Here is a 72,089-nt window from a genome sequence, read left to right on the forward strand (position 1 = left end):
TTTCATGAGAGTGCTGAAGTACATATTCAGATGTTCTCTGGCAGGTGGGAGTGGCTCGAACTGGAGATGAAGTTCACCTTGAGACCCAGTGATTTTCCTCAGCTGCTTCATACACTGCTGCCTCAACTGAGGCTGTTGCTGCATCTTTTTCCAGTTTCAGCACATGCAGCTTTGCCTGTACTTCAGCTTGTTCTATCATAAATTTAGCCATTTCTGCATGTACACTATACCGTCTTCACACTAGAACGGCTGCACACAGGGGCTGCGCTTGACCAGTAATTGAATCCGGCTGTTCTGGTATAAGGACTGATTGCACCGAAAGCACTCCCAAACAAAAGAAAGGACTTACCGATTAGGGGGAGTGTTCTTCCAGAACACACCTTGTTGACAGATCAGCAAATAGCAATAATGGGTACAGAGTCAAACCAGCAGTCCTAAGTTACAATACAATACTAGATAACAAATACAGAGCAGTAAGTAAACTTTACACAGCAATCTCAGCAGTATAGCTTGTTAACATCAGAAGGTGGGGAAAAAGGACCAGGAGGAGACTGATTTCGGTTTGAAGGCAAAGTCTTGTTTAGTTTTCTGATTCTCTTTTCTTTCCTTCTTTTAATTTTTGTAGAACTGCAATGACATGAAATATACATAGAATGAATGTTACAATGTGTACTAAATAATGTTTTCCACTGTAAATATTTAACTTTTTTAACAATGCTTTTTAAAGACATGAATTGACACCAACATGAATTTAGCTGCTAAACATTCACACAGTTGCAATGAAATGGAATGAGTAGTACTGCAGATAAACCATATACATTGCTTAAAAATGTAACTTAAAGATAAAGTACACAAGAAATGGAATGAATTTGCCCCAAATGTAAAAGAAACGTTTTTAATGAATCAAATAAATTGTAATGGGCATGAACTGAAAATATTCCCAAAATAATAATGCACAAATCACTCTCAAAGTTCACAAATAAATCAACTGCAGCCTAATGCTAAAGGCTAACAGAATAAGCTACATGACTAGAGCTGATTAGCAGCACACGGGACATTTCTACCACAGAGTGAAAACGCAATTGAACTCTGAAACAGGTACCATCAATAAACATTATTGAGACAATGAATTACTACTTACAGACGTATATTCACCCGGGCTTGTCAACTAGAAATGAGAGCTGCACATGGCTTGTTGTAGCATGCTCAAAAACAGAAGTGAACTGAAAGGAAAATACTACTGGGGTAAGTAATGTGAAAAGGCATCCATAGGGTGTGCTGCTGAGCAAACTCAAAGAGCTGAACAATACTTAACAACACATTAAACAGCTGTGTGTAAACAAGTCTATACAAGTAAACAGACTGTATGAAAGTGCGTGTGTGCAGGAGGTGCGTTTCCACTAGACAAAAATGAAGATGGCGCTGCTGGTCAACGCCTAAACACTGGCTCAGTAGCAAAACACGTGTCTGAGGATGAGGCTAGGATGTAGCTTAGCTTTCCTTTGTTACCTCACCAACATGTATAATGCAGGATGTGCCTATGTGTAGTGTGTACGTGCGTGGGGTTAGTAGGAGAGAGAGAGAGAGAGAGAGAGAAGCCAGGGAAGATGGTGACCAAAGAGGGACAGAGGAAGACCATATACAGATAAATGTGCTAGCAGCGAATGCTAAAGCACTTGTAATCTGTGCTGGCTAAACAATGCAGCTCTGCACATGCACAACGGGGATCTGTGTGTGCTTCAGCTGATTGTTGGAGGAGCATGTTATCCTTTAACAGTAGCTTTAACAACATCCTGCCATGACAAACACAAAATGGCATCACATGAGACATGTTAGCACAAACATTAAGACTCGTAGGAGTCATCAAAACGGGAGGTGAAGGTCCCAAAACACAAGCTTATGCAGCAAGGATACAATGCTAACTAGCATAATAACACACACAATTTAGCTCTGCCCAGATGAAATAACATCTTACTTCAATGAATCTACGACTGTAGATTTGATGCGAGCGGTGTGTGGCGTTCAAAGCCGGTAAGGAGAAGTCGGATGCAGTCGCACTACTGTCCTGATCCTCGGCTGAAGCAGTTTGCTGATTTCGGCGGAAAGATCAGCCGTCGATGAAAGGTGGCTAGCCGGGGCTTAGTTAACCAGCGGTCCACGGCATGGAGAGAGTTACTTGGCTTGTAACTTTCTCTCCCTTCTGCAGGCAATTTGGAGGCTGTCTGTGTTTACAGCCTTGCATCCAAATGGTGCGTTCAGGGGCAACGCAGAATGTTCCCTCTCGGGCGGCACGCTGGGTGAAGCTTCTAAAAGAGAGGGGGAAAAGAAGAGAAAAAGGGACACACACGTGCATAGTCTTCTCAGAAGCAAAAAGGGAAGAAGAGAGTGAAGAATTCTCGCGTTTATACTTTTGAAGCTTGGGTGACGTCAGCAGGGTACCTAGGTTTCTGTGTTTGAGTATGTGGGGGAAACTCAAAGTCAGGCCTTCCTTTTACACACAGGCCTTACAAAACAAACAGGGGAACAAAGGAGCAGAGGAGGTGCTGATGTTCAGTTCTACAGTAAGATCGAGTCCGAACATTGGCAACCCATCTATTAGCTGTAGAGCAGGGGCGATTGTTCTGAGACAACAAGGGAATTTCATCAAATAAATGGTCACAACTGTCATTGAATTCACACTAAAATTATAATTTACATTACATCAAATTTGCACTTGAATGCGTTCGATTTTACAACTATGTCATCCTGTAACCAGCTGTTTATTGCCGATGCTGTTATTTTCCGACGCAATTTCCCTATCACACACTCTCATCATCACACGGTCATTGGATAATGTGACAAACTCGTCCCTCCCCTGGACGCTCAGCTTCAATGGCGGTGAATGGAGCAGTGGGCAGGTCGGACGGTCAGCTGATGTATGATGATTGGAGGAAATGTTTGGAGGGCTAAAAGCCCTTGATAGACAGCTCAACAGTCAACTAAACAGTCAGTGTAGTGGCAGAGCTGTTGAGAGTAGTCGTATGCCAAAGTGCATTTCTTTTCCAGGCGATTTTCACATACACGTTCACCTTCACGTTTGTACATATCACACTGTAAATTAAAAAACACAATCATAGATTTTTCGAGTTTGTAACCTGTTCAAGATTCGTTAGTTTGTTCATTCATTGATTGGGCAGGCTAGTGGCTAGTTTTGAAAATCTTTTTCAGGTGTGTGTTGCTATGGGTATATGGCATAGACGAAGCATACAACAGCCTCAATTAAACACTTCTTTTATTTGTAACTGCCTCGCTTCGATATGACAAGTTTTATGATGAAGACGTAAAGTGAGCTTCCCCTGTTTAAAACACCAGCAGCCGCCACTGCTGTAGAGATATTTCAGTTTAGGCCAAAGTGGTGGACCAACACTGTCATCCTTTGAGCAGCTGAAAGCATTAAACATGAATGAATGATTAACTAAAATGACTGAATGAATAAGTAAATAAGTGTATCAATGGGGTGTCAGGTTTCAGCATCGATTAAATAGCTTTGTGCTTGTCAGTGGGCACTGTGTGCTGCCTGCTGTAACACTGATGTTTATACCTTCTGTCAGAATCAACTGTACCACTTTTAACATTATTAGGTGTAATACTAGACTCAAATTGGTGTTACTGCACAAATCTTAGCCCCATTATTGCAACAAAAACCTTCCTCTGAGGTGTTTTTGGCTTTTATACAATAGCTGCCAGTGTATGTATGCTGTCTGAACAATTTTTGTCAAAGTAGAGTGCACAGAGCAGAATAAAAAGCAGGAGTAAACAAGACAGATGGCTAAATTGTTCCCCTGTTACCACATTCACTAGCCAAAGCACAGATAGTCTGGCTTCATGGGAATTGTCACCACAGCTTCTTCGATCAACTAGAGCATTTAGATTCATCTGCCTCTTGTTAATATATAGTGTGTGTTGGGTTCCAATGGTGCCATGCAGGAGTTAATGACACACACATATGTACGTATATGTGTACGTATTTCTGTATTTAGGAAAAAGAATGGTCAATGTCATGCATATGGAAGCTGATGAATGTCTTTCAGAAACATATATATATTCAAGGATACAGTCATTCCACTGGCTCTGCCTCATGGTACTCATATCTACATATACTGTGTGCACACTAATGCACACACAACACACACTGTTCTTACTATAAATTACATGAAGGATATTTTCCAGATTAATTTGGTTATTTAAGTTTGGATCTAACAAGCTTGTATAATCTAGCGTTAGTTATCTGCATATGTGTGCTTGCACAAGTGTGTGTGTGTGTGTGTGTGTGTGTGTGTGTGCGCGCGTGCCCGTGTGTGTGTTTGTGTGTGTGTGTGATCAAGTGAGTGAGTGAGTGTGAGCTCATCTGTCCTTGCCGTGCTGCTGGCCAGTTGGTTCCCTCTGAGTAACGTGGAGCTGTCAGTGTGACATTGTTTTGAACTCTACCTAAGATTAGAAAATATAGGAGTAAGAGCAGAGTTACTGCAGCACAACAAACAGGCTGACACACCTCTATGGGCTGAAATATGTGCCACCAGAAACTGAATTTGAATCATTTATATTTGAATTTGAATTGCTTAACTTGAATAATTGCATTAAAAAACCGAATCTGAATTGTATAATTTGAAACTGAATGTATTAGTTTGGAACTGTACCTTCAGTTCTCACAATTCAAATTAAGTTGTCAAAATTCAATTTCAATTTTCTGTGACAAACATCCAGGTAGTTGAGGCAGGCTGAGCAATCGAGTGCAGATACACAGGACGCCTCTTGTATCTTCACTCGATTTTTTTTTTGTGATGGTTAAATACATTTTGGGTTTTAGACTGTTGGTCGGACAAAACAAGACATTTGAAGACATCAGCTAAGGCTGTGGGAAATTATGAATGGTGTTTTTATAGAGAGATCTAGAGATTTGATAGACAAAATGATTAATTGATTAATAAAAAATGTGGCGCATTAATCAGTGATTAAAATAATCATTAGTTGCAGCTCCATGTGATGGAGAGTGATGATCAGATGGCTTTGCTAGATGTATGTTTCTGAACAGGAGAAGATAACAGAGCTTTTTTATCAACATGCTTTATGTTTATCACTCTGATCAATCTCTGCTGTCATCACAAACCTTTAGTAGATAAGACAAGCAGCTAATCAAATTGCAGACCACATGTGGTATCCCTGATGTCTAGTTACATTTTTGGGGAGGAACACATCAGCTCAGAGCCTGTGCATAGAGCTATTGTAGGTACCATCAATGCTGAAGTGTAAATCCAACTTTATTCCTCAATAGCCTGACCTTAAGCTTAGAAATATCTGAAAAAATTCAGGCACAATGGTATCACAGAAGACAGAAATCAAGAAAATGACAACAGAGAACTTGGCTGCACCCAAAGATAAATGATTCTCTTTCAGGGTACCGGCTAATTAAAACTCAAGGATATACAAAAGTTGCACATCCAAATTTGTTTGATCATTTTCCTCAGACCTCCGTAAGCCTGAAGAACAAGGTTATAATATTGGTAGGTAATATAGGTTATAATGTTTGTTATCACACAGCTGATCTAACCTGCACTGCTTATATTTAGACAGCATCAGTGTTTATGTATCTCTTACTTGCCATATTCAACCATGTTTATTTGAATCACTTATCATGGTACCTGATATACCTGTAAGTATGAGAGTGTGAAAAGTTCATACAGAGCGGTACAAACTCCCCACACACATTTCTCAGTGTGACAGTAGCACAGTAGCACCCCCGCCATTTTATTTCACGTTCAGGCTGTGTCAGTCTTTTTAAACCTCAGCGTCTCTTTCCTGTCTACTCATTCACATGGCTCTCACTCTGTCTCTTTCACTCCCTCTCTCACTCTCCTTCTCCAACAAACACACACTATTTTTTCTTTTTTACATATAATTCATGTGAGCAAGGACATGGGGAAGTGTGTCCTTGTCTTAAATTCATCTTGTGTCCCTGATCATTCCAATTACAGCACAGTGTTGAATTATAGAGAGGATATTATTTCTACAGCAGTGACTTTATCTGACTACTTTCCAACTCGGGCAAATGCATTTACACTCCAGTGTCTGGGGTTGTGTGCTGTTGTGATGAAGATGATGATGATTGTGCTGTTGGCAGTACTGATGCACTCTTTCAATTGGACAGAAGAGAAAAAACATCAGTGATGTGAAATCCAAAGTAAAATGTCTTTATGACGTTTGATGATCATGTGACTTTTTATCCAGGCCCATCGTGAGGTCAAGATTTGAATTGGCTTAATGCTTTGGTTTGGTGGTTATCTATAATAGTTTTCTTTAAAGTGAGCTTTACAGTCTTACATTGCAGCTAGAGTGTAAATGCAGCATAAAACATTTTAAACCCAAACAATCAATTAGACAAAAAGCCCTCCAGCGCAATAAGTGTATCCAGTCTGATCACACTCTTATGTATTGATTTTTGCAGTAAAAAGTACTTAAGGCATGACTATCATGTTTTCAAATGTCTTTTCAGACTTTTTGAACTACTATTATTAATAATGAAAACAGGAATCACATGCTACAATAGGGCTATATGTTCAACTCATATCAGCACATGCCTGCACCAGCAAAAGCAGGCAGTGAAGAACATTTTGGTTAGACTGAATGTACACAGAACTGTGACTCACACAGGTCATCTTTACCCAACAAAGAACATTGTGGTTCTTGACGTCTTTCAAAATGGCTCACAATGTAAGCTGACCAGACACACCTGGTTGTAATTCAGTTTGGCAATTTAACAATGAAAATGATGCATGTGAGGCCAGAACAACAAAGGAAACAAGTCTCTGTCCAAAAACCTTTACAAGCTTATTTTGAGTTCATTAATGTGTGTGTGTGTGTGTGTGTGTGTGTGTGTGTGTGTGTGTGTGTGTGTGTGTGTGTGTGTGTGTGTGTGTGTGTGTGTGTGCTCTTCTTTTCGCTTTAAGCTGCTGCAGTTTAAAGCAGGCAGGTCTGGCCTGCTGAGCACTTTTCTTCATCAGTCTGCCTCCATGTGCATCACACAGCACAGAGATGAGAGGGGAGGGAGTGGAGACATTAAGGGAGAGAAATAAGAAAAAGAAAAAAAGACATGAAAGGGGATAAAGCTTATTAGAGTAAAGAGAGAAAGGTGTCATGCCTTCTGCCTCACTGTGCAGTGCTTCCCACTTTCTCGTCTGTCTGGTCTCCCTGCTTCCATCTATACAATCTCTGCAGTGCTGGCACACTGTTAATAGGGAGGACTTCTCCTCACACACACACACACACACACACACACACACACACACACACACACACACACACACACACACACACACACACACACACACCTGCAGAGTGTCAGGCTGTTCTGCTGCTCTGCAGGTAAGCCACCACTTTCTTCATGCCTTCACTCTTAAAGTCCGCATTGGCACTATAGTAGCACCTCCCTCCCAGCATGCCCACCAACATCCTGTTACACACAACACTAACTTTGTATGCATGTGCGCTAGGTGAGCTTGAGTGTGCATGCATGTGTGTTATCTTAAGGGAATTGTTGCAATAATGGGCCTCATTTATCATTCAGCACACCAGTGAATCTGTATTGAAGGTATTTACATGCATAGGCAGTGGAAAACGCATCAGCAGCAAATTAGACTGCACCAAACTGTTTTAAAACACAAGCATATTTTGTTGACAATGTGTGTATGTTGTTTTTTCTCAAATAAGCCCATGAACAACAAAAGCAAACAGAACCCACCAGGGTTTCATCTGTTTTACCAACTGGTGTTATGTAAATGCTTCTTCATGCCCACATGGGCGTCACTGGCAGCAGTCCAGACCCTCCCTACTCTGTTTTCTCTCTCTAATAGGAACACACACACGCACAGCAGCTTTTAAAATTAATTTCTTTCCACTCACTTCTTAAGAGGTTTGCTGTTAATTGATAGTTTAAGTATCAGAACAAAATCAATGTCTAACTAAGCATGGAGCCATGATTGTATGTAGTGACATCACCCGGCAACATACAGTGTAATTTGTAACAGTGTACCAGTACATCCATCCATCCATCCATCCATCCATCCATCCATCCATCCATCCATCCATCCATCCATCCATCCATCCATCCATTCTAACCTAGGACCAGCTCACAGTAAGTAAGTCATCCTTCTCCCTGGCAACACCCTCCAGCTCCTCCTGGAGGATCCCAAGGCATTCCCATGCCAGAGAAGATATGTAATCCCTCCAGTGTATTTTGGGTTAACCCAGGGGTCTCCTACCAGTTGGACGTGCCTGGAACATCTCCAGTGGAAGACCCAAACCACCTCATCTGGCTCCTTTGGATGCAACGGAGCAACGGCTCTACTGCCAGCCTCCTGACCCTATCTCTAAGACTGAGCCCAGACACTCTCTGTAAAAAACTCATTTCAGCTACTTGTATCAGCAATCTCATTCATAAATTGGGAGATTTGCCTTCTGGCTGAAATATTTGGAAATAATATCACACCAGATTTATTAAGTGTTGTAGAGGTCATCACTTCATTTTGCCTGAAATGTTTAGATTTTTGCTCAGTTGTATGGTCATACTGTACTCTGTTTTAATAGAATAGGTACCCAGTAATTAAATAAATACAGTTCAACTTCTTTGTATTTTACTGAATTGTTGTCCTTATTCTATAACTTCACATTTTGGTATGTTGCAGGCTGTAATTTTAAGTGCTACTGCCAAAGAATTCCAAGCATTTTATAATTATTTTTTTAAGGAGGATGTTTCGCCTCCTTTATAACAGCATTAACACAACAGAGCACATCCAGGGTATTAAAACACACTGTATGTGTGTTACCGATGTGTCTAATGTGCCACATTGGAATCAGATGAGGTTATGGTCTTCCTGTACACAATTAATATTGATTCATTCCATAGACAGAATATACAACTGAAAGTTAAACTATATCATTTTCATGTCGTCAGAGGACTGGACCAGATCCAATTCCCATTAAAAAGCTAACATCAGCTAAAACATACACCCATTACGAGATTCCTCTATTGTACCTCTCTGTCTCACACACACACTGACACACACAAACACATCCTACTTCACCAGTGAATTGGCAAATCAGTTAAAACATTTAAATAAACATATAGTTGCATGATGCAATGAACAGTGTCCCAGCATAAAAGACAACAACAAAATGCCACAAACATAGATGACCACATGACTGGCAAGTTTGAACTGCCCATCTGAAAATGTGTGTCCCCAGAGATGATGACTTACTGACTGCCCTACCAGAGAGACATGGTTTCCACACACCATGTGTCATACTGTCTGTTTCAACTAAAAATGCACCATTTGAAACACTTAATATCTATCATTTAGAAGATGTTTTTATTGTTGTAGCTTGGAGATATAGATATAGATATTGGTTTAGCATATTTTGAAAAATGTGACAGACGTCTGAAGTGACCATAGGTTGGTGGGCAGCAAACATTTGTCACAATTCACTGGATATATTGAAAGTTTTCAGCTCTGTTGGACATAAGGGTTATTTATTTTAAGTTTTTTAAGTTTGGAATGGGAAATATTTAGAAATGTATAGGCCACACCCACTTTAATAAATCATTACCAATCATTATGTATCAACTAAATCATCAACCTAGATTAGGCAATAACTTCCTGTTTATCAAAATTTGATCAAAAGGTCTGAAGTCACGCTGGTCAATTCTGTAGGAGGAAATAACAATGGTACAGTTCACTCTCTACCTTGGACTTAAAGTATGACTTCAAGAGAATTCTGGACTGATACATGTGTTTACTATAATCCATTCATGTACATCACATTTTAAAATATCATTTTTCACCATTTCTGCATATCATTATCAATTATCAATCATTACAATAATAATAACTCCCTCAGATACAGTAGGGCCTTTGCACCACTTACTTCTCATAATCTAACAAATACATTAGTGTTTTAGCAGCTTCAGTGTGTGGACCCCTAATAAAAGGTCTTACAGCTCCATTTAACCAGTTATGGAATAATGACTTATAGATTCCTTTAGCTGGTTTAAATAAATCAGTGATGATTGATAACTATGGACTATTATGTCATTTAAGAGAAGTAAAATAAAGGACTACTCCACATATACTGTAAGCTTGAAGGGTACTAATAGAGTTAGTTATTGTACACTTGATTCCAGTGCTTTCAAAATAAAAACACTGAAATAACCACAGAAGCCTTATGTCTAATATGCTGCTTCATTGCCATCTGTTACTCATGACTAGTGTGGCAAGGAAACATATAGCATGCAACAGAATAAAATGCTAACTGTGGCTGTGGCTACTTTTGAACCAGTTTGTGAGTATTTGATACTCAAATAAAGATGATGGTGGAACATTCCTTCTTCTAGTAGACAGTGACTTTTTTTGATTCAGCCTCATGTTTTGGATTTAATTAATAAAATGATAGTGAGAAGTATATACTGCACATTTATAATATTACATCATGTTAATGCCACCGATAGTTATATACATACATAGTTATCCACTGTATTATGTCTTATTATTGTGTTTAATGATGATGTTTTTAGTGTTAGGCCAGTATAAGATGTTCTTTATGCTTGGCTAACTACTTGAATTGTGTATCTGCATAGACTTGATTATTAGTTACTCTCTTCCAGCATGTGGGCAGTTTAATTAAACCAGTATCAAGTAAGTGACAGATGTTTCAAAAGCACGACCAGCCAAGAGCAATGCAGCAGTCCCACAGCTCATTTGGTTGTACTGTGCATTTGAAGCACTGTTTGTCTTGCTGTTGGAGCTATTTATAACTACCGTTTGTTTCTCCTCATCCTTATTCATTTATGTCGCCCACCTGTAAGGTTTCCCCTGCTGTGGCAGACTTCTTAACCATTTGTGATTCAGTTTGTGTGCAGGTGAACTGCAGGCAAGGAGAAACCTGACTGAAACAAACATCTGCACATACTGACTGACTGCGTTCAGGGACTTTGAACTATTTCATCTCATACTTGATGAGCTTATTTGACTTGAAGATATTGACGAGAAATTCAAAATGACAGAAGCAGACCCTCTTACTATTAACTGGTGCAGCACATTTTTCACAAGTACACTCATATGGTGCTTTTCCACTACACCGTTCCAGCACGACTCGCCTCGACTCGCCTCGGTTCTTTTTGCGTTTCCACTAGGGAAAGTACCTGGTACCTGGTCCTTTTTTAGTACCTGCTCTGGTGAGGTTCCAAGCGAGCCGAGCCGATACTAAATGTGACGTCAACAGACTGCCGGCCACTGATTGGTCAGAAGAGTTGTCGCTGGAAGAGTCATGAGCCGTCCCACACAAGAATCAAACCCGCCATTTTGAAATACCGGCAGCAGCGTTACAGCTATAGTTACAGCCATACGGCTCTCTTCTCTTGCTTTGTGAGACAAAAAGCCTCATACAGCAGCAAGTATACCACTGCTTCAATGTCCTCCATTGTTTATGTGTTTTGTGTCGTGTATAAAACGAAGTCACGGCAGTTTCGCGGAGCCGTGCTATGACGACCCCGCCCACGTTGAGTAGGTACTTTTTTGTAATGGAAAAGGTCTGTTCTGGTACCGTACCGAGGCGAGGCGAGTCATGCTGGAACTGTGTAGTGGAAAAGCGCCAATAGTGACATATAAGAATATGTAAAATAACTGAACATAAATACAAATTGTTTCCATGTGATTTCAATTGTTTTTGTGCCATTTCCAACACTCAAACATGAACATGATCATTGTTCCCTTTCACTCAGACAGTGACCCTGTATAGTTACAGGGAACATACTTTACTGCAGCATGTTTTGAGAGACTTACAGTATTTGCAAAAAAAACCCCTAAAATGTGCTGTGAATAAACACAATGTCTTTAAAAATAAATTAGTAATCATTAATACAGGAAATGCATTAAAAAAATGCACCAGGCCCTAAAAACAGCTCTCATAATAATGTATGGCAGTTTGATGCACTACATTCTCAGCTGACCTTTGCACAAAGAACATAGAAAATGACCAATTTGTAAAGTTGTTTTGGTAAATCAAGACACTGCTCAACATATCTCATTCACATATGAATGAAATGATAAAACTAAAGAAAAGGTTCACACCAATGTTTTCCAGTATATTCCAGAATGCCACAAACTGTCCGTAACACTGAACATCTGCAACATTAGAAACAATGTGCTGTACATAAGCGTAGCAAAAAGAGTACACTCCTCATCTCCTCCTGTCCTATCACTTTACCGTGCTCGCTCTGTCTGTTTGCTGATTAGCTAATTTGTTGAATTTTAAATGTTTATCCGTGCTGCTCTTCGCCGCTGCCTCATTATCATCAGATATGCCAAGAGTGATCAAAGGAGACTCACCAGGCTGATGCTTTGCACAGGACCAGGCTTCAGTGAGGTTGAATTTTTGAACCTATTCCAAGGAATTTATTTGTTTTTATTTTTAGCGTAATCAGTCGAATAATTTGCATGTATGGAGGTTCTGCTCTATTTAATGAAGTGATGTTACTGTCTCTGAGTCTGAAAAAATGTTTCAGAGTAAGTGTAAATACTGTTTCCTCTGCCTCTCCAGTGACTCGGTTGGCAGTCCTTTGAAGATCGTCTTGTTTTCAGTTTTCACTTCACATGTGTTTGTCTAGAAATAGGGATGCTAATTTACCACACTGCTGCTAATGACAATAAAAAGTATTATGGAGATGCAGTCTTTACATAACCTCTGGAAGCTGTTTAGTTGTTTTATTTAAATCCATTGTTTTTCTTGGATTTATGAATATGAATAAATTCATCTAAATGATTACAGGATTTAGCCTGGGATGAGTCTTTTATTAAATGTATTTTCAGGTTCACACTGAAAACCTAAAAAGGTGAATCCAAAAAGTTATTATGAAATATTTTTAATGGAAAAATGTCAACTGACAAGTCAGAGAGAAATGAATTGTATGTGTGACTCTGCAGACATTTGGACTAAACCAAGCTTTATATTTACAACACAGGTTGATAACTCCATCAGGAAAACTTCTTATCACCAACTGAATAGTTTTTTCTCACCAAAATAATCAAATACTCAACATACATACTCAACTTAAAATTGTTAAATTTATGAGAGTAAATGATTGCATCAGGGTAATATTGCTGGGACATTGGGCAGTTCAGGCTTCAGCATGAAAGACAATCAGTTCATGTTTCTCTAGTTCATAAAACGACAGAGATTATTTTGGGTATTATCAAAAGTACTAACGTCACCTTTACAAAACCTGAGCAGTGATTCTGAATTACAGACATTATGTCAGGAAGAAATGTTCATGACTATATTTTTAGCAGTTTAACTTCTGTAGTGTTAGAGTAAACATCAAGTTATGCATCTTCCACGTTTCTTCTCGTCTGCTATTTTAGAATTTAGAATTAAAGCCTATGTTATGTTACATTTTCAAATATAACAAAACAGAATAAACAAGCAATAACATTTATTCTGTTTTAATATCACAATCTCCATGTTAAAAACTCTGTTTAATATGTATGTAGTCGCAGCTGACATGGCAAATCACGGTTGTTGGTTGTCATAGTAACACAACACATTTTCTCAGCAATCATTCCATTTACAAATGATGGAGACCACTGTGCTCTTCAGGACTTTTAATGCTCAAGGATGATCAGTGGAAACAGGAAGCACCTGACCTCAATTTTGAGTGTTATAGCAAAGGGTGTGAATCCTTATGTACATGTGTTATTTCAGTTTTTTATTTTTAATCATAGACTGTATATAAGAAATGGACGTAACATCCATGACGTCACCCATTGGTTTATGGACTTCTGCTCGGAAGCCAATAGTATCGGATCTGAGTAGCGCCAACTTAAAAAATTCCGGTGCATGCTGGGAAAAATTAAAACAGGGATTCTACTTATATGGGCATCAGGAAGAGCATGAGGCGCCCTCCTGAACCTGTGAACCAATCAACCTGTCAATCACGACGTAGCCACGCCCTAATGCATACCCTGCTTTATCGTCAAATATAAAATCAGTGATGGCAAAATGTCCCAAATGAACATCATACTGCATTGAAGAAGGCTTTAAACTAGCGATTGAGACCATAAACACATTTTGAAAACGTTTACTGAGGTTAGAAATCAAGTGAGAAGTTGGTGAATTCTCCATTGACTTGTATAGAGACGGAAGTCCTTTTGACACCAAAACGGTCGCCCCCTGGTGGCCTTTTGATAGAATGCAGTTTTAGGTTACTTCCGCGTTGGCATCATTTCAGAGGACCAGAACTCCCCGCCTGTTTTTAATACATTTGCAATAATTTCTAAAAAACCTTTTTTGCTTTATCATTATGTGGTATTGTGTGTAGATTGATGAGATGGAATTTAATCCATTTTGGAATAAGGCTGTAACATAACAAAATGTGGGGGAAATGAAGGTGTGAATACTTTCCGGATGCACTGTATATTTCTCTTCTAGAATATAAGCAACTGTAACATAACAATATTTCTCCTCAGGATCAATAAAGTATTTCTGATTCTAATTCTAATTAGTGCAATTATTTAAGTACATTTTTAATTGACTATCATATTTCTCTAATATGCTGAGGAGACTGATAAGATGTCTTAGGGATCATACTTCTCAGATGTGTCTCATGATAGTCTCAGAATCATCTCACATGCTTCTCTTTGCTATAACCAACCACCCTATTTAGAGGGGTTACTATCTGTAGAGAAAATCCATAGAAGTAAAACAAATAGAGCTGAGCAGAGTCAGTATGTGGTGGAAACTTCTCTAACGACCCCCAACTAGCACTTTTAGAGATGTTGGCTTTCACATGGATATGATAATGCTGTAAGCTGTGAAAATGCAAACCAGCTAATTAAAGTAACTGTGATCATTGTTCCACATTTAAGAGCTGCAAATATGTTTTAAATGTGGAAAACTAAAAGTCACGTTTATATTGGAAGGGTTTGTTCTACTGTTTTTGAAAAAGGTGTTCCATTTGAAATAAATGTAGTGATCAGACATAAGAGAACAGGTTTTGATATTACATGCATTTATCACTTCCCAAGCCTCCTGCTGACTGTAGATTAATATATATTTTTTCTTTGTAGCCTAACTATAATTTGACCCAGTTGAAGGTGAGTACAATCAATTTGTCTATCAGTTTAGGGCCATGTTGTAGTGTTAATACCAGCCGCCTTTCATTGGCATGGTTTAATTAAACTAGTGAGAAAGGAAACACAAGTTAACCCCAATATATAAATATTGTTTCATTTAAACCAAATTAAATATGATAAACATATTGATATGTGAAAAGCAGCAAAGGAGAGTATGGACATTGTCAGTGCAGTTATGATTATCCTGTAGATACAGATGAGACAATGAAAATGTATTTCTGTAGTATTTGGTTGGATGCCACTGCTGGCAAACCCTCTGCTGGCTGCTTTTGACTGATATTTTTACATCCAATGTGTCTTAATGAGCTTGGTTTTGGCCTTTTCTCCTCATTGATTTTGTTCCTGAATATTCTCCCACTCTTTGTCTCCTTTATGTCTTTATTGTCTCTTTGTGTAGTTAACTGAAGGTTCAGTTAACATGGTGAAATAGCACAGAGTAAAATAGCAGGCTATAACCTGTTTGATGCTTCTCAGTGAGGTCAGTGAGCAGGTTGGGCTGAGTGTGTTAAAAGCTAAGAAGAGATGTAACATTTGGTTGGATGAAAGCCAGTCCTGTTTCTCTTTACTTTTAAAACTGCCTCTCATATTTTGTTATGCACCTACATCAGAGTGTGACATTACTGAACATATTGGTTAATCTCCACCACTGTTCTTCATAGTGGTGGACAAATGGCTTGTGCATGTCCTCACACCTGGCACAGCAGATGGCCACCACCCTTGCTGTCTGTGCTCTCACCACTGATGTCAGGACCGTCTGCCTGCCTGCCTGCTCCATCCCAAATCCCAATCTTCCATGCTCTCTCATGAACCACAAGGATCCTTATTCTCACTGCTGAGAGAGTTCTACTGAAGCCATTGTTGCCACTTGAGTCTGTTTTGACCTCACTCATCCTTTGACATATTGTCATTTCAGGAATACATTCTGACTGATGCAAAACAGCGTATTGAGGTCTCTATGAACTCGAAGCTCGTTATACTGATATGTCTGTAGCACAAATTGCCATGTCTAAGTACAGACCTTTATAGTAACCTTGAGCTGACTGCCGCCTGGATGATGGCAATTATTTTAACCAGTCAGAATCATTGCAGTGCTTTAGCTGACATCTGGGACCCAAAATCAATGTTTAGTCTGTTTCAATGCTCACACTCCCAAATCAAAACAATAGGTTTTTTTATCATTTATGAAGCATTGCTGTATTTTGTCACATACTAAATATGAAAAGATGATCAGAGCTTAGTGTACGATGGAGACTTGTAGTCATTCCAGGCTCTCTGTGTTGTCATCCTTGACTAAACAGTGAATTGCTTCTGTGGACAAAATATGGAAAGCGTGGGGTGAGGGGACATTGATTACGTTAGATGACTCCCTCACTCTCTACGTCTCTCCCATCCTCCTTACTCACTTAATCAACTATTTTGCTTTGTCTGCCTTTCACTCCCAATTTATCCGCCTTGCAGTGTGCCTTGTCCTTTAGTGAAGCTCTTATTTAATTTAGAGGGTGCAGTTGAATAGAAGCACTGTGTATTCACTCTCATGGCTTTCATATTCTTCATATTTTTGTCACTGTGGCTCAATGGTAAAGTAATGAGAATTCATTGCTCTATAAAACATTATTGGAATTTGTAGTTTTCACTCATTGACGTGGTAAAGTATACATTCCAACATTTCTATACTTTTTCATATTGATTCTTATTTTATATTTAACCTTAACCTTAAAGCCTTCACAGTTGTGTGTCTGTAAATTCAATAAAAGAGTTCGGTTTAGAACCTGCTCTATGTGTAAAGTGCCTTGAGATGACCTTTGGTGTGATTTGACGATATATAAATAAATATTGATTGATTGATTGATTGAACAGTAAGCTCTCAGCCAGCCTCAGCAACAGCCAAATGTTTTGCTTAGTTTATGTGTACTCACTGTGACTGAGCACTAACTAACTGTTAGTACCATCCATGAACAAAGCATCTTTTATAATGGCTTTACAATTGATACCTAATAGGTTTATTACTTTTAAGATGTCATTTACTAATGGTGTTTAGGTCAGTAAGGAGCTATTACAAAGCACAATTACAAAGTAAATCTTCTGCAGTTATAAATGCACTTGACTTTCTAACTCATAGTGACTGAACAAAACAACAAAAGTTTTTTGTTCAGGCATAAAAGGTTTTTAAGTCATTCCTCAGGGCTGCAGTTTTGATAAGACATCAACACGGCCCAAAAGATCAGCGGCTGCCCTCTCCCCACACTGGAAGAACTACACAGGTCCTGCTGCAGCAAAAAAGCTCAGAACATTATAAAGGACTCTTCTCACCCTGGACACTCTCTGTTTGAACTGTTTCCATCAGGCAGACGATTCAGATCAGTTAAAACAAGGACAAACAGATTTAAACACAGTTTTTATCCCACAGCTATCACAACACTCAATGCTGCTAATTAATAATGTATGCATGACCAAATGTATATGTTTTTATATATAGTATTTATTGAACTTTTATTTTCTTGTTTTATTTAATTTATTTTATGAATGATGCACTGACTATCTATCTATCTCTAAATAAGCAAAGAAAGAGCTGAGAGACAAAGCAGACGTCCAGCCGGAGAAAGATAAACAAAAGTGAAATTGGATTACTGATCTGAAAAGCACTTTCAAATGATTTATTAATATTATTAAGGTCATTAGTTATAACCTATAAAGCCATAAGGGGTGCTTCATTAGTACTTCATAAGAAGTATCAAATTCACTGCACCATTCCTCCTTTGGAGCAGTGTGTGTCTCCCAGTCATCCTGTACACTCCATTAGTGTGTCAGTGTCTATCTGCATCATACTCAGTCATAATCAGTTATAAAAATGGATTGTGGTTTATATGTAGTTGTGACTGTAACATTATGTGGCTTTAACATATAGAGTCATAACAACAACCTCTATATTTAACACTAGAACAGCCAGAACAGAGCAGCTAGAACGCCAACGGGTAAAATGTACCTTTATGCCTGGCTACTGCATGTCTAATTCTAAATGTTCTCTGTCTGTATTGAGGCTTTGTCTTCACAAATGTCTGAAGTCATAAAAAGGAGTTTTGGTCCTCAAGTTTTATAATCTAAGTATCTTTAAAAAGCGCTCTCAATGCATCAGTATGAAGCAGTCTAAAATAATACTGAAAATGGGTATTAGAAGAAAATACTGTCATATTTGGGTGGTGTGATATTATTAGATATTATTAAGTTGTTTTTTTTATTATTACTAAAGCAGCCTAAATACCCCAGATAGACAATAATGAGCCAAAATAAGAACAACAACCACCACACTTAAGGGTGATTTAATGTTCCCAAAAAAATGACAAAGTCAAGCGCACAATCCTAATCAATTATTCATTTAGGCATTTTAACAATGTGTGAATAAGACAACATCACCAAGAAACTTCAGGTAACCATTAATTAATTTATGACATCATAATCACAACATCATAACACAAATATATATTTCTCTTTTGATGAAAACAGAGTCAGGCAACAGGGAAATTAGGCTAAATAGCCTACGAACAATAAACAGTCACATAGCAAAACAAACTAAAACTAAAAATACGTTTTACTACCCCTGCAACGTATTCTCATCCTCTGTTCGTATGATATTAGGGATGTCCGATAATATCGGCCCTCTGATATCGGCCGATATTTACTTCAAAATATCGGTATCGGGTAAGGGTGTGACGATACACTCAGCTTATGAGACGAGACGAGACGAGATATTGGGTTCACAAGATCGAGACGAGATTTAAACTATATTTTTAAGAAAATTTCAATGAGGAAATACATGACTGTTCTTTTATTTAAAATTCACAAAATGGAAACTGAATTGAAATGTTTGAACTAATCAGCTTGTAATGAATCACTTTTTTCTACTTTCTGAATATATAATGATCATATGCAGTATGCAGCGCTGTAAAAGGTTTCTCCATGTAGATATTTTATAGATGGATCATTTTGGTATTTATGGAAATAACAACCATAAATACAAAAGTTAGATACAATCAAAAATACCAAAAAGTAAATTTTAAAGATTAGAAAAGTATAAATTAAATAAAGAATCCAATTATCACAACTTATAACATATTACTAATAAAAAAACACAGAAATAAAAGTAAAGTGCACAAATCCTGTATCACATAAATACACAAGTAGAACAACATATAAATAGTGTTATAATTTGGTAGTTTGACTCATTTTACTTTTGTCATCATTAGGCTTCCATAGCTGCACTAGATTCCCTGCTCCTCCTACCTCAGTCTCTCAGTGTAGAGACCTGAGGTTAACCTGCTCCTCTCCTCATCTCATACTGCTGACTGAGATCTTCTCAGCAGGTAGAAGCTGTAACAAGGTTAATGATCCACACGCAGTAACGTGCAGTGAGGTCCATGGCTGGGTAGGCAGGATCAGCCAGAGCTTAAATCGCATACAAAAATATATATTATGTTGAACTCAATATTAAAACCACTGCAAATTCAGTCAAAATGCCGCTGTCAAAAATGTATCTAATTACTGACAACAGGAATATAGCGAGCACAATTACTGCTAATACATTTTCTGAGACATACATTCACCTGCATTTCTACAGGATTTACAGCATAGGAGCATCCAAAGACAAGAGCACAACAAGAAATCACCTGTATCTCAACAACAGCATCGCGAGACCTTGGGGGGGTTCGGGAAGCCAACCCACTGTGGAGGCAGAGAAGCGTTGTGCCTCAATGATGCCCACTGAAGACAGCGTGAGAACAGACTACGCATGCGTAAACCTCCTAAACTGTTTGCGGTCATTTCACACTGGGCAGAGAGGCAGAGGTTGAGTCTACCTCAGCCTCATGTATTCACATACGCCAGCTTTGAAAACAAGCTCTGAGTAGTGGCATTCCTTTATATCGTTAAAACAACACATTTCACGTTTTCATTTTTTATTTTTACAACAGTAAATCAACAATCAAAACTAAATTGTAAAAAATATATAAAAATATTTAAAAAATAAAAATAAATGATATCATTTGTATTTATTTTTCTTCTTTCTCATTAGCCTAGGCGAGGCACTGCCTACCATACACCAAGCATTTCATTTAGTTATCCAGGACACTTTTCTTGTTTTTGTGTTAAGAAATGTTGAGGATATAAATAAAATCATCAGTGAATTATCCGGTCTTCCTGGACTTATAAAGACACAACAGGCGTAAAATCTCCTGGTTTAATGTTGAATAATATAGAGTTTATATTTTTAAAGTAATATATAATATTAGTGGATTTTAATCAACAGATTAAATTTCGGGGCTATTTTAAAAACTGCAGTGAGACCCTCATGTTACTACATGTATTTAAATGAGTATGATATCGTACGAAAAGTAGTGCACAACTTTTCGTACAATTTCATACGAACAGAGGATAAGAACGGCCTGACTCCAGATAGACAAAAATGAGCCAATAAGTTTGTGAGTCAGCTGCCAGACAGTGGCATCAGTAACATCACACGTGTATTGATAGATTCATAGATGACATATAGTCATGCCCTAAAGTTTTACACAGTGTTTACATACTTTGAATTATGTCCTCCTTTAAAGCCTGAAACCTATTTTATTTCACTCCTTAACATTGGGAATATCCACTGGGATACTGGGACACTCCCACAATGTAGCCTGAAGAGAACACGTGGTCCAACACACAGTAGTGAAATAAACACTACTCTGTGACCATATCCTCTTCTTTTCACGTGCATTATTAACATTAATGACCTTAGGAGCATTAGCAGCCCAGGCTTAATGGATTGGATTGAAAGCTAACTAGTGAGGTAGTTAGAAGTAGCTTTTGTCTCATATTTCACTGTTATAAACTCCCTCTTGGGTATTGTTGCTATAATAATAAATCTAACATTTGATTTATATCCAAAGCAAAACTAAATGGGGAAATGAAAACAAATCCCAGCTGCATTGATTGGATAATGTGCACTTTCTTCTGTTTCAAGGTAGTGTTGAAGCTAAAAAGGAGAAATAATCTCTAAATGTATAATCAGGTACATTCTGTTACCAAGATGGAGTAAAGATAAGCAACTAATATTTAATCAGCATGGTATGCAGATACTGTTGTGTATTGATAAAATATTTTATGCACTCACATGACTGACCAGTTTGGAATATTGTTGACTCTGATTAATTTCATAACTGTTAAGAGCTTTCTCTCCTGGGATAGCATCCCAGTACAGCCCTGTGTGCCTCTGATCTATGGGAATGTCTATCACCAAATGTGTGTGTGTGTGTGTGTGTGTGTGCGTGTGTGTGTGTGCGTGTGTGTGTCCTTGCCTCTGTATGTCCATTTTTTGACAGTGCATACACGTGTGAGACACTCACTGCTGACAGGAGCAAAATGCCGTGGCCTTTTTGATGGATGCCCACCGTTAACATGAAGGGCTGCAGGCATCAATCTTTACCAGCCTGATTAAAATACACAGTGATGGACAATATTTACACATCTCAGGGGATGCAGGACCTCCAGGAAGCTCCTTCACTTGCACAAGCTACAAAAACAAGCAATACCAACAACATGTGAAAGACCTGAAAATGTATGCCAGAGTTATTTGAGAGTCCATATTCCACCTCTTAGAAATTTATAGCAGGAGTCCTTTCCTGGTATTACAGCAATGCTTGCTGGGAACTGTAGGCTGTGGAATATGTATGCTGTATGTAACTGCAGGGGGAATTAAATGTCAAAAATGAGTGACACTGCAGCAGAGCTTCATATGAGCCCAAACTTTAAAGTAAAGTTTACAAGGATAGTTAACGAGAGAGCTCCTGCCTGCAGGAGGCAGGAGCCTTCCTAGCAGATTTTCCTGCAACTTATAAAAATAAATTTAACGGCCTGACAGGATGTCCCGTATAGTTCACTGCTCTCCACAATTACAATCTGTTTATGCAAGCAGCCTCAGGATTTGTTTCTCTGAGGCATCCAGTAATTGCAGTAACACAGTAAGCCATGGGCATGAACAAAATGTTCATCCTATCATTTACGACTCTCTAATCAATATTTGGTAATCTAACACTAGTCCACAGCCACAGACTGGAAACTGCTTTCCATCCATCAAAACTGACATTCAGTATTGATAAAATCATTAGTTGAGAGAATTCTTTGGCTTTACGACTGAGGTTTGTTTGTTGTCGCAGATAAATGCTGAATGTCATATATGCAGCTTTGAATTGAAAACTATTCTCCTTTTATCTTGTGCAGCATGCAGACAGCAGCATATAGCTGACCTGGCAAAGAGTCAGATCGCTTTTAGTGTCAAACACTATCGTCTGTCACTGGGTTGGACTGCAGGGGCTTCCACCTCTGGGACAAACACACACACACACACACACACACACACACACACACACACACACACACACACACACACACACACACACACACACACAAACACACACGCACACACACATACACACATGGACACATACACAAAAACACACACACACACACACACTCATGTAAGCCTGTCTACCACCCACACTTTTTTCAACTTCAGTTTTTTACTTCAATCTCATTTTCACATTTTTTTCACCTCTCCTCTGCATGTCCCAACATCCCAGACTGCACTGCAGCATCAAGTGTGACTGCTGGTTCAGTTTCAAGAGAATATGAAGTGTGTGTGTGTGTGTGTGTGTGTGTGTGTGTGTGTGTGTGTGTGTGTGTGCGTGTGTGTGTGTGTGTGTGTAAGACAGAGAGAAAATCATCTGCACTTTTCAAATAGATTATTGAATAATTTTGCTTTTTTTTAATAGCACTGATACATTTTTTTCTCTCAAAAGAACGCCTCTTTATTGAATTATTGAAAGCCTTTAGATTGATCTTTGCTAGAGGTAAGAGATGAATCATACATTGGTCGGGATGTGGCTGATCAAATTTACTGACGGGGTTTGTGGTAATAAAGAAGGGTCAGCGGGCCAAGCGAGAAATGCTGAGACTTAGAAATGGAGCGATTCATGGGCCTATAATTCACCACAGTGCCAGAGAGAAGGAGAAGGGAGGGGAAGAAGGATTGCAACAGGGACGGGTAGATGAGGGGGTGGAGGGATGATGGGGTCAAGCTGGAGTGAGGGGGAAGACATGGAGGAGGAGGAGAAAAGAGAGGGAAGGTTCCATTATGCAGTTGCCGGTGAAAAAAACTAAGCCTCAAGCTATCATGAGGCTTCCTACTGAGTCCAAACAATAAATGAGAAAAGGTCAGACATTGACTGTGGTTACTGGCTGAATACTCCATATCATTACACACACTACCAACACTTGAAAGTGGTCTGAAAAAGTGTGTTCCAACTGCAGAAAGTGAAGGTAGTTTAAGTAGTTTATAATGACTGTTAACTTCCATTATTCCTATTGAACAATCTTTAAGGTTTTAGATCTACCATTTTCTAACAAAGTCAATTTCATTTGCAATGGCAAAATCATTTTAGGGATTTACAAATGCAGGAAACGTTTCTTATTGCCAACTAATCTCATGTGCAGACCCAAACCAACAATGAACTGTGTGTGTATCTAAAGCCTGATATCTGTTATTTCTCTGTGCCTCCAAATACTACAACTAACACATCTCTGAGCCACACTGTTGCACTTTGTGACATATTTCTTTACTTTACAGTGAACACACAAACTGTAGTATATATTCACTCAATCCCACACACACTGTCCTGCTGCTAGAAATATTCATTAGAGCATCAATTGTGTATTACGTAATAAACTGCTGGAAATGCTTAACAAATGCATTATTTCGTCCTGTTTGAGTAACATTTGCTAAAAAGTACAGTGACCCACTGTTTTAGCAATTTGCTGAGCCTTTATAAGACGAAAGCAATTTATTTGTGAGATGTTTTTATCCTCAGTAGGAACCAATGAGATCAGAGAGATTTAGACTGAGAAAAGACTAAAACATTGTTTACTTTGGTCTTTTCATGCGATTCACCAGCTCTGTCTTTTTATTAACCCTCACATACTGTTCATATTCTGACTCTCTACACCAATTCACAGTCATGAATTCCCCATCAGTCATTATGAAATGTTGGAATGATCCTGAATGAAGCTGTCAGAGGGCAGACAGAGTGTGTTCTATTTGTTTAAAGAGAAACAACATTCACAATCACTATTTTATGTTCGAGTAGAACACTTTATCGACACTTTAAAAAAAAGAAAAAGAAATACAGGTTAAATGTGTTTATTTGTATATACATAAATGTCTATCAGCTGCACAAAAATAAAAAATGATGTATTTAGGAAAAGTCCAGCTAATGAAAATGTGTACAGGTTGTTTTTACAGCTCTAAAATATAAAAATGGATCACATTTGACCCTCAACAGTATTTAAGGGTTAACAATGACTTTTGAATGACCTATTTGCAATTATTAATGTTAATAAGCCATTTATGAATAGTTTTGCAGTGAGTTGTTGTATCATTATTTTGGGACAATAGTGGTTCTTCCTGATGAACTAAAGAGCTAAAAAGAAATAACATGACCAGCTTGTAGAAGAGGGAGGAGGATTTTTCTGGCAAGCTAGAACTTGTTCTTATTATTGGGTTATTACTAATCTATGAAGCACTTGCAATCATGTATTAACATTAATAAATCCATTAACTTCCAGACCAATAAAGTTGCCTCAATGGAAAGTACATTTTTGGAGACAAACAAGGCCTAACTCTGACTCTAAAACAGCTAAAAGTCCAGCACAAATTGTTCCATTGTTTCGCGATTGCTCATTATAGAAAATCCCACATAGTTACGCGCACACATACACACACACATCCACACACACGTCCACCCACACACTCTTTCCTGCTCCTCTCAGAATGAAAAGTTTGAACAAAGCGACTCCCAGAAGTCAGAACAAAACGTTCTTCCAAAGTGATCACCTTTCAAACACAAAATGATCTCTTCCCAAAAGAGAAAGCAAAGCTCATTAGATCTGTTCTGCAGCACAAACACTTCATTCACTGTTGTTCCACTGAACATAATAAAAGGACAAATGAGAAGAAATGTTTCCCTTTTTTCCCCTCTCTCTGTCACACACACACACACACGCACACGCACACACACACACACACACACACACACACACACACCAACTTTGACATGGATATGGGATTTCTCTCTCCCTCTTTCCATTGTCTCTCTCCTCTCAGTCAATTATATCTGGTTGAAAGGGAGCAGTGGCGTTTGTCCAAATCATCTTTGTCAGGATAACAAACTTTACTGAGCTCCTCTGAATCATTTTTCCTTTCATGTGGAAATAGTTAGCATATCAGCGATTCAAAAACACCACTATTAAAGCCATTGATTCAGTTTCTCACTGCCAAATGGCTCCTTCTAGACATAAGAAAGTTATTCTGTGGAAACCTTTAATCTGACATGAGCATATTACTGTCAACTGAAAGAGAAACTGCAAGGAAGAGTAAAAACAGAGTGGAAAGATATCATTATTAGCAGCCATTTGGTATTTATTCAATCTCAGTCTCATCTTTGCTCAGAGGGCGCAATATATGTTATAGCTCATTATGATAAATGTGGCGGAGGGGAGATGTGATGGCACTGATGGCAGTGAGGCAGTAGGCAGTGCAGGGCCACCTCGCAGCCACATCATTAAGATGCTTTGAGATGAGAGTCTCTTCACGTTTGTTCCCCTTCATGTCAAACTGCTCATGAACACACCACCCACTGTGCCAATGTCAAATGACTCCCTGAGCACCAGCGTGTTCATCCTACATTGACATTATTCATGCTGACAGAGAGTCACGACTCCTGTGAGAGAAAAGTCCCTCCTCTCCTCCAGGTGGACTCAGATCAGATAGAGTGTGTGTTCTTGCTCCAGGCTGGGCTGTGAATCGATAAGGCTGGGAACAACCGACACGACTTTTAAGATATGTACCACTGCAGTTTGATCTGTAATGTAGATGAACTTGTTTTGTGTGGAGGTTAAACTCTTTATTCTTTTATTGTTTGGCCCAATGCTTTAAAGGCGTTTGACCTTTGTCCAGTCCAACATGCACAACGGAAGACAAATGCTCAAACATCATGTTTATTTTGTTTCTGTGTGTTAGTAGTTTAAGACGTGCAGCATATCAACAACCATGCCTTGTTGTATCTGATTTATTTTGGGGAGATTAGACATTCCATCTTTTCGACACACTTCAACTGGAATTATGTTCCTATCAGATGATTGAGCAGCATGTCTAATGCCAGCGTACAGTACCAGTACAGGAAGTAATGTGCCTTTTATTCATTGATGTGACTTACACCATCACAGGCTTAACAATGAATGTTTTTTGTACATGTTTAATTGTCTAACCTGAATCTTAACCTTGTATATGTATCTGGGGTTTTTACGAGTCATCCAGTATAAACTTTCTGCCAGTGTGACATTGTCGTGTATTTAAAGACTGTGTAAAGTGAATTCAGACATTTTCTTCTAAACACATTAAATAGGTCATGAATGTATTTCTAAAAAAGGTGTAAAAAGAATTTCAACCATTTAGATTTGAATTGTGGAGCTAGGCTTCACAAACTGTGTTTCAACATTTCTGTGTTCAGGATTTAGTGGGCGGGTCTGCCATAAACCCGCCCCTGCTGCTGTAGAGGTATAAATACATTCAGCACACACTACTACTACAACAGTCAGTAGGGTTGGCAACTTTCTCACCTACAAATGAGGGACACTTTGTTCTGGCAGGTGGCCCACAGTAATTCCAAAGTGTCATTAGCCATACGATAAACCTACTGATTTCACTGTTTAGTAACACAAAACCCATATTGTACTTGCTTAGATGTGTGGTTTACAGTAACATGCCACAGACAATAGAAAGCTTTAGGCCTAAACCAAACTAACTCTTAGTAATATATGTGAGGTCCATATCATTTTATATATTTTATAAATAGAAACATTTTATTATAACTTATCCATGTAGGGTGTAAAACGTTTTGTTATCATCCATCTGTATTTAACTTTTGCATCTCGGCTGTAGAACTATTTATCATCCATCTGTATTAAATGTTGGTCTCTCAAACTATTTCATGTGTTGTTTGGACCAGTTTCTGTTGAGCTTTATTCTGTTGTCTCAGTCTATTATTCTTTCTTGTCTGCCTTTCTGTTGTAATCATCAGTTGACTGTCTTTGTTGTCTGCCTCTCTGTTTCTGTTGCTATCCTCAGTTGGGCTGTCTCATGGACCTTCTCTTACCTTGCAGTAAATGACAGAAACAAATTATTTACTTGTTTGACAAATACTACATACATTTCTCTGGTGGTGGGCTATATGGGGGTTTTATAAATAGGTTTTATAGATATTATATAAGGGTATATATATATATAGGTATGTATGTGTGTGTATTTTTATATATATATATATATATATATATATATATATATATATATATATATATATATATATATATATATATATATAGGTTTTATAAATAAGCAATTACAATAAATTTAAATAACAAAGCAAAAGAAGACTCACCATCTAGGGCTTCTTCTTCCATGGATATTTCTTGCTACTCTTGACTGATTCCAACAGTTTTTTATCCTTCTGTGCAGCCAGATAGAAGTCCTAACCCTAACCCTTCCCATTGCCTGTTGTAGCTGTATAGTCTTTTTTTTTGAGAGGTTCAGGTCCGTTCATTTTGACAGTGGCACACTCGCGTCAACGCTCACGCTCACTCGCACAGTTAGCCAGCTCATCAAACACCCGCCCCCACCCCCAACAACAACTGTGTCTTCTAGCAACGTTACGTGAGTTTGGGCACGTTAAATGTATACTGACCATCTATTGGCTAGCAATGCTGCCTGTGACTGAAATTCGGGGCAGGAGCTGTCCCTGACGGGACAAATCAAAATCACCCAAAATACGGGATGTCCTGGCCAATGCGGGACGGTTGGCAACCGTAGTCTACAGTTAGCCAGTTAGCTGAGTTAGCCGCCGAGCTAGCCGCCGAGTTAGCCGCAGAGCTAGCCGCCGAGCTAGCAGCTGAGTTAGCAGCAGAAAGCTCTGAGAAGTAGTGTCCATGTTTCTGGTAGAGGTGGTGACTTTGGCTGTGTTCGAAACCGCATACTACATACTACATACTTCTATACTACATACTTCCATACTACACACTACACACTAAACGACCAGATAGTAAGCATACCGTTTACACTGTAGTAAACTACACGATAACCCACAATGCATTTCGTCCCTACCCGAGCTGAAATCAGCAGGCTGAAGCGGATTTTCATTTTAGCTCAAACTCTATAAATATACCACTTTATCGACATTTCTCACCTTTTTAGGCGAGAAAGTAGCCCTTTAGATCCACAATGTGACCCTAATTTGTCCAAATAACACCTGTTTAAAGTTTTCGGAGTTAGCCGTAGCAAGTAACACACTTCCAGTCATTTTCACAGAATAAAACACCCGTTACCTTTTATTATTAAGAAAACCATAACGATAGAATTGGTGCTTTAATTTTGAAAACAGGAAGCGAACATACCCTCGCTGTAGCTAACTTGAAACCACCGAGGTGGTGATCTGTGACGTTTGTATTTTGGGTTTTTTTCAGAAGTTACGTTGCATCTTGGGTAATTTGAGTATGAGTAGTCAGCTCCTGATGTATACTCCGCATTTCTGGCGAATCTTGTAAACCATCCGGGAACTTCTCACATACTCTAAATCGCATACTACGCAGTTGAAACACACTACATACTTCAAATGACGTCAGAGTTAGTACGAGTAGTAGGAAAGTATGCGGTTTCGAACAGACCCTTTGATTGACAGGTGACACTTGGTAGGGGGCGGGGTTTTATCGAACTTGGCGGGCACTCCCACAGCGTTTGGGAGCAGAGAAAGAGGCTGATTTTTACACAACTCTGAAGCCTAATTTCATATATTTGGCGATTTTTTAAAAATTGTTCAAATTTGGCACGGTGGTTAACAACACACTTTTCTGTGGCATGTCAAACTCAGAACACATATTTATTCTTACTTTACACAGACTTTAAATTAATTTGATTAGTAAAGACATAATTACACTTGGGTTGTAATGACTGTAGGTCTGCAACTAATTACTATTTTCATTATTGATTAATCATTGACATCAGAAAATAGAAAAAAAATGTCCTAAAGCCCACAGTGATGTGTAGATATTCAGTTTACTATCAAATAAGACAAAAAAGCAGTAAATACTCACATGATTAGAAATGTTTGACATGTTTGCTTTAAAAAATAAATAACAATTGATGGATTATCAAAATAGTTTCCGATAATTTTTTATTAACTCATTGATAAATGGACTCTTAGTTTTAGCTCTAAATGACTGAAAGGTCCCCATCATTAATATCAGACATCAACATTAAACATACAGTTACACCACTATTGTCTGACTGGAGATACTAAGTGGTTCTGCAATACATTTTACATCTGCAAATCCCACTTTCAATAGTTAGTTAGGTTAGTTTTGGGAAGGACACTGATACATATCTGACTGGGCTGACTAAATCTGAAAGTCTTGTAGTGAAAACTGATAGCATGGTGATATAATCTGGTTTTATAAGGCTGTCCTTTTCCATGTATACTATCGGGAAAGTTTGCATTTCTTCTCATGAAAACTGGGGTATGAAGAGCACAGATGTAATAACAGTTGTGCTTGTTATGGTTTCTTTTAATAGCAAGGGCTCCGCCTGATGCCATCATGGTACAGTACGTGATACGCAGAGAACTGACATAAATAGACAGCTTTCACAACAGATACATCCATGCAGATAGAGGAGCCGATCAACTGCTCACTCAGAGAAAACATATGTTTCATCCCTGTTGTGATTGGCTTTCCTTACAAACAAACCAATTAAGCAGCACATCATGTGCACTTCTCTGTCATGTTAGACTTTGATCAGCAGTAGATGAGTAGACCAAACCCTGAGCCTGACACAGTGTCTTCTCATCCACTGCTCTTCATTGCTGTGTGTGGAGGTGGAGGATGTTTTAGAGAACAGAGTATGAAGGTGGTATGAAGGTAACCAAATTCTTTATCCTGTTATTAAGAATTATTGTCATCTATTCAGAGGATCATTTTCCCGTCATTATCATCAACAAATTTGATTGCAGACTCATCATGTCAACCTATCATGTCAGTGAAGGCCCCACCCTGCTGTCTTTGTGCCCACTGACCAAGGGTGATTTCTTGTTAGGTTGCGTGACGAGACGGTGACAGGGCTGTGACTAAGTCTGCTGCACCGATGGGGAAACAGCAGTGGTGATGATTGCAGTGATGATGGTGATGTCAGCGTGGTGCTGACATGTCACGGCTGTCCTCATTAAAAGCCTCTGAATTCTAAGCAGACCTTACAGCTGACTCTTCTGCCAGATCACATAATTAGAGAAGGGAAGGATCAATTGAAGACAATCAGAGGTCACAGAAACACACTGTAGTGCTTGAGAGAGGTTTGGTTTAATTCAAGTTTCAAAAGCAATTTTAACAGGGGAATATGTGTCTTACCTTGGCATGAAAGGCATGATTTGTTGTATTGTGTTATTTATGTTTCCAGTTGAGAAGTGTCAGTAGCTTGTGTTTGCTCTGTATATGAGCAAGACAGAGAGGTCCTGTTTGAATGGTTCATGCTGTATAGATCAATCATGATCAAAGGCCATTTCAAGGCTGTCAGCTTTCTGTAATCTCCTCTTCTGTTCTCATCCTCCTTATACCTCCTCTATGCCCACTGCTCTCTCCTGTCACATTTTAATAACAGAGTTTGAGGAACAAGTGGAGGACGTTTCTAGTGACAGCAGAACGTTGTTTGTAGTGAAGCAGGTTTATTATGCACAACATAACAATTATTTCATGCCAGTGTGTGAGAGTGAAAGTTTAATTAGCACTGCTGTTCTGGAGACTAAAGGTATTTAAAACAGGTGCTTAAATGTATCATTGTGTTGACATTTAGTGGACAGTAACTCTGTTGTGTTAACCTCAAGAGCAAGAGAGAGAGAGGAGTAGCAAATGCCAAACCAAACAGGTCCAGGTTCATGAAGATGGTAACTCAGGTTTTTATATGCGTTTCAGAACGTGCCCATATGCTTGATCTATCATAATGCTCTTTATTTGAGGTTACACATCCCACAGGATATCCAGAGCTGGGCAGAATCCCCACACACGTTTGTTCATTTGCATCAGAGCGCCTGTTTCTCTCTCTTCCATTGGTCAAGGAAACTGACTGGCATGACTCTGGTGTTTTGTTGATTGATGAAGTAACTCTGAGTGATCGGCACAGTCAGTGACCAGACCAATAAGCAGTTATGAATGGCTAGATGGAGGATGCAGAAGTAGATTATGGTTGCTGGAGTACAGGTAGCTTTTATTAAGGTTTTATTATCTTTTCCCTCATAAAAACCATGCAAAGCATCGGCATTGCATTCAGCCAGCGTTACAGTTAAAGGGGTTAGCATTTGATACTCAAAAGACAGATTTAGGGTGGAGTTGATTATCATTTAAAAAAAGAAAGTAAACTAAGTAAAGGAACAGAAGTAAGCCCCTGGTGTGTGGGAGGCTTGATGCTCATAGAGACAGTCCTGAGGCCAAAAGCTCACAGGTTGATCTGATCATCCTTCTGCTCTGTAAAAGCAGAAATCCTTCCCCCACATTCCACAGTGTTTCTGCCCGCAAAAAGATCCCACGTGAGTGGAAATTAAAGTCAAGGAAGGAGTTGGAGAACAAAGGTCGAATGCTGAAGACCTGAAGAATGGAAGAGGGAGAGAAGAAAAGACTGAGGATGTGGAACACTGAGCAGGGGAATTAGGGTTGGAGGAGAAAAGGACTGAAAGCTGAAGGGAGAGTAGATAAGGGCAGTTTAAAGTGGATATATAGGTCATCCACAGGGGTCACAGCAGAGTTTAGTGGTACTCTGAGACATCTCCACCCGTCTCTACGGGATACCACATGTACACACTCTCAGATACACATTAATGTATTATCACAAAATGACAGTCCTTACTTAAAGCTTCACCGATTCTTTACAGTAACTACCTTCACATTCAACTTACACTGACAATGATGACTTGGGCAACAAAATCTGCTAAAGTTGTTGTTGTTGAATTGGTCAAAAAAATCCAAATGTATGTTACACTTTGCATATGAAACATTATATTTCGCATGACAAAATTTACGATATTCTTTTGTTTCCCTACAAAAAAAGCACTGAAATCGATGTTTTCATCTGTGGTGTCTTACTTTCATGTAAAAATTGTGCTTGATATGTGGTAAACGTATGAAATATGTTTCATATATGATAAATTCATATGTTCTTTTTCGTGATTGGTTTTTCTTATCCTGAAAAGATTTGAATCCATGAGCTTTAAATAAAGCAAAAGTTCCTCCTCCCCATGGTTGACAGTAACACACAGTTAGCAGCCATAGAAGAGCAGAAGAGAGAGTCCAGCCTCACTGTTTCCTCTGTGAGGCTGTTGCACTGAATGGGCATCCTTGTCAGCTCATTAAGTATCTCTGGTGAATGTTTGACCCTTTCAGGGTATTTGGCCTCTGGCTTGACCTTAAGACTGTATTGTAAACACACCAGTGACTGCTGCTCATCACTGCACATTCACTGAGAGCCTGCAGCACAAAACTGGGAGCTCCCTAGAAGTTGGAGAGGGAAGTTGTTGACAAACAGATGGAAATGTTTCAAATGTGTTGCACTGATGGAAAATGAAGGAGGATTTATGGTATGCATTTATCAGATTTACATTTTTCAGCTCACCTAAAAAACTACTGTGACTTTAACTCTAGTTCCTTACATTCTCCTCTGCATGTGAGGAGAGTGTTATATCTCTGATATGCATGGATACTGTCACAGAGATGGCCTTTGAACCTGTGGGTTGTATTTCCACCTTATCATACTGACAATTAGCTAATCCCTGGCTACCATCGTCTTCTGCTTGTCCTGCATTGCCATTTGTTAATACTAATTCAAGTTGGCACTGCAGGGGCTTCCGAAAACACACGGCTACAAAGATTTGGCATCGTCTGCAAGATAGACACTTCCCTTATCCCAGGTGAGCTGCTGGTAATTGTGTAGTGTTGTTGTGCAGCTGAATATGTGATTAAACAGAGGAACGATGCTTGTGTGGCTGATTGACTCCCCTCCCTCTATCACCCCCCACTCATCTGCTTATTCTGCTTACTAACCCCCACCCTCTTATTCATTTAACATTCCCGCCAGGCTGGCAGTCTGCCCACATTCTTCATAAGCAGAGCAGTTTGAACATTGCTATTGATTAGTCTTTTCTTTCTTCACTCTCTTTTACATATGCTAACAGTCTGATGCACCTGGAGGTTGTTTCACTTACTTTCAACCTAAACTGAACGTTTACTTTGTTGGATTTTTGCACATTTAAAAGTGATCATGTTTTTCTAAACCAAGGTGACATTGATTTGAGAATAGCTGGATTTTAGTTACTACATTGGGAACTTTCAAATATAAATTCCATTGTGTTTTATCTCATCCCATGTTCTAATCCCCATCTCACCCTGAACGGCCTCTTCATTTTCATCCATCTTTTTTGGCAGCGTACCCGATCCTCTTCTCTTAAGTGCTACTGAAAGATAGTCACCATAAAGCCAAGCGATGAGATTTTACTTCCTTGTGTTGAAGGAAAAATCCATTTATTTTGGACTCCAAAGTGTTGTCTCCAGCTAAGAGGGCAAATGCATTGATTACATTCCAAGTGCTATAATACTCTAAGTGCTTGGATAGAGCAGAGGCGTCCCTCCCCTCTCCAGAGTTTAATGAAAATAGATCAGGTATGCATTTTAATCACAGGAGGAAGGGGGGAAGGAAAGGGGGGGGGGGCAGGAGAAAATTAAGTTGAAAAGAAATGAATGGAACTAATTTGGATATTAGAACTTTTATCATGAACATTGACATTTAATGGAAAAGTGATTCATTTTTCTACAATCCCTCAACATTCGTTTTCCACTTGCTTTCATGTTTTGACAAATGCCTCAGTGTTCTGCTTTAATGGCACAGTTTCAGCTCATCTGTTTCCAGTTCCATTCGTTACAATATGTCAGTAGAGAGGCCTCTCAGTTCCTCCTCTGTTGATAGATATGTCTAGATCAGTATTGATAGGTATGTCTGCTGGGTGATGTCACTTCAAATGAATAAAGCACTGACCCAGGAGCGATTGTTTTTCTTGCTTTTCTAAGGTCATTTTTGGACTGTCAGTGCATGTATTCAGTCTTCTTTTCTGTCACACACACACAGCGTATTTGATGATAGGGTTTTGGCACGGCATTTTCAACATTGTTTTAGTCTGCTGTAGGGCTTTGGAGGTGAGATGTAAAAGAGAGGCGTGTGTAGGGAAGTAAAGGAAATGACGGGAGAGGAGAGAGGGAGGGCTGGGTTGTGTTTGGAAGCTTTAGTCTGACCATTCATCTGGTTCCAATCACTCCACCTCTCCTGCCTCCTGCTGTCAGACCTGCCTGAATGTAGGGCAGGAACTATGATCAGCCATTCTGTGTGTGTGTGTGTGTGTGTGTGTGTGTGTGTGTGTGTGTGTGTGTGTGTGTGTGTGTGTGTGTGTGTGTGTGTGTGTGTGTGTGTGTGTGTGTGTGTGTGTGCATGTGTGAGTGGGCTGAGGGGTGGGAAGGACGTTGTTGGGCATTATCCAAAGGATGTGTGTCCACATGGTGGGAAGTCTTCCTGTGTGCCAACTTACAGTATGTGTTGTGTAAGCAAGCATAGGGGTTTCCAAATGTCTGTGTTGTCTGTGTGCCAACTATATCTACAGTACAGGAGACAGGCTGTGAAATAAGATGACGGGAAAAAAGAAGTGAATCCACCAGGTTAAGAGAGATTTATTCTCCTTGGTTAAACGTGATCTGTTATTTTAAAGAAGTCTAAAAGACCTTTTAAAGCTGCTCACACACACTGGACAACAACATTGTTAGATTGATTTAAAAAAGGAGAGCAATCTTTTTATTCTTAAATGATTAAAACAAATGCAGGATTCTCTTAAAACACATATAGGCTCATAAAAAGTAATCCCTCTCAATCATCACTCATGACTAGTGTTGTAGTACTCTATACTGGCTATACCAGCATTAAGCTGCTAATGCTGCCATGCTAACATGTTTATATGCAATAACATTAGCAATATTAACATGTGTAGCCGACTCAGCATCAGTACAGCCCAAAACATCATCTGGTCAGAGTCACCTTTGACCCTGAGATGAGTAAATTGGACCAGGTTTGATATAGACACTGACACAGTCTCTCTTGGACAAATAAAAATCAATTAACATTCCACGAAGAAACCCAAAGTGTCACAATTACATAAAAAGTAACATAAGACAGATTTTGGTGTCTTTTTCGGACTTATCAGAGAAACTTCACTCCCCTTTTTGTACCATCAGATTGGATTCACACAGACCACCGACATACATTAAAAGACACTACACCAGCCATAAACTAATTACATATCCTTCATTTAAATTCATCATTCACCATCATCTTTCATTCATGCTGCTATATTGTATATAGTAACATATATATATATGCCCCTGGATGAACACATTAACCATTACAGTGTGAGCTTGTCTAATGTTTTGATAAGCTGACCAACAGGATGGGCTCATGTAACTGCTTCAAACATTATTGAACTGTGTGTAGTTCATGCTATTACAGAATACTAACACATTAATCTGGTGTATTCACTATGCATCCAGTGGGTTTGGGGCCCCGGGGAAGACCTTTATGCACCCTGCTGAGACTGGTTCCTGTCCTGCTGCCTCTCGCAGTGTAAAGAGGAAAAGGTCCAGACCACTGGGGCTTTAATCCATCTGCTGAGATAAAGAAGCCAGAAGGAATGTGTGTGTGTGCGTGCGTGCGTGCGTGTGTGTGTGTGTGTGTGAATGAGTGTTGAATCTTTAATCTGAATCTGTGATTTATTTCCTCATTTACATACTTAGATCTTCACTTCCCATTGTTCTGTCTTCACTGTGTTTTTCTTAGAGTTGACTTAAACTGAATGAATAAACTAAACAGGTCTTAAGGTTTTCAGTTAAATGTGACCTCATGATACTGATTCTCTCATGTAGGGGAAACAATTTGTCTTCCATGTGTGACTGTGTGTGTAGGAGTGTAGTTGGGTGTAGTTAGGTGTTGGATGTAGCCCTTCATCCTTTTAGCGAGCCAGGATTGTTTTCTTTTTAATGGCTATGAATAAGAAATAACTCGTCAAAGTTGTGCTCTGCCCCACTTCAGTTCCATGTAGCACTAATTGCTGTGGACCTCAGTCTGTTTTACAGCCATGTATGGTCTAGTTCATGGTTGATTGCGGTGCCAACCAGCCAACTCCTCCCCCCAATTAGTCATATTTTTACACCGTGCTGTCTGCAGTGTTCAGGTCTGTTTTACAGCCTCTCTGCAAGTGGTTAAAGAATGTAGTTCTTTGTCAAGCTGCCCCCGGGCTGTTGCAAAAGACTTAATGAAAACCAAACTTACTTTGTGGCTTTTGATAATTGGCAGACTTTTAAAACAACTATGGAGCCAATTGAAAGGAGGTCTTACATTCTGGATTATGACATACATAAGTACTAACAGGGCCGCTTTGACAGATATCTCCAATGTTTACAGCTCTAACAGTCACCTTTTCCTATGAAAAATCCAATAAGTCCTCTTAATTAAACAACCAAATATGTTGTTTTGACCATGTGACTTCAGAGCGACATATAGGGATGTTTTCTAATCTGGCACCTTGATGCAATAATCTACAGGACAACGTCAATTGTCTATGCTTTCCAAAACCGTTGCACATCACTGTTAAAAATAATCATGTTTTATGATTTACAATGCTATGGTTAATGTATTTCCCATAAATGAAACCATTATGTCTTTATGTGTCATGCTAATTTTGGTCTCTCTAGCTCCGTATATCACACAAAACAACTAACATCAGGGCAATGAGACTCCTACAGCTTTCCAAATAAACATAAATGAAGGAAAAACTTCAAAATTTCTCTCTGAGTCAAATGAAAGAGAACATGGAAACGCGCTGATTGTTTCAGCCATTATGGCTAATGGCATAGATCGACATGTGGGGCACCTTGCCAGCTTACTGAACCACCCACATATCCATCCACACACACCAGTTGTTGTTTTTTTTACATGTATGAGTGTAAGGAAACTAAAAAACTAAGTGCAGTGTCTAACTGTGGACTATTATGAGGCATTCCACTTTAATAGCCAACCATATTTATTTGAGTACACAGAAGAGGTAAAACAACAAGAGGGCAGAAAGGAATGTCAAGACAATTTTCATTAACCTCAGTTACCTCAGACAAACTGCTCGTGTTCCTGTGGTAACTGCTCTCTACCCACTGATTTTATTTTGTGTGATAAAGGTCTATTTCTGCATTACTGGAATGTCTATAACAGAGATGACGAGAGAAAAATTAGCATGACACATCATACAACATTTATGGGTAATACAATACAGGTTGAAATAAACAGGCTTAAAGCTTTTGGTTAAGGTAAGATCATAATCTTGGTTGAATATTGAAAAAGTCAATGTTGATTTTAGTCTGTTGACTTTTCAAAATGTTTTTCCAAAACTGCAGTCTTTCCCTGTTCCTCACCAAGTGTTTTCTTAGTGATCAACATCTGGGGTGCATGATGTGAACCCTGCTCTCAACTACATTTGAACCCTTGATTTCATAAACGCCCAGCACAAGCCGATCGAATAGCTGTTCTGATGGACTTTAACACTCAAGATGTTCTCTTTTACACATGGCTGAATGAGCATGTCTGTGTGTGATCCCTAGAGTTCCTGCTGCAAATGTAGGGGCATGAATACAGTGGACACACACTAAAGAATACTACAATATCACTTACTGCAGACTCATATATGACAGACTCAATCAGCTTTTCTATCATGCAGTGTTTAAAACAAACTGCAAAAAGAAAAAATGTTGGATGATGGATATTGTGTTGGATTGCTGTAAATAGTACATGTATTTCTACTAAACTGGTAGTGTAAACTGCAGTGTAAGTTAGAAAACAAAAGTGGTAAAACTCTTTTTCCTGCAAATACAGAGTGCAATAAAAGAAAGTTTAGGCAACTTTGCCCTCAACTACATCCCTATTCTCAGCACACAGTGCATTCTACATGTTAAACTTAATCAAATTGCATGCCATAAAGGATATCCTTAGTTTGCAACACCTGAAATCTAGCTCTGTCAGTAAAGCAGAGGATTGTCTTCGCCTGTGGCAGCATCCTACTACATGGAGTGTGACACCTAAAAAAATCTGCAAACTCCAGGGAGTGAGTCTCCCCTGCAGCCACAGTCTACAGTGTTGTTCTATCTCCTATCTTTTCCATAATAAGGAGAACTTTCATCTGCAATTTATGTTATACTGTGTGTCAGGACAGCACACAGTCAGCACCATTTCCCACCTAATAGGCATAAAAGTTGCAGCAAAAAAAGGACTTGGCAGTTTAAAAGTGTATTACACATATTGATTGGTGGGTCAATGCTATGGAACCAGCAGCTATGCATCCTTGTAGCAGCTGGTAAAGAGACACTGAAAGTTCCATATATACAGCATCAGTGATGTGTCGCTGGCGCTCAGACTCAAGGACTGTGAATGTTAGATAGCACTTTTATTTAGTGCATGAAATGTGGGGAATCATTTTACAGAAATCGTGAATCACACCATCAGTGATGCCAAATGGTGCAACTTTGATCACAACACATTCTGTTAATCATTGTTGCCAAGGTGCACAGTCAGCAAAATGTATAGCACAGCGTGTTAGTGCCGACAAGGGCATCTGGAGTTTGGTGCTGCTGAAAAATTCAATAAATGAAGATATCAAGCATTACATTTAATGATCCTTTGGCACAAGAGTCTGAATGGCTCTCATTTATCTCCCAATGGCAAGATCTTATTGGCTGAGCATTAGTGTGTCAGAGGTGAATTTAGATGCTTTTAGGCATAAGTGTTGAGGGTTAGCATCTGTAAGTATGCGCGATGATTTCAGGTTCAATAGAGTGTACAGCTATGTGGGTATTCATCAGGCTTTTAGTAACTGCAGTTTGTTTTTACATCATTATGGAACTTACACATGACTACTACTTTATATAATAATTCATTTAATATAATTATTATTTGTTTCTGGTTCATCCATAGTTATTTCAGTTATCTCATTAAAAGTTATTTTTATTGCATCTTGTGCTTCCACCCCACTGAAAAATCTATCTGTAAATATGCAAATATTTTTCATTTCAAAAGTTGACCTGCTGGGCACACGATGTCTCCTATTTCACTGGAAAGTTCATTCTCAGTGTTTCAAGTACGCAGTCAGATCATCACAGTGGTTGTGAACAGCCACAGTTAGTCAGGATTATTTGGAAATAAAGAAAGAATAGAATAGTTTATACTTCCTGGTTCTACTGTTCTTAGAGTAGTTGTGCACACATTTACCCCGCATACATTGTTGTTGTTGTTTTTTTTGTTTTTTTTTAACAACTTGTCGGATCATCTGACTGCTTCTTGTGTTTCTTGACCCATTGGACTTCCCATTGGACTTCATCATGGATAGTATGGTGTATGTGTCAATTATGGACAATTTGTTGCAGGAGAGTCAGTGGAAGTGTCTATCATGTGACTTCCTGGATCATCTGTTTCTATCTGTGGATGTCTGTAAACATGTGGTATCATCCATATGTTAACATAGGATTACCATGTTAGGCTAACAGTCCATCAGTTGTGTGATGTAAATGAAGAAACTCTAACACTGGGCCAGGTGAACGATGGTGTAACTTTATCACTTTTTTTGCATATACCCACACGCAAACCTATGATAAAAAGCTTCACATCTTTCTCTTGGGGTTGTATGAAAGTCATTGTGGGAAAACTTAGGAGCTTTCTGACTGAAGAAGAAGATGAAGTAGGTTTATGAAAAGGTGATGTAACAAAGAAGTCAATTATCGCAGTGTTTGATCAAAAATAGCTGTCAGAATGTGATACCACAGTGAACGTGTCAGTGGGTGGTCTGCTTCATACCAGGAGAGCAGATAGATACCGTTTGTACTGCATGTCTTTACTGTGTATCATTCTTTGCAAGTCTGCATTGGAAGGCAGGGATCACCACTGATTAATCACCCATATACCTTTGGAAAGCAGAGATATTGGAGCTATGATCAGACTGTAAGCTCGAGAGTTTCACATTACAGTTTACTGTCCAAATTCTTCTGATTTCACAAGAACTCTTCTCTGATTTTACACTTGCTGCATTACAAACTATCTCCATAGTTTGGGATTCTTACACAGATAGTACATTAAATTGGGAGGTACTTCATTCTTTCAGGCTGAAGCAATAGCAGTGGTAGCAAGAGATATATAAAATGATTCATCGTGAGTGCTGGTTCCCCTGCTACTCCTCAAGTGCTGCAGTCAAATTATTGCATGCTTCAGGGAGCAGCTAATGTGCAGAGAAACAGGTAGAGCAGGGTGGAGAGATGTCAAATAACATAACATATACATACATTATTCACTGTGTGTCAGACTAGCCCTCTGTAAGCTGCAAACATTCACATCTACAATTATTATTTTTAACTTTTACTCAGTATCTCTTATGGAAGGTTGTTTGAGTAAATATGAGAAATTTAATTTTTTTTAAAAGTACAGTAATTCTTTTTATCCTTTCATGTCTCTCTCTTTGCTTTCTGACCTCTCACTCTCTCCTTTTCCCCCTTTCTAAGACTCTTTGCTAAAAGACGTCTTTAAAACAAAGTTAAAAAGCATTTTTGGATGTATCTCTATACTGTGAAACTCTATTTCTTTGCAAAAAAACTGTATTTGGCTGAGATAGCTGTATTATGTGCTGCTGGGATAGCACATCAAGCTCTGCTTGTATGTTGGCTCCTCATAGTGCCTTCTAATATTGATTGTGTGTCTCTTTGCCATTTTGAGTCACAGAAGAGTTACATGACATTTACTTTCTGTCCTTCACACTCCTGTATAGTGTGCTGCAGTGTAGCAATGCTCTGCACTGTGCTGTGAAGGCAGGTTGCCAGATCCTGCCTGACACAAAATCTTGATGGTTGAGTTGCTGCAGGCGAGTCCATGGTGCAGTCTGGTTTACAGTACAGACAGTATGGTGCTGTCATTGTTGGCACAGTGTAATGAAAAGGTCTGTGCTGTCTTGATAATCTAGTTCATGAAGCACGGTGCATCTTTTCATGTTTGCCGAGACACCAGCTGCAGTATATCTTCAAATTCCAATTAAAAGTAAAGAGATGACGTTACTGTTTGTACATACAGGATATCAGCTACAGTTCCACAAGCTCAAGATAAGAACAAAGAAATGTGTTGTTGAGTCACACTGAAAGCAACCATCAGCAACAAGCAGCTGTGTTTCAGTCATAATTTGGACCATCAAGGCAGGTTGATCTGCAAATGACACTTTTAGCACAGACCCATTTAAAACTATTCAATATTGACCAGCCACTGGTGCACATTAACCTTTAATGACTTAAAAAGCGTTAGCATGCAGTAGTGCACCAGCTAAGATGAGAAATATGTGGCTCCTGTGGCATTCATATTGTTTTTAAGGAAATATTGTCAACTATAAGAAGAACTATTAAATTAACTATTAAAACTTTTTTAAAATTTTTTAAATACAAACTTTTTTTTCTTCTAAGAAATTGCATCAGAATGTGTGACTGCTGTTCAGTCTGTCTAATTGGATACAGCATCATTCACACAGATGCATATGGTAGACAGCCCAGCTAATACTGCACCATTTCTCATCTGAATATGTATCTCAAGGTTACCTGCTAACAGTTTTCTGCCTGGTGTTGCTATCATATTTCTGCTTTATTATATTGTGTCCAGCAGAGAGTGACAGGAAACATGGGCCAAGATGACACTAAGATCATCAGCTGCATTTGAACCCTTGACGTCATGAACACACAGCCCACGCTGATGGAATCACCTGAACTGTTCTGATGGACTGAAGATTTTACATTACACACGGCTGAATGAGCACTTACATGTGAGCACACTTTCCAAAGAGCTCCTGCTGTAAATACATTAATATGAATACAATCTGAGCTGACTGTGTCTCATGACAAGTAAAAATCATGTCAGGCAGATGTTTAAATAGACTGCATTGTGCCTCCAGCTGTTTGCTGTACACAGACAGACATACTTGTTTTATTTTGTTTTACAGAGCTGTTTGTCATCATGCATGTTCTTCTCAAATGAAACTCATTTCACATTTCTGATTCGAAATGTTAAATGAATTGTTGGATCTGTCCTTGATGGACACGTGAGGGACTGTCCTCACCAAAGAGACAAAAAACAACAGAAATGAGAGAAAAATTGTTGTTACCTTACAAACAACCTCTCGTTGTCATTAGGAAAAAACAACATTATTTCAAAGTAACATACTGTAGACAAAGTGCTGTTACATTTTCTCGCTGGCACAAAATCTCCTTGGAAGAAGGTAGAGGTGTTTAAAGCAGGAGGTTGCTGTTGTGTCATGTCCTTCTAAGTTTATACCAAGAAGTTGATCCCTCTGTAACTTTCACCAAGTAGTATGTTAGAAAGCACTCAGCAATGAAAAAGAACCCTAGATATGTAGACTCATGGCACATTTCATTCAGACAGTGAAGTAGAATGTGTATTATTTCACCAAACCATTCCACGCCATCAAAAAAGGAAGGCCTGCATTATCATCTATTTACATTCAAGGACATAGTTGTACTTGGTAATGTGGCCTGTTTCTTATTGTAAGAAAAGGCTCCAAGAACTTCATTACTGAAATCCTTGATGTCTGTAAAGGGGAAATGTCCTCATCTTCTTGCCTGGTGGGGGTAACAGCAATCACTGAACAATCTAACTCTCTGGACAGATTGTTCACTCACTGCAGTGTCTCAGACAGAATGTCTTCATGGTCTGCATATCAGACTTTAACATTTCATTTTACATTTTAGATAAAACCTTGCCAAATGCAAAGGCCCAGCACATCTGGATCTGCAACCTTGGCTCTGCTTCCATCCAGACCAGGCAGCAGAGATATTACTAAGATGCATGCGTCACTTCATTTTACGTTTGGCATGACTAATATCACTAACTAATAACCACACTACCAAATTAAAGAACAATAGCCAATTAAATATTAGCTGAGAGATATGTATGTGACTGAACCCACGGTTAAAACACTATTACATACATGCTGCAGTACATGCTGAGATAGTTTAATTAGATTCCATAATTTGCTTTTGTTCTTATTTTAAGTCATTATATGTATTCAGTACTTCAGTACGGCTATAGTTAATAGTGATGTAGTAGTCATGGATTAGGGCAGCTTCTGGCTAGATCAGCAATCTTTTATCCACGTATAAGCCGGAAAGCTGCCTAAGATCCTCAGGCAAGAGTCTCAGCATGCAGAGTCCAGGTTAAACTCAAAGAATAGTAATGTTTATGTTGGAATTTGGAATGTGCAGCATGAGAGGACGTGTGTAACTCTATACCTTAAACATGAAACGCTTCAACCCTAACCATGAAACAACCAGAGTTCTACCGGTTGTTATGAATGCATTTAGAATGTGTTTTAGTTAGTACCTCTTATATTTGCTTGTACATGTCAAACAGTGCTCAGCTCACCTCTTCAGGGCTCACTGTCTGTCTATACTGCTATTAATGTGATGAGTTATTTAGCATTATTACTTGTAATTATTTAATCAGACCCAAAACAGCATGATAATAATCGCCACGGTGACTGTGAGAGCTAAAATTACAGCTGAATTATAATGCATGCATGAAAGAGGCACTTCATTTAGTTGATGCTTATTTTAATAAAAGAATGCATCACCACCCATCACAACAAGAGGAAGAAGAAAGAAACAATTAGGAGATCTTGGAGAAGTGAGCTTTGAGGCTAGAGTTTGTCCTCCTTTCCTTTTTTATTTTTCTATTCAAAGTGTTTTTCCTTAGATCAGTTTTCTGTGGCACCAACCCCAGAGCAGTCGATGTGCTGACTTGCATATGAGCAAGCAGGCAGGAAGGCGGCGTGACTTTCGCCAGTTTGAAGGGTAACTGGGTCCGCGCTGCGTCCTGCTGGCTCCCAGTGCCACTATAATTGGTCCAGTGAGAAGTCTACTGGGAGGAGCAGGAGGGAGTTTACTGGAGCACAACTTACCCAAGGGCTTCTTCACAGAAAACAAAGCCTCCATGCCTCTGTTCAGTGAGCTTCCTCACCAGCCAACAGGGTCCAGACCCTTTGTGGTGATAATCGCATACAGACTGGAGTGTGCCTGCACGTGTGCCACATGCATGCACACACAGAGAGACACACAGACATAAATATACATACACATACACTCAGATGCACTGTGTTCATAAGCCTACATACAGAGATCATTCTAGACACATGCCTGTTTGAATCTTACCCATATACAGTACATTCTACAGCTAATGGATGTATTTATAGACATCATACATGCACACACACCACCTCACCTCACCACAACACACACATACACATACCACACAAACATAGACCTGCACATCCTATACAGCTGAGACAGAACAGTCAAAACAGAAATATACACAACACATCAGATGTGTACAGATTGTGTAGGTAAAACCAACAAACTGTAGTCATGCCTGCAGAACACACATTCATTCATCATTTGCTGATGATCACACACACACACACACACACACACACACACACACACACACACACACACACACACACACACACACACACACACACACACACACACACACACACACACACACACACACACACACACACACACTCTCTCTCTCTCTCTCAATGTTTGCTCTCAACACCAGGCACAAATGATGTGGCCAGCCATCACATCATAGTGTGTACAGTTGATCAGTGTCCAAAGAAGGATAAATAAATAAATGGGGAAACAATTCGAGGCTCAGGCTTTCATCCTCAACCTCTTGGTAATTCTACCCCAGTCAGCAGTGCCAGTATCACTCTGTGTCCTGTTGTGGTTGGTAAGCTGATATCCCCTCTGGATCTTACCTATTGTGCCATGTATCCTCTCTGTTTTAGGTTTATTATTAGTGTAACCTGGCATGGACTGTGTGTGTGTGTGTGTGTGTTTTGTGTGAATGGTGACTCTGTGAGGTATTTATAGTTAAAAAAGTTGATATGTAATGGGGATGGCTTTAACAGTATCTTTCTGTGGTGGCACTTTGTCAGTTTTTGATATCAAATATTTTCCACAGGTTAAATGTCCTCTAATCTCATCTCCATTTATTAGGTCACCCTTAGATCGTATTTTAATCATTTCATTCATGCTCTTGCTGCTGGCCCATGCTATAACCAAACTTTTTTTTGTGGCACGAGGAAATGCCTCATTTCAACATTGAGTCTACAGAAATCATTATGTTACTTGAAGACAATCCTTCCACAATCTTTCTTATATCTGCAGTCTGGCATGACTCATTTGTCATTTTCTGTACAATTGTAGTGCAGCTGTATTGATCAGGCTGGTGTTTGTCTTGATGTGGAAAATTGTATTGCATTGCAAACCTCAGAAAGCGCAAGCTTGTTTCTTTCCAATTTATGTGGAACGTAACATTGGATTTGATTCACTGTCGAATATCAATAGAACAGCAGAGATTGTTATGACAGTGATTCACCACGTCTGTAAAATTTGTGTTTGTGAATAAAATGCTATTATATTGTTGCAAAATAAAACTTCTATGAAATCTCCAGCTGAGGGGAGCAAATGCTGCCTTCACATGCTGCTTGTGAGCTCTGTGAATCTGTTTCCATCAGTGCCTGACACCACTTCCATACACTGTGCGCTTTGTCCCGACAGACAGGCCTCTGTCCATGTAAAATGATGAAAATGCAGTGGGAAAATCATCCACATATTTAGCCTGTGAAATACTAAAAAGCCAACATTCCCCCAAAAAATATCCATGAACTTGGATTAAACAAAAATAAAGCTGCTCGCCACCTTTACTTGTGTTTTTCAGCAGTTTAATGTCTCATCAGTCTATCACATAGACTGTATATAAGAAATGGACGTAACATCCGTGACGTTTGTGGACTGCTGCTCGGAGGCCAATAGTTTCGGATCTGAGCAGCGCCATCTTGAACATTTCAGGTGCATGCCGGAAAAATAAAAACACGTATTCTACTTATATGGGCATCAGGAGGAGCATGAGGCGGAGCTTTGTTGGCACACGGTGACTCGTAACTTAAACTTTACTCTTTGTCAGTAATGCACGTTAATGTTAACTATTAATTGAGATTCTAATTTTGGCTAAAATAAGATGCAAGTCATTTTGAATGGGAAATGCAATGTTACTTACCGAAACATCTGAATATCCAAATCCTAAGTGTATCTGTTAGTACATCCAAAAGCCAAACAGGTCATTTTTAGGCGACTGAAATGTTACAACAATGTTACACAAAACTCTGAACTCTGAAAACTGTCGTTGTGAGACAAGTTCACGGCTATCTATTTCCATACAGTCTATGTCTATTGCCTATCTGTCCGCCCTCCTGAACCTGTGAGTCAACCAACCTGTCAATCACGACGTAGCCACGCCCTAATGCATACCCTGCTTTGTCGTCAAATATAAAATCAGTGATGGCAAAATTTCACAAATGAACATCATACTGCATTGAAGAAGGCTTTAAACCAGCGATTGAGACCATTAAATCATTTTGAAAATGTTTACTGAGGTTAGAAATCAAGTGAGAAGTTGGTGTATTCTCCATTGACTTGTATAGAGACGGAAGTCCTTTTGACACCAAAACGGTCGCCCCCTGGTGGCCTTTTGATAGAATGCAGTTTTAAGTTACTTCTGCGTTGGCTCAGAGGACCGGAACTCCCCGCCTGGTCTATCATTGTGATGCAGTAATCATGCACTGCTCTGTCTCTCTACAGTCCTGCTGGGTGTGCTGACAACATGTGCCCAGACGGAGATGAAGAGGGTTGTTGGAGACAATGCCACGCTGCCCTGCCACCATCAGTTCTGGGTGGGTGATGACCCCACACTGGACATTGAATGGCTGCTTCTCAAGCCAACCAACAGGCAGAGAGTGGTGAGTGTCAGTCCATGCAAGAGGGAAAATGTTTATTCAGGACAAGACACCAGAGGACACAGTCTTGTTTATTTTGTAATTACCATTAACAGACAAGACCAAGGCCCAAAAGACTGCAGTCTCTAGGGAAGTCTTCACACCATTTGGCATTTTGTACCACCAGATCAGGTATTTGTGCAGTATGAGAATCAGAACTGCCCTGCAAAGCTAAAATGCAGTTTCACATGTGATCAAAAATGACCATAATTTTATTTTATTTAATATTGTGATATTTTACCACATAAAGAATTCATACAATCATACACAATCATCCAACTATATCATTTCCTTGAAAACAACATGTGAAATTTGCAGTTACAGAACCAAAACATCAAACCGTTCCTCTGGTTTGGTTAATGTCATAAACTACATTTATTAATTGTTCCCTACCTGTTATCAGAAGTTGAAATATATCTATTTTGAAAATCCAACTTCTGGTTATTCAGTTTGTTATCCTGCATAACTAAATGAGGCAGTATATGACTCCCGTCACAGTGCACAAAGCATAACTACTTTATATTCAAATGTTTTATTGGGTTCTTAAACATTTACATACAACTTCAAAGCCTCAAGTTCCCGTCTTCCACCCAGTCCCCTGGAGGACAGGCAAGCACGCACAAACATGAGCTCACAAGTAGGTCATACAAGAATCTTCTGGACATTCAAATGTATAAAAATTAAATTCATTAAGTCATTAAATAAATGACACTATACATGTTATATGTAAATATGTCATTGCAGATCTTAACTATACGAAATCATGGTCATCCATTACAGATGTTTTGCTATACTTCTGGTTATATAGACTGTTGCATAGTTGTCCTGGAAGGGGTTAAGCCTAACTAGCTTAACAGAGCATCAATAATTGCCAACTAATTCTTGCAAATTTGTTGTGGTTAAGCTACCTTTCAATTACATACTGAGTTTAAATTGACTTATAAATATTAATAGTAGTGAGGTAGACAGATGTGTAATTCTCATAGACTGTATATAATCAATATGTTTTTTTTCTTAACAAACTTGTAGCTTAACAAAACTGTACATTCTATGAAGGTTATCCACAGGAATAGTGCAGTATCTGCATATTTAGCATGTTTTAGGATTTTTGGAATGTCAATCAATCAATCAATAAATCAATCAATCAATCAATCAATCAATCAATCAATCAATCAATCAATAAATCTTTATTAGTATAGCGCCAAATCACAACAAAGTCATTTCAAGGCACTTTACACATAGAGCAGGTTCTAAACCGTACTCTTCAGGTTTAATTTTAAAGAGACCCAACATTCACACATGAGCAGCACTTGGCGACAGTGGCAAGAAAAAACTCCCTTTTAACAGGAAGAAACCTCAGGCAGAACCAGGCTCAAAGTGGGCGGCCATCTGCCTCGACCGGTTGGGGTAGAGAGGAGAGAGAGGAAGAATAGGAGAGAGAGAGAAGCACAATGAAAATAAACATTGAAGCTAGAAGGTCCGGGACTGGAATCTGTCATCCAGACGTCTACAGGCCCAGATTACCTGAGAGACGAGAAAGCACAGACAACTCCAGGGAAGAAGTTTAGGTTATTGAATGCATTAATAGTACATGAATGTTAATGGATATAGATGGATGGATAGAGAGAGAGAGGAGGAGGAGATAGGAGTTCAGTGCATCATGGGAGTCCCCCGGCAGTCTAAGCCTATAGCAGCATAAACTAGGAGCTGGTCCAGGACAAGCCTGGCCAGCCCTAACTATAAGCTATAGTACTTCTTTGGGTAAATTAATCAGCACTGCAGTTGCTATTACAATGCAATTGCGATCTGTATCACCCAGCCTGAAGATATTCTGCTTATGTAGGTGCTGTCATCTCCCTTTGTATGGCAGAGCCAGTTTTTTGGGACAGATAGTTACCAACTCTGTTCAAGGACAGCAAGGCCTCACATAGACAGCAAAACTGTGCAAAGCATATTGTAGGTCATACATAATATATTATACATCAAATTCTGAATACATTTAGAATTACGTTATTCAAGTTTTCCTTGAAGAACAAGAATGATTTATTAGATAACATGAATGATTGGAAGGGTTCATGCTTTCTAAAGGAAAAATGTACAGTCTGTATAGAAGATGCTTAATATGCAGATACTGCACTATCCCTGTGGATTCTCTCTGGCTGTATACTCTATGACTATAATTAATAGCTGGCAGAGAGCTCGCTTTGAAACAGATCCATGTTGTTGCACTTTCTACCTTGTTTACCTCATCACAACCCTCCCGCCTGTTTCACTTCCCTCACCAGCTGATCACTTACTTTGCTGGACGGGTTTTTGACCCCAATGAAGCAGAGCGTGGCCGCGTGGCCTTCGCTGGAGAGTACTTAAAAGGCGATGCCTCTCTGCTGATCAGTGACTTGTCTCTGATAGACTCAGGAGAGTACAGCTGCAAAGTCAAGACTGGTGCACAATACCACTGGAGCACCATCAGCCTCATAGTGCTGGGTAAGTGTCAAACAGTACTTTGGTTCAATTAGAGAAACCACAGTTAGAGGACTTATGAGAACACTGTACATTTGGAAGTGCCATGAATTCCCAAAGCACTTAGCATTTTAGCTGTCAATAAATGTAGACCAAAATGTGTGTTTGGAAATTAAGTCCAGTGATTTATAGGAGATTTTACTTCTAGGGGTCTCATCCAATGACTATGTACTAGCACAACATCAACGAGCAAACAAGAGAGAGTTGTGTTCCTGTGCTTTGTTATTGTCTTGTCTTGTATTAAGTAGACAATTATGAACATGTGAAACATGCATAATTTAGTATTTCTACACATCCCTGATCAAAGGCAATTGCTCTTTAAGCATATGATAGGCTCACTATGCATTTCATTAAGAAGGCCAGAGTGTAGACTTGGCCCAGCAACATGTTTGAAATTCAGTTATAAGACCCCCTCGTTGATTAGCTTGCACAATACATTGGTATGATATCTGTAAAGGAAAACAGCACATCTATAATGCATACAGCTCCATAAGAAGAGCAAACACTTTTTTACTCTCCAATACATCACTGGCATAAACAAACCCCAGTAGATTATGGTAACCCTTCTAAATTATGTATTGCTTCCTCTTCAAGTCTACTGAAGCCACTCCATTTCTTATAGGAAGCTGGACTTTCACACATTAAGCGTCGAGTCAGTTATTACAGCAGTGTAACTCCATTCTCTGCTCAATCACACTGATCCTTGGTCTTACATAATGTATGTACACCTGTTTCTCAAGATTTCTAGCTTTATATGAGATGTCAAATGTGCATACTAAGCCCCACTCTCCTCTTCCTCCTTTCTCATTAAACCAACTGTGTGGTCCAGAGATAACACTTGTAGAAATCGGCCAGCCTCACATTTCCTGGTAGATGTACAGTCAGTATATATATACAGTACCAGTCACAAGTTAGGACACACTTTCCAATTCACATCAATGAGAAAGTGTATCCAAACTTTTGACTGGTACTGTATATGTATATATATACACACACACACATATATATATATATATATATATATATATATATATATATATATATATATATTCCTTCCTGTTTATTAGATATGATTCATACACTTACAGCGGTGGTCACTGCTGTGTCAAATGGATTACCATTAGGCTATGTTGAGCAGTGACTAAGGTGACAGCCAATGAAATCTCAACACTGATTGAATGTTGGAAATGTCACAGTGGGTTTTCATGTACATGGGCAAATGCATTTTAATGGTTTGAAGGCATGACAGCTTGTCAATGAATGCTACATTTGCCTACAGAACTATACTTTGAGGAGGCAAGGATGGCCATCTCCTCCTTAGTCAACAGTCACAACATGTCAAGATCCAAATGGTAGATTGCAGATCATACAATATAATAACATTCCCATGATGAATCGGGTGATAGTGATGCTCTCCTCCAGCATGTGTTTTCTGTATTTCAACTATCCATTAGCTTGCACCACTAATACAATACATAAGCCTTGTGTATCCTTCTTGTAAAACATGTCACACATGGAGACTAGCAACTGACACAGCCAAAGAGAAAAAGAGCATTTTAAAATCTAAACCTGCAACATCACTGTAGCATATATACGTATGCCTGAACAGAAGCACAACTCAGAACATTTTTCACATGAGACCTTATTTGAGTACAAGGAGCACTAACATGATCCCTGAGACAGTACCAAATCTACTATCCTGTAAAGTTAAACCAACTCAACTTTAACTACTGACATGATGCTTTCACACAAATAATGTCTGTTAACTTTGAAAGTCTTCCAGTACCACCAGACTAATAACTGTTCCTCTGATATGGCCAATCACCTTACAAAAATACCATGGTACTGCAAGAACATAAAGAACTTGCATGACAATTAGGTCACTACCGTGATGGTTCAATTCCATTGTAATCCCATAATACACTATGGTACTATACCATCACAGTAGTGGCCAAGTTACTTTGTCTTGAGTACAAATAGTGACAGTGAAGATTTCTGAAGTCACCAAATGATTTGGGAATCATCCAATTTCCTCTGATGCTGTTTATTAACACAAAGCAGAGCTGCAGCATCGCTCCAACTCATTCAACTTTTTGGCTTAAGCATAGTACAGTGCTTCTGCAGTGAGCTACCTGAGTGCTGATAAAGCCTAAAACCTCAAATACTTCCCTGAGAAGATGCCCATCTATCACTCCACTTTGTTGGTCTGCAGCTGCTAACTGACAGAATCTCCTTTTATCTTAAAAAAATGATAAAATTGGTAACGGACCAGCAATGTCTCTGCAATTTGCAGATGGAATCCCAGTATGGCAAATTCAATATGTAATGTATTTGTCTACAGTGAGGAACGATCCTATATATTTGTTTGTGTGTGATTGTCTATCCACAGTGAAGCCTGCGAAACCACGGTGCTGGATGGAAGGGAAACTGTTAGAGGGCGGGGATGTTAAGATGAGCTGCAAGTCTGCTGATGGCTCTGATCCCATCCACTACAAATGGGAGAGGGTGCTGGACAAGGGCAAGTATGGTGGCAAGCTGCCTCCACGAGCCCTGATAGGTATGTCCACTTTACTACTGTTGCAGTAGGTGTCTGCTTGTCAGTTATACCAAGATGTCTAATCAGATACCAGGTTTAAAGGTTAAAATCCAATTAAAAAAGACACAACAGCTAAGAAGTGACTTGGACAGATGTGTAGCAGTGATGGTGTTTTAAATGATCTGCATCCCTCTTTATCAGCTCTGTAAGCAAAATACTGTCATCCAGTCCAGGTGGACAGGGTCTGAGTTCAACAAATGCTAGACTGTGCTGTAATGTTTGAGCTCTTTGACATTATTGTTTTTTTGCACCAACTCCTGCAATTTGCTGTCATAAGCTAGACAGAGGTCTATTACAATTTATCTTCATATTCTCCTTCTTCATTTGCTTCTTCTGACCAGTCTTATACAAGACCTCAGAAAGGGACAATAAAACCAGTTTCACCTAGCATAAAGCATTTTGGTGAAGCATGTTTCTTTAAAGTGGAATTAGAAAACTTTTTTTCCCTAATTTAACTTTATGAGGTAAATGTTGATTACACAGTATAATGGCTATAGAACAATGACTCCATGATGATGATGATACTGGGTTGTGATGGCATCAGATTGAGTAAGAAAACCCAGACATCCTTCACCCTAGTAACACTCTGCAGCTCCTCCTGGGGGATCCCAAGTCGTTCCCAGGTCAGGAGAGATATTTAATCCCTCCATTGTCTGTCCCAGGGTCTCTTAGTAGTTTGACGTGCCTGAATCACCTCCAGAGGGGTGTCCAGGAGACATCCTGACCAAGTGCCTAAACCACCTCAGCTGGTTCCTTTCAATGTGAAGGAGTAGTGGCTCCCCCCAGATTCTTTAATTTTGTAAAAAACAAACAAACATTCCAGCAGTTTATTTTCTCAACACATACTGAAGCATTTCTATCTGCCTTCATGTCTCCACTGTAGACTAAATGAATGAACAAACTTGTTTTTTTTCTAATGTTACTCCTGACACCAACCCCTGTTATAGTTACCTGTTTGTGCTATGCAATAATGCTACTCAAGCTTTGTTATTACCATGAAATGCACATCATTACAATAGCATTTGCCTGTTCCTAAATTCAATATAAAATGTAGAAAATGTCAATGTTCCTCTTCAGTGAACATGCTTATTTTTTCTTTCTAATTTCTAAAGTGGTGTTGATCAGTTCTTCATGGAGCTAGACTCTAGAGAAACCAACAGAAATCTAATTTTAAATGTACACCACAACAACAACAACAACAAAAAACAATGACACAATTGTATGTCTTTTTTCAGATTTGAAAAACCCAGAGATTGTGACACTGAGGAACTTGACCAAAGAGAGTGCTGGTGTATACAAATGCACAGCCAGCAATGATGTGGGAGAAGAGAGCTGCACAGTGGAGGTCAAGATGCACTGTGAGTAGACAACCCTGAAACCTGAGGGGGCAAAAAATCTCAAACTTTTCATTCAGAAGATAAGGTCACTTGCACACGTGTTTCTCCTGCTCAGTTTCTGTTCTACTTGCACCCCGGATGATTTTCACACACTGCTGCCTGTAATCCAACAGTGCAACATTGATATACCTTCATTAACAAAATAAAATAAATGTCCCACATTGTTATGTGGCTGACTACAAGGGAATGCTTTGGAGGCAGCATTAAAAATAGCTTGTGTTAAATACATTGATGTCCCATTATCTACAGTCATACTACCTTCTTATTTTTCTTATTGCCAAGAAAACCCATTAAAAGACCAAAACCAACATCTCCTCCCAGTCTGTGTTTGTCAGCTCAAGCCGATCGGTTACTATTTTATATTGTTGGCAGCAGGAAGGTGTGTGTGGGTCAAAATAAACTACAGTGTATGTGTTCATGGTAGTGAATGTCACCCACAGCGGTGTGTGTATTAAAACACATCACTGATGTGTTTTATTACTGTCAGGACAGCAGTAGAGCATATGGCCCATCTCGCTTCATGAGACTTGTTGGCAACAGGAAAATCACCTGATTCATTCTATAAACTGTCTTCAGCTAATCTTGACTGAATGTGCATTTGATAATTGAAAATGATAAAGAAAATGAATGATGAACACAAAAAACTGTAATAATGCTGCTGTAATAATACTTTGATAATGTTGCAGAATGGAAAAAACTGATGGCACTGAACAGAGCATAACATCCAAAATTGTGCTGGATGTAAAATTCACTCAATGTAAAATTTCGTATTTTACTAGCACATTTTACTAATGTAAATCTTTGAAGATTTGGCCTTAATTTGAATACACCCTGAATACAATCCATATATTAACAATAAATTGTTCAATTTGTCTCTCTGACCTATCTGGGAACACAGCTTCATCATATGATTATATCCCACTGACTGCCACTGCAGCTGCTACTTGCAGGTCTTGCCGCTGTCACTATCGATGAGGTCAATCAATCAGCAGTTCCTCCATAGGCTACCAATGACATCTCTTGCTTATTTGCTGTAGTAAAGTTTTTATTGCTCCCAAGTGAGTTTACCACAAGTTACACAATGCTATAACTTAAGATCTGTAATGGCAGGCTTTTAGAAAACAAAGCATTGAATATACTGTAGTAACCAATGTGCAGTAAGATTATTGGGACAACTTGTGGACACTCAGCTTAGACCTTGTTGAAGTTGTAGTATTCACAGTTAGAATAGGGAAAGCATCATTTATCATTATTTTACAGATGAATGTCCTATTACTAAAAATATCACACTAGACACTGTGTTTGAGTGTCAATTGTACCTTTAAGCTCAGTATTAGCATATTCTTTCTGACATAACTGTGTGTGTGTGTGTGTGTGTGTGTGTTTTTTACTTTTTCAGATGTAAGGGGAATGGGCGTGGTAGCAGGGGCAGTGGTTGGTGTATCCTTTGGTGTCCTTCTCATTATCCTTATCATCTGGTTGGTGTTTCGCAAAAAGGAGATGAAGAAATATGAAGAAGAAGAGACCCCAAATGAAATCAGGTATAAAATGAAGATCACACCCACACATGTTGTCATAAGTTAATAACGTCTATTTGCATTGTGGCTAATTCATGTGCCAGATTTGAACAAAGAAGAAGAATGCATGAATTAAAAAAAGATTCCTGGAGCCAGTTCAACACACACATTTTTAAGGTTAACATGAATTGGTTAATGTGTGATATCGCATTGAAATGACAGATTCTATTTTGAGTAAAGGAAATCAAATGCCCCAAATGTTTTTTTAGGCTTATGTAGGCTATGAATGCTATGAATGACATTCTCACAACATTATGCCATGTTGATCATTTGTGAAGGTGAAGTAGTTGGAAAACTATGTTTTTTTCATTAAATATGGATTTGGGGCATGGCTGCTTACAACACAAGGACAACATTAATATTTCTAATGCCTGCTTGCTGTCCTATAAACTCTTTGGGGTAATTGAACAAAAAAGCTGGTATCTAATCCCACAAGTACTAGTTAGTTGCTTTCTGTTTAGAATTACACTGCCACCTTGTGATGCAAGCACACACATGATTATACTGTCACCTTGTGGTGTAAGCACGCACACACACACACACACACACACACACACACACACACACACACACACACACACACACACACACACACACACACACACACACACTTATGAATCTGGCACCCCGTCTGGTGGAGATTGCTCCCTGTCAGTAACGTACCCAGTGATACAGCAATGATGATACGCCTGTTGTCTCCAGCTAAGCAGTACAAATATAAAGTAGGATTTTTAATGTTTACTGTGTATGACTTTAGAATGACATTACTTTACTTAACCTGAATATGACAGTGCAGTGTGAGTAAGCATTTGTCCAGGCCAATTTCAGTTTCACTCTACTAGCAAATGTTGATATGATCTGTTGAGGGAACTCTTTGAAATCATTTCAGGGAGGATGCAGAGGCTCCAAAAGCCAAACTGGTGAAGCCCAATTCCCTGTCCTCATCCCGTTCTGGCAGCTCTCGCTCAGGCACCTCCTCCACCCAGTCCATGGTACACAACATGGCACACAGAAGCCAGCGAGCTTGTGTCCCTGCTGTGGCGGCCCTCAAGGAGAACTGCCAAGCCTCCTTCACTCAGTCTCCACCTGGCTACAATCAGGCAGTCCCCAAGACCCCTGAACCCCGTTCTACACCCACCTCCACATCTACCTCCAACTCCAAGCCCAGCCCTCCCCCTAAATTGGGCCCTGGGAACCTGACCCGCATGGGGGCCACTCCTGTTATGATCCCTGCCCAAACAAAGGCCTTTCAGACTGTGTAGAGGAGATGGACAGTGGACTGTAATCAGACCAGGGCTGCTTCAGGACATGGCAACTAGCTGAACCCAAGAGTTAGTCTTGATAAGGATCCTCTCATATTACCTACATATATTCTTACCATTCACAATCTGATGGACACATTCAGCAATTTAACTCTTGGATAATGTCTGCTTTACACTAACACTGTAATAGAACACCTTCTCGTGTTGTCATCTGAGCAACATCTCTGATGAAGGTCATGAATGACAAGTAGGTGTTGAAACTAAAGCTGCAGGTTGCTGCTCACGGAAGAAGAGGTGTGCACCAACCAGAGTGAACTGGATGCATTTGGAAAGTGTGAGACTGGAATCACATAAAATGAAGACAATGCATGGTAACTTCATTCTCTCTGCAGAAGACCACAGACTGTTCACAGACACAGTTGAAGAGGTTCATAAGGGTAAAGCAAAATAACTCTCACCTCTTCCACAGTATGTTTTTAACAGTGTAACAATCTTGAATACCTTCCTGCATACACTACACCACTTCACGCCTGTCGCAAATTAAAATTCCCTGCACCTATGACTGAACTGATGAAAGTAGCTTAACTGTAGGTTGTTATGTAAATGGTATGAATGGCTCTGATTGTATAAACAGACTACATGTGGACACTTCATATATCCATCGATCCCTGTGTCAGTCACATGTTGTAACACAGACATACAGTAAATGATTAGCTTTGTCACTGCTTCTTCTGTGTCAACTGAACAATGGTGTACATGTATGTGTAGATGTGCACAACTTTCTATTTTCAGTACTTTAATAATGGATCAATTCTGGACACCTGTATGTTCCCACTGTTCATACATGACTGTAAAGATCTGTAGAGTCTCCAGAGAAGCATGTGAGATTTGTTTGTTTGTTTTTTGTGAGATTTCATTTGTAGGATTCTGAAGTACTGATATTTTTGAAGATTGTTATCGGGTTAAGCAGAAGCCCAACTGAGAAATTGCCATATTATAAAGGTTTACATTTATTTTGTTACTTTTATCCTGTTTTTGTGGGTCACACACCTTCATTTTTAATCTAAGAATGAAAAGCTGTATGAATGTGATACTAAATGAGATATGTTATGTACAGTTTTTTTCGGAGCAATAAGTTGAACTCTCCCATGTTAAAATGTTTGTTTTGAGAGTTTTAAATGACTCACTGAATCATTCAAATATACCATCAGCTTCTGCGCTCTTAATACACTTATACACTTAATATGTTAGAAATAGAGTGCCTTTAGTCATATATGTGCCCACTGTAATGATCAAACACATACAGTACAATTTACTGTACATCACATTGCAAATTAGCTGTCTTTCACAAGGAACATGACACTAATCAGAGTTAATGTAGGTTTGGGGGGAGAGCTCCATTTATAACTTACCGACTACATACCAGCCATAGCCAACAGACTGACACACACAGGACAGAGTGAATCCTGCCCTTGTGCCTCATCTTCCATTCAGCAGAGAGGACAAACCTGATCCTTCTCCATTCCTCATTCTACAATCACATTCCTTCCCTTCAATACATAATCTGCCTCTGATCCCTTTTCCTCTTTCAACTTGTCTTGTGAGTCTCACCACCCCCTTGCTCCTTTCCCATGACACTGCACTTGATTCCAGTTCTTTGCATGGTGTGGGGCAGGGGGGGGGTTATGCACAACCTTGATCCAAGGACAGAGTGTTCTCATTGTTGTGCTCAAAGCCAAAGTTACTGTACAACGACTTAGAGATATGTTTTTGGTTTTGCTTTTTCAGATGACCATGCTTTCAGTTAATTATGTTGTTGCACCAGTGATGATGCCTCTCTGTCTTATACTAGAATGTGATTGCCACCTATTAACTAGCACCTAACCCACGTAGGTGGGACAGAGCAATACCTGTGTCACTCAATACTGCCATCTTCATGTCCTTTTAATGACTCCCCCGCTTTTGCAAACCACAGTGAAGGTAATATCTGCCATCACCATTGTTGCTACATTCCATACACTCTAGTTAGGGTTTACATATCCTCTTTACGTGGTTTAGGGCAGTCCAATCAGCATTCAGGAAAATAAACAGTCCAATAGCCAATAAAACCTTGGATCTGTTTATGGACTGTAAATTGGTATGGTGATTGTATAGACTAAACAAACACTGTCAGGTCCACAGCAGACAAGGTGCCCTTATCCCCAGATAACCTAGAAGCTATATTCTGATAGTATTTTAATCTCCTACAGTAATGTCTTGTAAATTATGCCAGTCTCCTAAACTGCCGGATGCACACAAATCATTGTTTAGGATTACTCACCGTTAAGCTCTCTGTGTTAAGATTACTTACTGGCTGAGGTGACCACCAGACAATTGACCAAACACTTCAAATATTTATTTAAAGGTTTGATTTTAATTTAAAAAAAGTATTTTTAAATATTTCCCAAAGCTCTGAAAGACTTCACTTTATATGGTTGGATATTTCAAAATCTGGATAAATGAAATCAAACCTATCTGCATGGCATAATATATGCATGATAAAATACATTTAAAAAAATATGTTTTTGTTTTTTTACATGAGTGAAATGTCTCTTTCAGGCCAACTGCAGAGCAACTGTGTAAGACTTTCCATTAATGCACTGGATATTCGACAAATTACCAGTTAGATAGTATTTCCCTCTTTCCCCATCACCATACATTTAGTGGATAGATAGACTGGAAGCTCTAAATTGGATGAAACCAAGAGCCGAAATGATTGGATGTGTCACCATAACTAGACAAAATCCAATTTATCACTCTAAAGAAATGGTTGAGAAATAGTTCTACAGGGCAGATTTTTGGATTATATCAACCAAATACCATTATTAATAGTTGAGTCATGGGCCATTACCAGGCCAGCTAGATAAAGCAGGCAATTTGTGTCTCTGTTTCTGTCAGCTGGCTTCAAGAGCTCTGATAGACCTGGTAGCTGAAAGATAAGATGACAACACCTGAGGAGTCCCTGATTACTCAAAGCAACCTCTGAATTTCCCATAATGCCCCTAAAAGCCAACAGAGTGAGGCCATGTAGATGAGTGAATGTGGCTCATATAGCCTTCTGATGTGGTAGGACGCAGGGCATGATTGATTTTCTTTTTATCCACAAGGCTCAATTACATTCACAAGTACACTCGCTGCCCATCAGAAATGTTTCACTTTTCCACTGGAATGTGTTCAAATATATCAGAGCAAAGAGGATTGATCAATGAAGCAGACTAGGTCACATTTCTCTAAACAAAGTTATTGTCTGTAGCTTAAAAGAAGCCTCATATTTCTATTAATTTCCATTCCAGCTGGAAAGTAACACCCTTATCCGTGTTCCTACCATGCATACAGTGTAAAGTTAAAAGAAATTTATGGGGTAAAATTTCCTGATAAAAGCTGAGGAATGATTGTAATATGCATGTTACAGATACTAAAGTATAGAAAGAATTGTGTTCTTTTTTGCCTCAGAACTTATATAATATAGAAATGATACTCCTATAGATCAAATATAATGATCATATAAACCAAACTGTAAATTCATAAATATTATTTTGTTTTGGGTTGATTTCAGGTTTGTTTATTGTATGCACTCAATACAAAGTATGTACCTTCTTGATAATTCTTCATGTGTAAATATTAAAGTCCTTCTATAGCTCACTGTACAGTATGGCAACAACACAGTGCCAAAAAGGACTCCTGTTTTTTTTTCTCTCTCTCAGTGATATCAGTGTTTATTTTGATGTGGGCTTAACCAAAAAGTCTAAGTATATAGTCTATGCTTCAGTGAAAATGTATATTTGTACAGAAAGTCAATACTGTTTCTTTTTCCTTTTGTTCTTTTTTAAAAATAAAACTTTCAATGGAGATGCACAGAGAGCTACTGTCTTTATTCTTGTTAAGATAGACTTTGTTTCTTTTTTCTACCCAGTTTCTGTGTTTAAGAAGTCAAACTACTAGTTTGATAAAAAATGTATATCAGTTTTCATTGTTTTCATGTGATGAGCAAATGCAGTGAAAAGTTGTCAGTGGTCATATCTCCCATCACCTTCACTTCCTAAAGAAAGAATAATGATTGTTATCCCACTATTTTGGTGAAAATGAGCAGATCCCTGTCCCATATGTGTCCTGCTGATTTATCAGGGAAGAGGCTAGTATCCCCCAAGCAATATTTCCTTTATTTAATTTATTTTTGGTAAAGATACTAAGATTGTCACATACATGTTAAATTTGTTGCATTTAATAGGATTTTCATTACAAGATTTATTTCTGAAATTCCCCTTTAATCTGCACATCCAACATATGGTCCCCTGTGCCTGGAAATGTATCCGAAGTAAGCTGACATATAAAACTGCTGAGGCAGTGACAGACTCTATTTGTAGCGATTGTACATATTGGAAGTTCATTGTAAATAATAACAGATTAAAAAACTAACAAATTAGAAATGAAACTGTTCCCATGAGGCAAAGCAACAGCAGGACCTTCTATGCTTCAACTTTGGTCAGACTCGAGGTCAAAGGTGGCCGTTATTAAATAGCTGGAGGTGTATCCAAGGTAACTGCTTGACAGGTTGACAACTGACCGTAACACTGATTAGTAGTGAAGGGGCCGGGGCATTTAGTGTATGATGTCAGCTTTGACTGTGCAGAAGCCAATATCCACTCACAAAGTTTCTATTAATATTGTCCAGCTTGTTGATCTGTTTGTCTTTCAGCACCAGGCCTGTTAAACATGTATCATATGGCCAGAGCACAGCTTTTAAATTCCACTGTGCAGCCAATATTGGTCTCTAGTGGTGAACAGCAGCTATTGCATTATGCAGTGGAGAAGGATGAGTTGTTACATAGTTTTCAAATCAACTAGAAAGCCATGCTTAAGGAAAAAAGTGATGATAGTTTGAATAAAGTCATTCATTAAGATGTGAAGATGGATTTACATCATTGCAAATGAATGAAAAAAGCAATTGACTGATAGTAGATAATATAGTAGGAAAATAATTACATGGGAAGTGAATTTAAAAAGCTAAAATAATGTAATGTAGAAGAAACTTACATCATATATAAGCATTTCACATGTTCATATGTCATTTTTGACATAAGGCTGTTGATATAACACCTTGGACAAAATCCAATTACTGATGAGCCATTCCGTCATTTAACAGTGGATTTAAACTAGTCTCCTTTTGACAATGTAGCATGTCAGCAAGAAGCACAGCTGTGTTTGGTCATCTGGTCACACTTTGATACTTTTGCCATCTTTGGTCAGACACCAACTGCTCAAAAACATCATTCAAATGTTCCACCTGGGCTCAGGGTTTGTTTGTTTGTTTGACATTTATTTTTTTGGACAGTCAGTGAAATGAAATGAACGTGTCTACTAATGTGCAGATGCAGAGTTTATGAATCACAGCCTCAGGACAAACTGCCTGACTCTTTGCAGAGTGAATCTTTCAAAGTGCAGGACTGTGGCTTGTAGTTCATCAGTAAGGATAATTAAACAGACAAACCCTTGGTAAGTTGTCTGTCATGTTACAGGGTATTTATTAAACTTGTGAAACCATGCTGTATCCCATATATTGTTATACCAGGAAAGCAACTTTTATATAAGAAGAAAAAGGAACATGCAAAACAGATGTTCATTATCCTCATGTGGGCAGGTAAGCAGGACAAACCTTCATGAGATTCATCACATGCAAACATCTTTGTAACAAACAGTGTTCCAAGAAATACTGAATTCACTGTCCTGTTTGCAGTTCCAGGCTTTACATTCATAAACTAACATTTTGCTCTGTTTGTCACATAGTCATAGTCATCAATTGACTAAAGACCATGTAGGACAGTCTTCACAGAACTAGTATTATCACATAATTATCACATAATACCTCAGTTCACTAACAAACACCACACAAATGCGAATATGACTCTAAAGATTTATTGCGACAAAGGTAGAATGGTTAGTGGTGGAGGGATGAAGGGATGAAGAGATGAAGCGATGAGGGTTGAAGGGTTGGGGACGAAGGGATGAGGGATGAAGGGATGAGGGTGTAGGGTAAGGGATGAAAGAATGAGGTCAGAATCAGGGTCCCAGTTGGATGGATGGAGGCACAGGATGTAGTACCGATCTTGTGGTGGGTATAGCGAGGGAACCAGAGTGGGGTGAGACTCTGGGTGGGGGAGCTGACTCTTCTTCCTGTCCTGGATGGATTTTTCTCATGTCAATATATGACTTTACTATATAGTAAATATATTAATAAATGTTTCTATAATGTTATTTTATTGAAAGTAATTGATGTGTCTTTGTTCTACTTTATTTTAAAATAGTAACGCTCACCACAAGAGTAAGAATTTGAAGCAGAATAAATGATGAAATGAACAGTGCATTTCAGACAGTTTTTTTGTTGTTGGTGTTATTTTTCTTTTCTTCTTGCTAGTGTTATTTTCCATTCCCACAGAAACTTCTACGTTTAACACTTTATGTCCTGTCACCATCTGTACACAAGCTTTTCCCACGTTCCCATTTTTAGTAGTTTGCGCTATATTAATGAGAAAACTGTCCAGAAGTTTCAGCAAGTTGTTGTCGGGGCAGAAGAGCAGAGTTCATCTCATTTTGTGTACATAAAAATTCACAAATCTTTATTCAGCGCACGAATAAAGACCTCATGACCACTGTTCTGTACATATGAAACTCAAATATTGGTCAGCTTGTCTACATGCAGGCTTAAACCCATAGCAGAAGTTTTTAATCAAGGTGCAATATGTGCCATTTTATTTCAATCATCAAACATTATCATATAAGTTGAGACAGTTTATTCCTGTAAATAAGTCAAACACTAACAAGACTCTACTGCCCTCTATAGGCTGCATTTTACCGAACATGAGGTCACTGGTTCAATGAAAATGTGTTGCAGTGTTTTCTAGCTCTGAGGTTGATTTATGGCACAGAACAGAGAGAGAGAGTCCAGCTTTGAGACAACAGAGCTCATGTCTGTAGACTATCAGATAGATGATGGAACATGGTGACACAACTCAGTTTATTGGAAATGTGCTCTTAAATGTGAGCAACACTAGTATTGTCAATAACACACAGTAGAAGGAATGGGTCTTGACCAGAGTCTCATTCATATACAGTCTTTTTTTTATCTTGGCAAATGATCACTGTAGAAAAACATGAGCTCACAACTTCAGTATTGTATAAACTATCTGTTATCTCATGTTGAATTAAAACTAAAAAGTGAAACCTTTTGTACGCTGTGCTTCATTTAGATAGTGTTTTTATCCAGCGCTTCTGAGTGGTGCGAAATTTGCTCAATAGTCACCTAAAGCCCCAGTGCATTTATTCATGGGGAGGCTCCCTCGTGGTTTATTCTGGTGGAAATGAAGGTTGGTTAATGATTTATCACTATGCAAATGTGTTTACCTCTGCTGTTGTGTGTCTCTTGAAGTGGGGTTAGTGCAGCCGTGAGGTTTGTATGTAGCCGTATTTCTTTGCTTGTGTATGTGTGTGTGTGTGTGTGTGTACGTCAGGAGGGGCATATAACAGGAAAGAGGTCACATGCTTGATGATTGTTAGTTGATATTCAGTGGACATATCAATTTATAATGATTTTCTTCACTTTTTTGACTTACACATTTAGTCTAATCTATCATTGTATTCTTTCATCCCACAAAAGAACTGATGCTGCATTGCACCATTTGCACAACTTGTGTCAACACTTTCACTAGTGAAGCATGGTACCAGGGAAACATAAGAAGGACAAAAGAATCATGCTCACGTGGACATTGTGTTTACATAGACTTCCAGGCATGTATGCGTGCACACACATACACACTTAGCAGTTAATACACACAGTACACCAGCTCTGCATAGACAGCACATGAAAAATGCAGTATCCTTGTGCAAGCACATCCCTGTGGGCTGCAGGATGATACCATAGCACCGTACCTGCAAGTGTGCAGAATGTGAGCAGGTGTGCACTGGAGTAAGATATACAGCCTAGAAGAAATGGGTCACTCGGAAAGAGCAAAGAGGGAGGGTGGAGGTATGGTTGGAGGAGAGGGATGTTAGGGAGGTACAGAAAGGCAAATTCTTATGGGGAGGCGTGGAAGAGGAGTAAAAAACAAAAGAGTCTGCTGAGGATTTAAGAAGCAAAAGAAGAGAATGTATTTGTGTGATCTGCTACCAGCAGCTCAGCTCTCCATCCAGTGGGTTTTGATACAGTGAGACTGTAGTTAATGAATGGGTCACCATGGTGGTCCAGAGTGGCGTGGGTATCAAGCAGGGCTGTCATATGCGAGTGTCTTTTCTCAGGAGGAGGCTGGCCTTCCACAGGGTCAAGTGAGTGTCACTGCGAATTTGATTAACAATGCATATGTGTTGTACTGGCTCTATCTTGTGCTTTGAGGGTAAAAACTACACAACTGTTTGTTCTCACTGATTGCTACACATAAATGTTAGGGTTTTAATTACATTTTAGACTTTTACTTTAGAAACTGTTTCTTATGTAATGTTATATGTTAAGTTAGGTGGTATCTAAACTTTAGGTTTTTTTTTGTCTTTTTTGGTTTTCCATTTGTTTTGTTGGTCCACATTAGTTAGTTTGTTTCATACGGTTCATCAGCACTTATGGTTGAAGTACATTTACATTTTTTCTAGTACTATATGATATGTGTGCCTTCAACAATCCTGTAGACATTCAAGTTTAAGTTTATTGAAGTTTGCGTATTAACAGCTGTTAAAACAGAAGTAGATGGTTCCATATAAACGCACTCTTAGTAACTGTTCATAGTGCCTTGAAGGGCAACTTTACACATTTTCAAATTGTTTCCTATGATTATAATGTGGGGCGTACATGTATATGAATGACATTAACTTCCCTCTGCATCTATCCATCCATCCATCCATCCATCCATCTATCTATCTATCTATCTATCTATCTATCTATCTATCTATCTATCTATCTATCTATCTATCTATCTATCTATCTATCTATCTATCTATCTATCATTCATCTTCCATAAACACATCACAATCTGAAGCCTTTGTGACGAGCCCTCACAAAAAGGTTGGCTAGAAGTTGGCAAGCACATGCAATGCATTGTGGTCTCTTTAGAGCAATAAAGTAATTGCAGCTTTTTTTCTTAGTGTTTTCTGGCCATAGGGTACCATTTGAAAAAGAACTTTAAAATAATTGCACATTATAGAAGTGATTCAGTGTTTAGAAGTGACAGACTTTGCAGCTGTGAAATGACTCTTTAAAATGTGTGAACAACAGTGAGTCAAGGAATAAAATGAATCCTAAAGGCTTCTGTTTGATCTACTGTGGTTTGCATTGTGCCTTATTTGTCTCTTTGGGCAAAAGTGTCAGCAACTGAATAAATGTAAATGTACAGTAAATATAATTCATGGTTTTCTTTGTACAGACAATGTCCATCAGTTACAGATGAGATTAAGAACATGTATGATATTTTTTTTTGTTTTTTTCATCAACATTAAGGACTCTTTATCCTTCTCTCTCTAGAGCTAACAGAGGGGCTGGAAACCTGAGGTGAGAGATATTCATCATCACATCACAGCTTATAATGTACAAATTTTTTCTTAAATCAGGCTGTTTTTCCTTCTCTGATGTGCTGAAAAGCAATTATTTCATCTTTTCCAACTCCTCCTGTTATGGAAACAGCAGCTGTGTGGTTTTGCTGAGCTTGTGGTTTTAGGATATTCTTAAGTTAGGCTGTGTACTACAAAAAATACTGTGAACTCTTATATTACCTCCATAACATCAATATTCTTTCAGGAGTTAGGCTACACTGACACAAAGACCAAACAAAACCTTTCATGTTAAATAGATGTTAGTGTTTGAATACCTGATGAGTGAATAGGACCCACCAAAGCCTCTAGTGCCCTCTGTTGGTATGGAGGAGAAACATTTTCAGGGTGTCATTGGAAATGGATCGAGGGTGTTTCAGGTTTTACTCTGCTGTGTTACTTAGTTATCAAACAACATCAGTATTCATGCTCTGTCTCCATCCCTCTTTAATAACTAGACACATATAATCTTTTTAAAATATGTATCAATTTAGTGACATTTTTGCTCCATGTGTCTTGTGAAATCAGCTGTTCATTACACAGTAAAGGTATTCTGTTACATGCATGGTTTTGACTGGTTTGTAAAGTATAGGTATGGTGTGTAAAGTATGGTGATGCACGTCATGTGAAGCATCTGCCTTCTTCTGCACCTCTTTACCTTCACTAAAAGAAAGGGTGATGTTTAACTTGTCTTTGATGCTACAGTATCTGTTGGAGTTTTGTAGAAATCTGGTTCTCAACAGCCCCTTTTATCAATGTGTTTTATGTCACATGTGTTTAAAGTGTAATATGAGTTTACAGCTGTGTTATAAGCAGACAGATATGAGTTAAACTGACAAAGAACACACTTACAGAACTGTGACTGTGTCCGTAAAGTAGGCTATCAGGTTGGTAGAGTTTATGCTTTATCACTACAGAAGAGTGTGACATGGTCACACAAATTACAACAATTATAGAATGTAAGAAATGCATTCTTCTCTGGTACTGAAAAGGAAATTACTATTGATATGTATGGCTGGTAAGAGTCAAGCTATGTGGCTGCTGGTTGGCAGAAAAATCAGTGTTGTCATCAAACTTCTTTTCTGAAATGTTTAATCAGTTTCTGACGTGGAGGGAAAAGTGGATTCGTCCTTCCAAACACTTTGATTTCAGTGAAGATCAACCCCCACTATGCCATTCTTAGAATAAATTAGACTTTTTCATATTATGTACCTCAACTACTGTTTGCTGTCCTATGCTGCTTCATGCATACCATATACACCAGGTCTCTTAACTTATCCACAAAACTCTTTTTTCCTTTTTCTCCAAAACAAATGTGTATTAGTAAGTGGTTTGCGGTCTGATGCTGAAATATTGCAGCCTGAAATATAAGCTCATGGCTTTGGTGGAGGATATTTCTGACTTGAGCTTTGACTGAGGTTCCATGTCAGACTCACTCCAACATTTCTATTGTCATGTTTCAATTTTAAATTAAAAGTAGTCTATTCAAAACTTAACCAATTATTTTATGCATCTAATGAAACCCTGATATTACCTAGTGGGGAGTGTTTTTGTTTTATGTTGTTTTTGTTTTGTGTTGTGCAAAAATGAGTGCATGCCAGTGAAAGAAAGCTGATTTGTCCCCTCTATGAAATGCTTTGTTTGTTCTTCTTGCTCTCTCATCTAAGTTGTTACATTCATTAGAATGAATCTTATTACACACTTCAACAAAAACATCTCTTTCTCTCTCTCTCTCTCCCTTGTTTCATGCACACATACACACACAAACACACACACACACACACACACACACACACACACACACACACACACACACACACACACTTCTAAAATATTTGTTTAAATGCTAATGATTCACCGATCATTTTCATGTGCACCTCCAGACATGAAATGTTAAAAAAGAAACAAGAGGGGGATAAAAACATTTAAAATATGTTGAAGTCCTGTGTTTATTCATAAAGATGAATGGCTGAAAGTACATAATTATTAATGTGTACTGTTGCATCCATCTCCAAATGTTGTGAGACTTTAAAATGCGTATGCAAACGCAGATGAAAAGGCAACTCAGAACAGCCTACCACAGGCTACTAAATAAGATCATTGATTTAATGCCTAAAGGGTAGCAGCATGCTAGGGTCAGTGATGCTTTCAGCCCTCAACATGTGGAATGTGAGAAGGAGTTATGGTACCAATTTCAGTGTCTTTGTACTAAACCAGAGCACCTACAGTAGCAGTGAGAAGGTTTTCTTCATGAATGAAGAAATCCCTGTATTATATAACTTTAAAACACCATAGGCATTGTAAATTGAGTTTTTGTCAGAATGATTTTAACTTACACTTGTTTTTCCTTGGGTTAATCTTAAAATATGCACACACAGCAATTGTGTTTACCTCTGCTGTTGTGTGTCTCTTGAAGTGGGGTTAGTGCCGCTGTGAGGTTTGTATGTAGCCATATTTCTTTGCTTATGTATGCAGGAATGTGTGTGTGTGTGTGTGTGTGTGTGTGTGTGTGTGTGTGTGTGTGTGTGTGTGTGTGTGTGTGTGTGTGTGTGTGTGTGTGTGTGTGTGTGTGTGCAGTGTGTGAACTGAGCCTGGGTCTCCAGAGATCTCCAGCAGGATATCCCCATTAGCATGCAGGTACAATTACACTGATCACACAGCTATCAATGGTATCGTAATACCAGTCACCTTGCCAGACATGACGCTTCTGCCACTCTGGTTCCACCCCAAAGGGACTTGTCTGAGATCAATGTGAGGCTGAAGTAATGCAGTGTAACTCAGAGCTAAGGAAATGCTGTGGTTAATCTGCTCAATATCTTTCAGAAAACAGAAAGTGCTCCATTGATTTCAGGGGTAGGGTTAGTACCACAGAGACACTACCTGCAGTGATACACAGAGCATGTCAGCTCTTCTTTTGCTTTGCAGCTAGGATGTTCAGCACATTTATTTCTAATTTGTTGACAAATTCATCAAATATATGACTACATTTAAAAATCATTCATTGTTGCATACTTCTCACCACTGCAAACAAGTGTTGCAGATTACCTGCTCAGCACTAAACAGCAGACAGACAAAGTACCCTGAACGCAGAAGACCATTTTGTTAACTCAGTGAGTGGTCGTAATTGAACCAATCCTAACCCTACTCTGAATTTTTTTTCTTTCGCACCCTGAACGGACTCAAGTAACAATATTCTTGTTTTTATTGATTGATTTTATTTTATTTATTTATTTATTATGCATGTATGATCTGTGATTGAGTGTGATCCGCTATTTGCGGCACCTAACAGAGCAGCACTTTTAATTTTGTTGTATTGTTCACAATATAATGACAATAAAGACACTTTGACTTTGACTGCTCAGCACTAAACAGCAGACAGACAAAGTTAGAGACTAGCTAGTGAAAATAGTGGGGCATATAGATGCTAAAGACACTGATATTTTTCTCAGGAATTCAAAGTGACCAAATCAGAGGCAGAGGAGTGAATATTGGGCTTAGATTTCTCATGTTGTGTGTTTTTGTGTGTGTGTGTGTGTGTGTGTGTGTGTGTGTGTGTGTGTGTGTGTGTGTGTGTGTGTGTGTGTGTGTTTGGCCACAAAACACAATGCAATGATAATGTTGCATCTGTTAGATGTGTAAACAAGTGTTTGGTCAAACATTAACTGTAAAACAATCAATTATGAATGTAGGTTCTATGTATTCCAGATGATCATCAGACAGTATGAAATACATGGGCATCATGAATTGCATGCATGAGCAGGATAATACATGAGTCACACATTTGACCTGGGTGACACAAGCAACATCATAAAGGGCCCTGGCACCCAGCAGCCATCTCCTACAGGATCTTGACAATGAATTCTGTCAGTCATCCAGAATTGATCAAACTTTAGTTACATGCGTAACTCTCATTCTGTTTCATCCTTCCTGACTGTCAGAGGTGGTATATACCTTGATTACCCATACCAACAAGGTCACGAGAAATCTGTACTCACTGCGCCTCAGCTGCAGACAGAACGAACAGAGAAGACCACTGTTCCCAAAGGATGATGGGCGACCACTCTGTAGAAGCAGGAAAAAGTTAAAGGAAGAAGCCCAAGTAGCTACAGCACAGATGTCACTTTAAGGGCGCACTCACACTAGGGCCAGTTGTTCCGTACCTTGCTGAAGCACGAATGTCCCCCCTCCCCTGTCCCCCGCTGGCCCGCACTCACATTACCTCAAACCCAAGTGTACTCAAGCACGATTGCCTTCGACACATACGTCATCACGTTGATATACGACATACGCATGGCACAACGTCATCATTAAGTGACTGTTGTTTTACACGGTTGCAGCAGCGCGATGGAGAATGAACCAGAAAACATGGCTCAAACTTTATGACTGTCTTGTCCAGTTGTTGCTGGATGCCATCCTATGCCCAACTCTCAATTAAACACTCCACCTCTTCATCTGACCAACTTGAGCCCTTCAACGCCGCCATTGCTATTGTTATTGTGGAGGGATGGTCGCATGGTTCATACATCTTCACCACGTTTCGCGCGTTGTCTACGTAACCGTGTGCGCATGCGTGACCAAGTGTACCCTGCTCAAGCACACCTCTTCCAAGCGCACTGGGCCAGGGAAGTGAACCGTACTCTAGCATGGTACACTTGCACTCACACTAGCCAAATAATCTGGACTTTATGGGGCAAACGTGCTTGGGCACAGTACGATGAGGACACCTTTGGGCGGCTGTGGCTCAGGAGGTAGAGCGGTCATCCACCAATTGGAAGATTGGTGGTTCGATTCCCGTATCCTCCAGTCTACATGTCGATGTGTCCTTTTGGCAAGATACTTAACCCGAAATTGCTCCCGATGGCTGCACCAGCAGTGTGTGAATGGGTGAATGTGTGTGCAATAAGTACGGCCCATTTACCATTCATGTACTTATTGGACAAAGTATTAATTAAATAGTAATTATTAGCATGCAGTTCCTATGCCTCTGGCTGCGGAATGAAAACTGCAAAATTGACATGCTGATTGATGTGAAATGCTGAAAGCCTCAGACCTACGAGGTTCTGGGGTTGCCAGTCCCTGGCAATGGACAGGGTATGAAGCTCACCAGCTCACTTTGCAAATGCAACAGCAAGGAGAAAAGTAGTCCTACCAGACCAACATCTGAGATTAGCCCATTTCTGGCCATCAAATGTTTGATTGTCTACAGTTTGATTATCCACAAAAACAGGTCAAGTCGAGATGGTAACAACCCTTCCTGGTACACCTGTCCCTCAAAGGCAAAATGAAGAAAGACCAGACCAGACCAGACCCTTAAGTAAGTGCTTGTAAGCCAGTCTCTCCATGACACAGCCTGAGGAACATCTGCTGTGCAAACCATGTGAAAACAAAGAACCTTGATGAACTGTTTCAGCTGCCTGAGATCAAGGCCACCAAGCTGCCATCCTTCTTTAAACAAAGAAATACATTCAGTAGAACCCTTTCAATTGAATTAAACGTTCTACATATTCAATGGCGCCTTTCATTAGAAGCACTGGAATTTTCCGCCCAAGAGCCAGAGACCTCAGAGGGTCTTTGACAACAGCTAGTCGGGGTGATACCTGAACTAAATGCTGTATCCCTTGGAATAGAAAATAGAATAGAAATAGAGAAGCAATGGAGGCATCAGTGACAGGCATTTGGTCTAGACCATATTGGGCAGTGTATGTCATAGCAACCAAAGCCCTGTAGTTAATC

The 72,089-nt window shown here is 39.1% G+C and overlaps 1 protein-coding gene across 1 annotated transcript; it reads left to right on the forward strand.

Annotated features, from left to right (window-relative positions):
* The first annotated feature begins 2,871 nt into the window (after positions 1-2,871).
* LOC133994317 (CXADR-like membrane protein) lies at positions 2,872-56,804 on the forward strand. Its single transcript, XM_062433559.1, has 7 exons — positions 2,872-2,905; positions 47,208-47,365; positions 49,687-49,885; positions 52,311-52,478; positions 53,753-53,875; positions 55,314-55,455; positions 56,381-56,804. Exons 1-7 carry the CDS (start codon positions 2,872-2,874, stop codon positions 56,751-56,753), a joined length of 1,197 nt encoding a protein of 398 aa, XP_062289543.1. The 3' UTR covers positions 56,754-56,804.
* Positions 56,805-72,089: the final 15,285 nt, after the last annotated feature.

Source organism: Scomber scombrus, chromosome 14 (genome assembly GCF_963691925.1).
Source record: "Scomber scombrus chromosome 14, fScoSco1.1, whole genome shotgun sequence".
NCBI lineage: Eukaryota > Metazoa > Chordata > Actinopteri > Scombriformes > Scombridae > Scomber > Scomber scombrus.

What these genes read in the sequence shown, in the direction of transcription:
- LOC133994317 (XM_062433559.1), top strand. Translation starts at nt 2,872, where the DNA reads ATGGCGGTGAATGGAGCAGTGGGCAGGTCGGACG. An exon ending in CATCAGCCTCATAGTGCTGG is followed by an intron (nt 49,886 to 52,310) that starts GTAAGTGTCAAA and finishes GTCTATCCACAG; the next exon opens with TGAAGCCTGCGAAACCACGG. An exon ending in GAGACCCCAAATGAAATCAG is followed by an intron (nt 55,456 to 56,380) that starts GTATAAAATGAA and finishes AAATCATTTCAG; the next exon opens with GGAGGATGCAGAGGCTCCAA.